Genomic DNA, 72,089 nt, shown 5'->3' on the forward strand with positions numbered 1-72,089 from the left:
AGTAAAGAAAGGGAGTGGCTGCCTTTGGGAGTTTACAACCAAAACCAGAAAATATGTACCTGAAGAAATGGCCAGTGCCTAACCACTGAACTGTGCTCTTTTATGCACAAATCACCGCCAACACCACCAATGACCCATGAAACTATACTCTTTGTCTCCCCATGTTAATCTCAGGCTTAGACCCTTCCATACCTTCATGAACCATCTGGGCCTCACACCCATCTGGATTGCACACCTGAAACAGTGGTGAGGAGGACAATCATTGTCTACTTGACAATGATTTACTAAGGGCTTACTGTGTGTCATATTCCTTCGTAATTATTAGGGTCATAAAGAAGAATAAAACATGGCCTTACCTCTCAAACCGCGTTGTGGAGCAGACATGTCAACAAAGAACACAAATCAGAGTGATTAGTGCAACCGTGCACGTCTGGGCAGGGTTGAGTAGAGGCATAAAAAAGAGGCTGCAAGGAGTGCCCAATGTATGGGCATTATCACCTGCACTCATGCCAATCTTTTTCCGTGAAGCAGTGAAGTAAAATGGGGCTGTCACTGGAGTGACATCAGGGTACCTGCCTATTTCCCAGGAAGATATGAAATCCAAATGTATGAACTATGAGGGGGCTGAGACATATGCCCAATGGCCACAGAGGTACCTGTACTGCTATGTGACTTTGGTGACCCACAGTGGCGTTTGTCAACCTCACTTCCCTCATGTGTAAAACAAGGGGGCATATTGGCTCTAAAAGACCAACCCAACTCGAAGTCATTGCTTAATCACCATCTACTATTTATAAAAAGCAATTAAAGCAATCTGAGCTCCTCCCCTTTTTGTGAGGTGAACTTAGGCAAGTCACTATCTCTCCATGCCTCGGTTTCCTCATGGGCATGGTCATACGACATCTCACGGAATTGTCAGGAAGATCCCATGACTCACCATTGTAAAGTGCTTAGAAAAGTACCTAGCACATACCAAGAGTTGTATTAATATAGCCTACACTATTCTTGTTTTTATTATTTTAGATTTCTAATGATAGTTAAGTATTTCACTTCAAGTATTGGGAAATTTGACTGTACGTGTACCAACTGTTTCTATATTCTTCCCAAGAGTCACCATTAGGAATTCATAAGCTACCAAAGCAATGGATCTGATTCTGCCAAAAGCATATTCCTGAAAAAATAAAGCAGGTTCTTTGGGGAACCACATAATTAAGAGGATGTTACTACAATATTTAATATTAACATATAAAATAATTCCCTCCTGACCAAAAAAAAAAAAAAAAAAAAGAATACACACTTCAAAAGCTGCCAAACACTCCAAATGACCTGAACACCTATTTTAGAATCCACTAGGTCCTTGCCATTCAAGAGAAGTCAGCATTCCAGCAGCATCGGCCCTTGATTCAATGAGTCTTACTCAGGGCCCAAGATTCCACATTTGTACAAGCTTCCAGGGTCACTGTGGTGCTGGTCCACAAACAGTACTTTGAGTAGCAAGACACTAAGCTATGGCAATCAGAAACAGACTTCAAAATAACTGAAATGACTGAATTTGTTGTGCCAAAGTCCCGTTAATTGACCGAATCTGGAAAATGTCTTACTCAACACATTGTTCAGTCACAATCATGCCTATAAAGTATTTCAGAACTTCGATGGAACTCTGACATAAGTACATATATAAACATAAGAGGTTCCGCATTGGCAAACATGTGGCTTGTGATTTAATTTATATAATAAAATTTTCACAGTTAGAGTTGAGCTGACATAGTCTTCATAAGTGGGCACACATGATGGGGGAAATATCCCCTGATTTTAATTTGGACGACTGTGGGAAGGTCTTTATTTAAAGACATATTACAATCATTGTGAAAATGGAATTTCAATCTAAGCATAGTATTAAAAAGCGATTTTGGTATAGTCTCTGCTTTTTAAAAGTCTAGTAGGGCTTGTGTTTTTCTATGAACGGTGTGAATTTTACCCTCAAAGTACTATCTGTCAGAATCTTAATAGTTAGTTGTACAGTGTCTAAATATTTAAGATTAAAATTACATATATCTGGCTAAAAAAAAAAAAAAAAAAAAAAAGGTGGCCTAATTCCCAGCTGCTGGAGTATAGTGTGCCAAGGGCCTACTTTTGGGGTGGACTTGAAATTAAAACTTTTTCTTAAAGGACATAAAAATGGGCCCTCACCGGTTTGGCTCAGTGGATAGAGTGTCGGCCTGCAGACTGAAAGGTCCCAGGTTCAATTCCAGTCAAGGGCATGTACCTGGGTTGCGGGCACATCCCCAGTGGTAGGTATGCAGGAGGCAGCTGATTGATGTTTCTCTCTCATTGATGTTTCTAACTCTCTATCCCTCTCCCTTTTTCTCTGTAAAAAATCAATAAAATATATTTTTTTAAAAGACATAAAAATGGAATTTTGTTGAAGGGAAGGAATACTGTGAGTGATACAAAAGGGGGATTTAGGAAGACATGAAAAACAAACCAGCTCTGAGAAACAGACCAAACAGTTAGTTGCTACAACAGATGCAGCAAAGTTACTGCTCTCTGAGCCGCTGAGTACTTGCGATGCTTGAATAAACCCCCCTCCAAGCCTTGGAAGATGTATGACTTTGGGTTTTCAGAGCTTTCCAAAAATACACGAAATGCAGAAACACTTCCCTCCTTTGCCAAAACACGTCGGCCCTTTGTTTACATTACATTTTCCCTTTCTATATGTTGGAAATAATAAGACCCCTCATACATTGATAAGATTGAACATCGGGTAAGGCAAGTGGGAGGCAGCTCAGTCAAGTCTGTCTTGAAATCTTCCTTCACACCTCTCTCTGAAATGTAAATATGGACGCGGTCCAGCTTTCCCAGTCCAATGACTTTGGCTGAGGGCGGTTGGTATGGAAGTCATTTCCCTTCTAGGTGCAGTAGCTGCTTTCCACAGACTCAACAAAGACACGAAATATCATTAACATCTGATTCTGAAAAGGTTGACAACCACTTCTTTGTTTTCCCCAGCAGTCTGGAAAGAGCTGCTGCATATTACTCTATCGTGAGCAAAATTATACCTATTAGGCTCTGATATGAGTATTGGAATATTTCTCTCGCTTGTGCACAGCATTGGAGCTTGAATGTGCCTATTGTTTTCACAGTATCCATTACATATTTTAAATGGCATGGAATGATCATATACGTAAACATTACTTCAGCTGAGGCTGAGTGATGCTTGGCAAAGCAAGAGTGGCTGTCTGACCTCCTTGGGCCTTGGTTTCAAGGAAAGAGGTGCCAAGGGACTTTGAGGGGGTGGGGGATGGCTGATGGGTACAGACAGGAGAGCGATGGATTGACCAATGGTTGCGGCTGCATTAAAGAAGTCCGGATCCCTTCCTTTGACACAGATGAAAAGCTGCAGGCCTCCAACCAGCCTCTCCAGTTTGTGGCATAGAGAGAGAGGATGAAAGGCTTGCCTGAGGGTCTGAAATAGCACGAGGGAAGAAACTGGAAGAAAGGGGGGAAAGCTTACTGGTTACAGCTTCAAGATCCATGAATATAAGAAAGGCGGGGGAAAAATGCCTCCAAATTTAAAGGCATTTCTAAAATAGCCATTAATAATCACATTCTCTCAGATAAAAGCAAGAATCCTAAGCTGCTTTTTAAGCGCTGGTGTTTTTCTTTCAGTGTTTGCAATAGGAAATGGAATTAGCCTGAAAACATGAAATCAACTGATTAAGAATTCTTGAAACTGCCCAGGGTGGTGAGGCCCCCTGGATGGCTACACCCCTTGGGGTAGCAGAGCTTGGGAGCAGACACAGTTCTGCACACAGGGCGTCGATACTTGGAGCAACCTGTAATCGTCATCGCTGACAGGGCTGAGTGTGCGCCTTCACCCCACTTCTCAGTCCTGAAGCCCTCGACTCATGTTGGATTGTTTATTGATATTTTTCTAAGCAACACTCTCAAAATTACCCTTGCATTTTACTCACCATTAGTCCACACTTAGACGGCATTTTCTGCCTTTTTAGGTTAGATTTGGATTTCCCTGATAGCCAGCAACATAAATGCAGGGAATAAGGAATAAGTGGTTATATGAAGAATTCGGATCATAGTGATAGACCAAAAAAATCTCCTCTAGGCCAAATGTACACAAAATGTTTATTGTGTTAAATAATTCTTTTTCCTTGATAGATGGCTCACACTCACTTTTAGTCTGAAAACCTGGCCTCAGGCAACCTCACAATAACAAACTAATGGCTGTTTACTGCTGTGAAAAGAAGCAAAATTACTTCTTTAACTCTACTAAAGTTATTCTAAAGCAAATCAAGTCTGCAGACATATTTTTTAGCACCTACCCTATGGAAGTCCCTATGCTAAGAAAAAGAAAAAAAAGGCATATGAAAGAGTGTCTTGTCCCCCTCTAGATTTTGAGCGTCTTATGGGCGAAAACACAGTCAAACTGCAACAAAAGATTTAACTGATGAAAAAAATCAAATCAAAACAAGATGAGACTCATTGGCAAGTGAGTGATAACAGACCATAGATGCCACTGGACATCAAGGCAGAAGTGATCCCCTGGCAGGGGAGGGCTTTATCAAGAAAGCGGGGTTTGCCCACCAATAAAATCACTGCTATTTATCAGAATTAAAAGATTAGCAAAAGGTAGTAATGTTTCCCAGAACAATATTTTAAATAGTTTTCTTTCCGCTTGTCTGGCTTTTTTCTCTGTTAAGATTTTTTTTTAAATAGCCACTCTGCTTGTCAGTAGGCTGTCTCTTTTTAAAAACATGAGACATCTTAATGATTGATCAATCCAGTGACATTGCAAAAGATAAGCTACAGCACTAGCCTTTTGGGGAAACTCAGCTGTGCTGTCTCCTGCCTATTATGTTGAAATGAGACGGAGACAAGCTGTCCTCACTACCAACAAATACACTCCCCCATGCACATCTGCACCATCACACTCCAGGGTCCAAGCCCTCCAAGCTTTGTTTATTCTTTATAGAACTACATGCTCACTTACCCCCTACATGTATACACACACACACACGTGTGCACACGTGCACACACACACATGCACACACACACGTTGCACAATCTTGCTCAAGCAACGGTGTAGCTATAGCTCATAAGTATAAATAGATAAGTTTTCTTTTTGAGCAATAGAAGAGAGTTTCTATTTCTACAGACATTATTAAGCATATGGGAAAGTCCAATGTGTAAGCACCATACTTTCCAATGAGGTTATGATTTTATTAGTCCCAAATAAAGGGTGACTGCACAGTAACTCTACAATTAGCTCACACCACCCAAAGGACAATGGTGGCAGTGTTCCCCAAGAACTGATGAGGATTCCAGGTGTTTTGAACTTGGGTGATTATTCTCACAACACGGGCAACTAGTCAAGTAGCTGTTTTAAGTCCCACGTGTAAAGAATTTGTTTGTAATGTCCAAGGCAAAGTAATATCTAGATTATTTGGGGGGGGGGGTTGGAAAGTTTTGCAAAGAGAAGGGCTGCAATTTATTAACCCTTAACAGGTGTGAAACAGAACCATTTAAAATTGCCGATTTGTTATTCAACCCAACATGCCTTAAACTGGAAGGACTGTATAAAAATCTACTGCCATTCAGAGGAAATAACCCAAGGAGTTTGTAAATCTTCGCTAGTTCTTAAGCAATCTAGTCACATTTCGTAGTTCATAACACTGACTGATCTCTTTTCCATGAAATGAAATCTGAGCTAAATTCCATTAACACCTCTTCCCTTAGTTGACATTTCTCCTGCCCCAGGGCTCTCCCCTCTTTGGAGCTCTTTCTCTAACCTCAGTAGGAGGAGCACAACCTGGGGAGCAAAGATGCTACAAGACTCAACTTGGTACAGGATTCTTGCCCACCTTTGCTGCTGATAAACAAGGCGATCTCATGAGTCCAGGATTAGAGGATCCCTTGGATCCCTGACAATGCTAACATGTGTCTCCCTACGTCTCCAAGAAGTATTCTTTCTCCTCTCATCAACCTTTCCCCACTCTTTTGGGAATCTCCACACGTTGGAAGGGAGCCACCTGAGATATCATCTCTTGTACTTGGGAAGCCAAACTGGGTTTTCCTCAACCTCCCACCTTCACCAGCTCAAGCTTGAACGAAAATGTACAGATTCAGAAGGTCAAGCAGCACCAAAATTATAAACTCAACCCAGAGCTGGCCTATGCAATTAGTATATGAGAGAGCAATAATTAAAGATAAAGGGTAGCTTGTAATGTTGTAAACTGACTAAAGAGGAAAAGCATGTGGACTTTTGAAGGCAAGTTGTAACAAGGGTTTGATGTATTACCTTGAATCAAGTAGAGTCTCGTGTATTTAGCAGCCATGTATTTAGTTATACACCAGGAAGGATTTTAGAATCTAAACCCCTATAATGCAGAAGAAGGCACATACTTAGTTTATTTTCTCAGATTAAATATCCAGCGCTAAAGTGATGCCGTCATAATTGACATTTTAATAACAATCCTGACAAAGTACCTTCTGCATGTTGGATAATATACAGTTATTTGATACCATGGGTAATAAAATTGTATTTTAAATGCCACAGATTCCAAAGAAAAAGAAAGCTTCCACTTAAAACTAAACCTCAACAAGAAAAAAAAAAACAAAAAAAAAACACTAATTACTATTTTTCCCCAAGAAGCTCTCATGTTTTAAACCCAGTGAGGGGATGATAAGACACTTTCTATTTGCAATGCAATATTCGATTTCCCTTATCTTGATTTAGGGACCTCTGCTCTGGCTGCTGTTTTCGCGGTGAGTAATAAAGCATCTGTCTCTAACCTGGGGACTTCTGTCCCCTATTGTCATCATACCTAATAAAATGGTAATATGCAAATTACCATCACTCCGCTACGCCCACGATTGGGCCACTGGGAGGCTGGGGGCAGGACTCGGGGTGGCCAATTGGGCTGACTCACGAGTCCCCGCCCCCCGTTCCTCCTGCCGTCCCCAACGGCCGGCGCTGCGGGAGGACCCATGGGGCCAGCGGAAGGCACAGGTGGTGGAACTCGGGGTGGCTGATTGCGTGGCTGCCGGCACCAGTTTTCCACCAGCACCAGTTTTCCTCTGGCCACCCGCCGATTGGAATGCCTCCCGCCAGCGCGATCGGCCACCCAGAGTTCCTCCACCGGCAGCGCTGGAGGAACTCTGGGTGGCCGATCCTGGAGGTGCTCCCATCGGCGGGTGGCCAGAGGAAACGGCGCTGGAGGAACTCAGGGTGGCCGATCGTGCTGGAGGCCAGAGGAAACGGCGCTCCGATCAGCGGGTGGCCAGAGGAAAACTGGTGCTGGCGGAAAACTGGTGCCAGCAGCCAGGTGAAGGAAGGTCTTTTGCACGAAACTTCGTGCAACAGGCTTCTAGTTTACATATAAAGCTGTGGCAGCCTAACTTGTTAGGGTACAAGTAGGATGGAATTCAGACTCTTCACAGGTTTTGATCTAATACCGTTTGCCAATGCCTTCGAGTAGGTCAGAAATATCTCCACCCCGGGTTTCGTTTCCTTCTCCTCAAAGGTCTTCTTTCTCTCTCCCCTATTAAATATGTCCTCCTTTCAGGCCTCAGAATAATCTTCTAAAACTCAACTCTAATGCTGACCCGTCCCTGATTAAAGCCTTTTGGAGAAACATTCACTTTGGAAGAGAAAATTAAACTTCTTAGCATGGCCTTACACAATCTGAGCCCATCCTGACATGACCTCAAAACCTGAGTACTCTCTGACATTCTCACCAGTGCTATCCCAAACTGCCTTGCTTCTCTCTGCCTGGAACACCCTCTACCTCAAGGCTCCCCAACCCATCACTCTTCCCCATGATGAATGCCTACTGATTATTTCCATACCCAACTCAAATACTACCTCCTTTGGGGAGCCTTCCTAAATTCCCCAATGAGTTAGCTGCTGTCTTTTGGGGTTCATCTGAACACCGCATAGAAGGCTTATATGACGCAGTGATTAATATTCTTTGTTCATAGTTTTGTCTGATCTACCAGATTGTGAGCTGTCTCATTTAAACATGCATTTCCCCTGAAATACAGAATATGCATTCAGTTGGCATTTGTTGAATAAATGAATGAGCAAAAGAAAAATCACTGAAATGTTTTCAAAGGCCTTAGTTCTCGTCCTTTCCTCATTTATATGACTTCCTCCATCCCAAATCTTGTGATGATTTCCAATGAAGTCACACATGTTCTCTTTCCAGGCTCCAGAACGATGGGGCAAAGAATGACCACAAGCAAGGCTATTTATTGTGCTTTCGTTACAAAGTGCTTTTCACATCACACATTTGCCACCATTTCAACCACAGGCATCCTTCTATCACAAAAATGGAAGTTATCTCAATTGTCTGGGAGAAAGCTAACTGAGTAACAGTTAATTTAGATAACTAAGTCATGTTTGCAACATTTAAGGCTTTTGCTTATTAACATTTTATTGACAAAGACTTCTGAATCCCCATTCCACTCAGTGGAAATGAAGCTGTTTCATCCAGAGATTCAATCCGTTCTTCTAGCCTTCACATCTAACGTGGCAGGGAGCCTGATGAACCTGATTCTCACGCTTAGAAGATCAGCCTTTTTGGCTGTGTTTGCTGGATGCCAAAGGAAGAATAGTTTCACTGGAAAAAATGATCAACCGGAGCCACCAATCACGAAGGTGAAAACACAGCAAAGACTGAAAAACTGAAAACAGGAGGAGGAGATCAGGTAACATTTTCACTGGGACTGAAATTTTAATTGGGAGGATAAGTGTTCATTACAGACGCTGTCCTTGGAATACTTTGGCTTAGAGATTCCAATGAGTGTTAAAATCATTACCAAATGGCCCCAATCTAAACAAACACCCACCTTTTCCATTTCACACTGAGATGAAATTACTCTGCTGTGTACAACTGAAGAAAACCTGGGGTTGTTGGTTTCTCCTTTCCCAGAGGGGTTGTGAAAGCTTTTTCTCTTTCTCCTTACCCCTCTGCTTTTCAAATTTAGATGTTAGTCTTCTGAAAAAGTTTCTATCAAGCACTTAGAATAGTGCCTGACTTAAGTGACACCAGCATTTCTGCCCAGTGCAAAGCTGATTTTCCATCTGAGCACACACACGGAGCTGCCCGTAGGAGCAGAGGAAGCTCTGACAAGCATCTTACAGGGGAAACCCAAGCCCAGGGCTGTTTATAACAAGTCAGCAGGCAGCAGGAGCCAGTTTTGCCAGAGGGAATTGACAGCGTGAATTGACAAAGAGGATGATACCGAAATGCAAGAAAGGTGTGGTTTTGTTGGGAGAAATGTCCCTCCCGTATTTTTTAATTACTCGGGATATCTGTGGCTTGTTCCTAATTGACAGACCAGGAAAGGCAAAGTCTTTCTCCACTCAGCCAGGATCATTAGCATGCAGGAACCTGAGGCTGTGTGCCTAGAGCAACTTTTTATTATCCAGAAGATAAAAATGATGTATTGTCTATTATATTCCATCAGCAGAAATCGCAAAGATCATAATATATGAAATATAGCTTTGCCTCGCCTCTCCTATCAATAGAGAGATTGGGAAGTTCAGTTTGAGGGCTCCAGCTCACCTTCCTTTAGATTTTTTTTTTTTTTTTTAAGAAAAGCACATAATGAAACCTGTAGAGCAAATCACTCAAAGGGGGTGATTGGAAACAAATTAAAAAGAGCAGTGTTTAAATAATTAACACCTGCCAAACGAGAAAGACGGCCCTTATTGCTAATATTAAATCACCTCCTTTAATGTCTGAAACAGATGACAGTAAGTCATTCCAAACAGTCAAGACAGGAAGCTCGTTTTTAGTTCTTGGAAAGTTGAATAAGCTTCAATAAAGTTCACCAAAAGAAGAAAAAAAAAGGCTTCATTTTGATTTAGTTAATTCTACAGAAAGCTGGGCTTGCATTAAACCGTTTCTTGGTTTAATACACTATAAATGAACAACTTTAAGTCATGGTTTAAAATATATCCATTATTCAGTAAGCTAATGATGTATGTTCCACCTGGTCGCCGTGGAGCCTTGTAAGTAAAAATTCCTGTTACCCAGAAAAAATATTAGCCTTGCCAAGTTTCCAGTCAATAAATATAACTCACAATAGTGGTGCCAGATAGGCAAATAAGGATGCCCCCTGCCTGCCCACCCACCAGCAGGAGAAAACCAAAAGCAGAGTATTATCCTAGTCTGGACCAAAACTGAACATTTTACTAGCACTGAGCAAATAATCCTTAACTCTACTAATGCATAAAGGAAAAAAAAAAAAAGAAATATACTAGGGTTGGGTTTAAAGAGAACTAATGAAAACTCCAGCAGCTCTGCATTCCTGTCTCACCTGGGGTTTTATATCCAGTCATTGAACTAGACTTGAGTGACACTGAACCAGATTCATAGCCAAGGGCGCCCTTCCAACTCAGCCCCTTGGGCTGCAAGAGTTGGGAACTGCCATGAGGTCCTCAGCTCAGAATTCCAACACCTTGCCTAACCCTGCCTCCAAACCAGGCAACAGTGAGACCTCTGTGGCCATGCTTCATTTCTCTTTTTATTTTAATTATAATTTTTTTCTCATTTTTATTGAACTTAGTGGGGTGACATTGGTTAATAAAATTATATAGGTTTCAGGTGTACAATTATTTAATATATCATCTGTATATTGTACTGTGTGTTCACCACCCCAAGTCACATCTCTATCCATAACCATTTATCCACACATTACCCTCTTCTACCCCCTCCCCCAAACCCCCACTCCCTCCTGCCCCACCAACACCCTTTCCCTCTGATAATCTCTATACTGTTGTCTGTGTCTATGAGTGTTTTGTATTTGTTTGTTTTGTCTTGTTTTTGTATAATCCCTCCACCTTTTCACCCAGCCCTCCTCCCTTTTAAAAGTTGCCAGTCTGTTTGTTCTCTGTATCTATGAGTCTGTTTCTATTTTGTTCATTTATTTTGTTTATTAAATTCCACATATAAGTGAAATCATACCGTACTTGTCTTTCTCTGATGGGCTTATTTCACTTAGCATAATATTCTCCAAGTCCATCCATGTTGTCACAAAAGGTATGATTTCCTTCTTTTTGTATGGCTGAGGGTATTCAATTGTGTACCACATGTACCAGAGCTTTTTATTCACTCATCTACTAATGGACACTTGGACTGCTCAAAATCTTGGCTATTGTAAGTAACGTGGCAATGAACACAGTGATGCATACATTCTGTTGAGTCCGTGTCTTGGGTTTCTTCAGTTATATTCCCAGAAATGAAATTGCTGTGTCATAAGGCAGTTCCATTTTTAATTTTTTGTGGTAACTCCTCAAATAATTCAATAGTGGTTGCACAAATCTGCATTCCCACAAACAGTGCATGAGGGTTCCTTTTCTCCACATCCTCACCAGCACTTGCTATTTGTTGATTTATTGATGATAGTCATTCTGACAGGTGTAATTTTATAACTCATTGGAGTTTTAATTTGCATTTCTTTGATGATTAGTGATGTTGAACACCTTGTCTACTGCCATCTGTATGTCCTCTTTGGAGAAGTTTCTATTCAGGACCTGTGCTCATTTTTTAATTAGATTGTGTGTTTTTTTGGTGTTAAGTTTTATAAGCTATTTATAAATTTTGGATATTAACCCTTTATCAGATATATCATTGGCAAATATGTTCTCCATTCAGTGGGTGTCTCTTCATTTTGTTGATGGTTTCCTTTGCTATGCAAAGCTTTTTGGTTTGATGTAATCCTGTTTGCTAATTTTTTTCTTTTGCTTCACTTGCCTGAGGAGACATATCAGAAAAAATTTGCTATGTGAAATGTCTGAGATTTTACTGTCTCTGTTTTCTTCTAGAATTTTTATGGTTTTGAGTCTAACATTTAACTCTTTAATCCATTTTGAGTTTATTCTTGTGTATGGTGTAAGAAGGTGGTCTAGTTTCATTTTTTTTGCACATATCTGTCCAATTTTCCCAACACCATTTATTGAATAGACTATCTTTACCCTATTGCATATTCTTGCTTCCTTTGTCAAATATTAATTGACCAGGAAGGTGTGGGTTTATTTCTAGGCTCTCTATTCTGTTCCATTGATCTATATGTCTGTTTTTATGTCAATACCATGCTGTTTTGATTACTATGGCCTTGTAGTATAGTTTGATATCAGGTAGCGTGATTCCTCCAACTTTGTTCTTCTTTCCCAAGATTGCTGTGGCTATTCAGGGTCTTTTGTGGTTCCATATAAATTTTTGGAATATTTGCTCCAGTTCTGTGAAGTATGCCATTGGTATCTTAATGGGAATTGCACTGATCTATAGATTGCTTTGGGTTGTGTGGACATTGTAATGTTAATTCTTTCTATCCATGAACATGGTACATGCATTCACATATTTGTATCTTCTTCAATTTCTTTCTTCAGTGCCTTATAATTTTCTGAGGATAGACCTTTTACATCCTTGGTTAAATTTATTCCTAGTATATTTTCATCACATTTAAAGATTCCTAGGCAATTTTTAAATGTGATTGTTCTCTTACTTTTCCTTTCTAATAGTTTCGTTACTGGTGTATAAAAATGCAACTGACTTCTGGATATTTATTTTGTATCCTGCTACTTTACTGAATTCATTCATCAGTTCTGGTAACTTTTTGGTGGAATCTTTAAAGTTCTCTTTATATATAGTCTCATGTCATCTGCAAATAATGAGTTTTATATCTTCCTTTCCAATTTGGATGCCTTTTATTTTTTTCTTCTTGTCTGATTGCTGTGGCTAAGACAAGGGTCATTTTCCCCTCACATATCTGATCAGTGCAGAGCCCTCCCTTCACATGGCCAGATCTTGGTTTTAGGCCTAGTAAATAATGCTAGACTCACACTGACGGTTCCCTGAGACTCCACCCCACTACAAAAGTGCGTGAGCACCCCACGGGTGGCAGTTAGGCTTGGTATACACAGGGGCATTTGCTGAGTGGCCTCAGGCCCAGCACTGGCACTAAATTTGTACCTTTATCAATAGGGTGAACACCACTCACCCCTCCCTGGTGTCTCACTGAGAACCTACCAACGTGAGTACTGCCAGAGGCACTTTCAGGGACGGAACCTAACCAGCAGCCAGCAGGTGGAGGCAGGTGGAGGTGGATCTTCAGCCACAGGACTTTTGCTGACCTGACAGGACTTTTGCAGACTTCCATCTCTCCTTGGTGGACTGAATCCCAGCTGATTTTCACAGCCAGAAGTTATGTGGGCACCTCTTCCCTGCTCTGGTGCTCTGGGCTGGGGAACCTGGCTTGCTGTTGAGACCCCACACTTCTCAGAGGAACCTCTGCAGCTGAGATATTCCTCCAGAAGCTCAGGTACTGCATGTGAGAGCAGGGCCAGGCCTTCATGTATCTCCACCCTTCCTACCAGTGTCAATGTACCTTCTTCTGCAAATCCCTGTTCATAAAACTTCTTTTCAGATAGTCTTCAGTTGGTTATTCAGGTTGCTTGCTCTATATCTTAGTTGTAATTCCAGTTTGGTCCTAGGAGGAGGTAAGTGTAATACCAACTACTTTGCTGCCATCTGGATCTCCATGTTTCATTTCTTATTTTGTTTTGTGGAGGGTGATAGTTAAGGAAAATAGAAGATGTTGATGCTAACTCCCCTTCACATTAATAGGATGTGTATCATTCATTTTAATTGGCATCAGTGTTGCAACCTTCCTATAAATTAATGAGGTTCTTTGACAACCCAGATGCTTCATATTAAAACATGTTTAGAAAGTAACTACTTGCACCTCAAATGGCCCACTTGACGCATCTCAGCTATTTTCCTTTCCCAAAACTATAAATGGACACTGTCTCCACTAACAACTACCTGCTTGTAAAAACTTGACCCTTGTTAAAATCAGGACAATGTGAATGTTTCTGATATTAGAACCAATGAACTTGTTTACATCCCTTTTCTCAAACACAGCTTTATTATAACATCTTTTAGAAAAAATTATTGTCTGATCTAATAGCACACTGCCCAGAAAGGAGATGGTGCCGGCTACCATCTGATCACAACTCATTGGTAATCTGGTTCCTCTGGGGAAAAAATGTGACATGAGCACCCTCCTTTTTTTCTTCTTCTTTTGTAAAACCAAAACTCTTCAAACAATTACATTTTAACAATTTAGTGATTGTGTTCTTGGCAGACAGACTATAGAACCCAAAGAAATGCTTCCAGTGAAAGGCTCCTGGTTGATGACAGAGTCTGAAGAGGTTATTCATCCCCCCCAAACCCAAGCATGACTTTATTCCCTTATCTGGACAAACACTATACAAAATTGTTGGTAGCACCTAAAGTAAAGAAAAAAAGAAAGATAGAAAAGAAACAACCTAATAACTCTTAATCAAGTGTAGGCAGGAAATGCTACCTAAAGATAGACACCCAAGCCCACCTAATCCCACAACAATATATTTTTTAACATATCCTATCTTTGTGGAAAGCTTCTAAAACCCTGATATGTTAAGTTCCATTATTATCCCCAAAATGTGAAAAAGTAAAGTTAAAATATAAAGGCAATAAGGACTTTCAGGCTAGCCTCATTCTCTTTCACCTTTACTTTAAGAAATGTGTTATTATTCATTATATTCTGTAAATCAGTACCCATGACTGAACCCCAGATTTTGCTTAGGACTTGTGGACATATCAAAAAACACAAGTACTTGAAGTTATGAAATGTAGGTTTCTTTCCATCTTCCCCACAAAATTATCAAATAACATAATGACTGCAATGACTTACGTTTCTTATGTGTAAAGTGGGAACAATTACATCTGCATAATAACATTATGTAGGCTATAAACATTATAAGGTTACAGACACAAAGTTGGAAATGAAAAAAATAAATTTAAAAAGTAAGAAGAAAAAAGATGGGGGAGAGGGAGAGAGGAGGAAAAAGACAGGAAGGAAAGAGGAGAAGGACGGGGAGTGTAGAGGAGGGGAGACATCTCTACCCAGCCAACACATTACATTGCATTTTAGTGGTATGCCTCAGCAAATTAGAAATGTTGGCAACTTGGATTAAATGAACCCAATTAAAACTAGCACGAGGGTCATTCTCATATCAGTATATTTCCAGTTTCTAACATAATGCTGTAATTTGCAGTTTTCATGTTTGTGATTCCAAAGATGGCAAGCCCTAGAACAGACAGTATGAAATAAGATGCCTTCCAACATAATTTATTGTATTGACTAATTATTCCACGAAAGTTAGTCTTGCCAGTCTGTTATTGCATAGAGCAGAGAATTGGCATTGTCACAGTCTCTGCTGAGTCCCAAGAAAGTCTAAGACAAGGTTAGCTATGAGGAGGACACCCACAAGTTTTGCCTTAGTAATAGTTTCAGATGAGTTGCGTTTTCCACACTGCCTTTTTTATGTTAAACTTCATATTTCCATCTTTTCCCCCTCATTCCATTTCAAATTAACTCACAGGGCAGCACAGTGGTTAAAGCTTTGGAATTATACAGACTGTATTGAAATCCCAGTTTTGTCTCCTGCTAGCTACAAGACTTGTGGAAATTATTTCATTCTTTCATTCCTTTCCTAGACAGACATTTATTGTGGACCTACTGAAAGCAAGCATTGCTCCAGGAAAATTCAAGAGTGAAAAAAGAGATAAAATTACTGTCTTTGTGGAGCTCACATCTGAGTATGCTCCAAATCACTACCAAAAACAAAAATGAGTTTTCAGAAAATGAAATCTAAGCAATTCATTTAGCTCAGTGCTTGGAGCATAGCAAGTGCTCAATCAATGGCAATTTAAAAAATTGTGTCACCAAGGATGACAGCTGAAACAGGGAAGCTCTGTCTCTTCCCTCTCTGAACAGTATCAAGAATTATATAACCATGACTTCCATGTGAAGGGATGGAGTCAGTCATATGTCCAAAAGAACAAACGCAGCTGGTCAGTTCCAAGTCCCAGCCTGGGTATAATATAGTAGATTTGCCATCATGCATAAGCCACAATTCTTGCCATCAAACATATGTAGAAACAGGTCTTTTCAGATAAGAATGCTTTCAAGAGAAATAGTAAGAGGGAGTACAGCATAGTGGAACCAGCCAAGTATATTTAGGTATCATTATTAGCCAAATTTCATACTTTCCTTGAAACCCCATTATAAACATACCAATTGCATGCCTTCTTTCATTTACTCTGCTTGAAATGTTCTTCCCCAGATACCTGCTTGCCTTTCTACTACACTGTTGAAATGTCTGCCTGTCTTAGAGAACTTCCCTAATCAACTGCATAAAATAGCAGCCACTCACACCCCAGTCATCCTCTATCCCCTTACCACCTTTCATTTATGTTTCCAGCATGTGATCCTACATGGCATTATAGCAGTGGTTCTCAATCTTTCTAATGCTGCGACCCTTTAATACAGTTCCTAATGTTGTGGTGACCCCCAACCATAAAATTATTTTCGTTGCTACTTCATAACTGTAATTTTGCTACTGTTATGAATCGTAATGTAAATATCTGTGTTTTCCGATGGTTTTAGGCAACCCTGCTAGCGGTTCTCAACCTGTGGGTCACGACCCACAGGTTGAGAACCGCTGCTGTAGAGCCTAAGACCATCGGAAAACACAGATATTTACATTACGATTCATAACAGTAGCAAAATTACAGTTATGAAGTAGCAACGAAAATAATTTTATGGTTGGGGGTCACCACAACATTAGGAACTGTATTAAAGGGTCGCGGCATTAGAAAGGTTGAGAACCACTGCATTACAGTATTGTTTGTTTGCTTGCTGTTAGCCTCTCCACTGGAGAATGTTACCAAAATTTGTCTTTCTAATGACTATTGAAACCTCAACACCTAGAACAGGTCTTGATCCAAGGTGCTGCTCCATACATATTTGCCTCAAAAGTAAAATAAATACATTAAAATTGCCTACAATTTCACTGGGATCACAGACTTATTGAAATCCATTTATTAGATGGTGTTGTGCTTAAGGGTGTCCCTCGACCCCAAGTTACAAAGCTCTACCTGAATCCTAGCTTGTTTGTTGACCATTCTAAATAATAGACAATTAACTCTGGTATATCAAATATTGTTCTCGGATTTTTTTAGTTGAGGTCCTTTCCAAATATGAAAAAAAAACCTATAGACCCCAATACCTTAAGTAAGATAAACTAAAAACACAAGAAAGCCTCTTTAGTTTGATGTAACCCCATCTGTTTATTTTTGCTTTTGTTGAATTTGCCTGGGGCGGGGGGGTCATAGCCAAAAATTATTCCTAAGACCAATGTCAAAGAGTTTACTGCCTATGTTTTCTTCTAGGAGTTTTATGATTTCTGGACTTACATTTAAGTTTTAATCCATTTTGAGTTTATTTGTGTATATGATGTAAGAAAGTGGTCTATTTTTTGTTTTTTTTTTTTTTAATGTAACTATTCACAAAACCATTTATTGAAGAGACTGTCTTTTCCCCATTGTATAATGTTACCTCTTTTGCCATAGATTAGTTGACCATATAAGACTGGTTTTATTTCTGGACTTTCTAGTCCATTCCTGTTATCTATGTGTTTGTTTTTGTGCCAGTACTATACTGTTTTGATTACTTTAGCTTTGTAGCATAGTTTGAAATCAGGAAGTGTGATACCTCCAACTTTGTTCTACTTTCTCAAGACTATTTTAGCTATTCTTTTGTGGTTCTATATAAATTTTAGGATTATTTGTTCTAGTTTTGTTAAAAATATCATTGGTATTTTAATAAGGATTACATTGAATCCATGTATTGCTTTGGGTAGTATGGAAATTTTAATGAATGAATTCTTTCTAATTAAAAAGCTTTTGCACAGTGAACAAAACCATCAGCAAAATGAAAGGCAATCAATTGAATAGGAGATATTTGCAAAATATGTATCTGATAAGGGGTTAATATCTAAAAATATATAAAGAACTCATAAACTCCAAAAAAATCTGCTAAAAAATGGGCAGAAGTCCTGAATAGACATTTCTTCAAAGAAGACATACAAATAGCCTAAAAAAACACATGAAAAGATGTTCAATATCACTAATCATCAGGGAAATGCAAACGAAAATCACAATGAGAGCCCTAGCTGGTGTGACTCAATTGGTTGAATATCATCCCAGGCACCAAATGGTCGCTGGTTCAATTCCAGTCAGGGCACATACCCAGATTGTGGGTTCAATTCCCAGTCAGGGTGCATATGGGAGGCAACCAATCGATGTTTCTCTGTCACATGGATCTCTCTCTCTCTCTCTCTCTCTCTCTCTCTCTCTCTCTCTCTCTCTCTCCCCTCCCTTCCTTTCTCTCTAAAATCAATTTTTAAAATCCCACAATGAAATATTACCTCACACCTGTCAGATTGGCCATTATCAAAAAGACAAGAAATAACATGTGTTGCCTAAGACATGGAATAAAGGGAGCTCTCATACACTGTTGGTGAGATTGCAAATTGGTATACCGGTAGCCACTATGGAAATTGGAAAATGGAATTACTGTACGATCAAGCAATTTTACTTCTAGATATCATCCAAAAAGAAAAAGAAAACAATTATTTGAAAAGATATATGCAACCTTATGTTCATTGCAGCACTATTTATAATAACCAAGATATGGAAACAACCTAAGTGTCTAACAATAGATAAATATGTAAAGAATAATGGAATAATACTCAGATGGTAGGAATGAAATTTTACCATTTGTGACAACATGGATGGACCTAAAGGTTGCTAAGCTAAGTTAAATAAGTCAGACAGAAAAGGATAAATATTGTATGATTTCACTTACATGTAGAATCTAAAGAATAAAATAGATAAAACAAAACAGAAACATACTCATAGATATAAACTCATGGTTGTCAGAGGGGAAGGGAAGGCTGAAAAAGATGAAGGGAATGAGAGGCACAAATTTTCAGTTATAAAACAGTAAATAAGTCATGGGGATGTAATATATAGCACAGGGAATACAATCAATAATGTTATAATAACGTTGTAGGGTGTCAGATGGTTACCAGACTTATGGTGATTAGTTGTTAAATGTTGAATAGCTATGTTGCACAGCTTAAACTAATAAAATGTTGTATATTAACTATCTTTTAATAATAATAAATAAAAGAAAGCCTGGCCTGGCCTGGCCAATGTAACTCAATGATTAAGCATCGACCTATGAACCAGGAGATCAGTTGGATTCCTGGTCAGGGCACATGCCTGGGTTGCAGACTTAATCCCTAGTGGGCGGGGGTGGTGGTACAGAAGGCAGCCGATCAATGATTCTCTCTCATCACTGATGTTTCTAACTCTCCCTCTCCCTTCCTCACTGAAAATAAAAATATAAATAAATAAATAAATAAATAAATAAATAAATAAATAAATCTATATATATAAAACCCTAATGTGCAAATAGAACGAATGGCAGAACAACCGAACAACCAGTTGCTATGACATGTGCTGATCACCAGGGGGTGCACGCAGAACATGGCGGGCATCAGACACGGCGGGATGGTGAAGCAGGTGAGCGGGGGCACCAGACCAAGGTGGGGAACCGATCGCTGCCATTGGGATGAGCCTCTGGTGGTTACTGAAAATTCTCAGTCCCGCTGGGTGATTGCACCTGCTGCCGGTACCGACCCCGCTCGCACCCACTGCTGGTGCCAGAGCCACTACTTGCACCCACTGCCGGCGCCCGGTGCCGGCCCCAATCACTCAGCGCTGTCAGCGAGTGCGAGTGGCAGCTGCCGGCCCCGATCGCCCCTCAGGGCTTCTCCACCTCCCCTTGCTCCTGCGGGGCGATCGGTGCTGCAGTCGCCTCTTGGAACAACTGCCGGCCACTGCCCCTCTCGCACCCGCTGCCGGCACCCAGCACTGGTCCTGATCGCTCAGTGCCATCAGCAGGTACGAGTGGTGGCTGCTGGCCCCAATCGCCTGAGAGCTTCTCCACCTCCCCCTGCTCCTGAGGGGAGATCAGGGCAGCAACCGCTGCTTGCACCTGCTGACGGTGCTGGCCCCAATCACTGCACACCATCAACGGGTGCGACGGGGGCCAGTGCCATCAACATGTGGGAGCGGCGGTGGTGCATGGCAGCTGCGTTGGCCCAGGGCCATGGCGGGAGGGGCCAGGCAGGGGGCACGGAGGATGGGCCGAGACCCGCCCCTGTGCCCACCGCAGCCTCATGGCCCACAATTCCTTTCAAAGTACACGAATTCATGCACTAGGCCCCTAGTAAATAAATAAAAAAGCCTGTTTACCATTTTTCCTTCATTCTCTAAATGAGTAGTTCTCTTTAGCCAGCAACAGCACCATCTGGAAGACCTATGAAAATGCATATGGTGGACTTCACCCCCAAAGCTTCCTGTTCAGTAGGTCTAAGGTGAGACCCTAGAATTTGCATTTCCAACAAGTTCCCAAGTGATGCTAATGCTTGCATTCCCAACAAGTTCCCAAATGATGCGAATGCTGCAAAAGATAAAAACAAAATAACTGCTACAGGCCTTTACACTGTCACCCTAACATTGCCTCCGTTGACTCTATAAGAAAAGCAATGATCACATTTACTCCCTGATTTAACGAACTTGAAAGTTACGTTCTGGGAGTATGGGAATTTTTTTTGCTTTAGTTCCATAATGAAATCTAGGCTTCAGCATCATTAAGCAATCTGCTTCATAATGAAAATTAATTATTATGGTCATTAGATTAAATGGCTTCTGTCATCTGCAAAGGAATAATTGGTACAGAAGATTGTTTCATAAGTAAGAAATAATCAATCAGCAAAGGCTGGCTGTACCCATGATTTTTTCTCTCTACTAGTTTCCACTGGACCTACCCAGAGTCACTTAAACTGGATATCATATTTTTAAAAAACACAAACCAATGATTCATTAAATTTAACTATTTTAAAATTATTCTCTGTGCCTGCCATATTCCTGTCCATATTCCTGTATACTATGCATTCTCTTTGAGTTAAGTTTTCATGTTGCTTTACTTAGGATATGGGATGATGACTTATTTTATATAACTGAAAATATGTTTCTTTTGCCCTCACTGTTCATTGACAATTCAGCTGGATATAAAGTTTTAAGATGACAATTATTTTTCTGCTTGTAATCATTTTCTAACATATATACAGACATACATACACACACACACACACACACACACACACACACACACACAAATCCTCACCCCGGGATATCTTTTTATTGATGAGAGAGAGAGAGAGAGAGAGAGAGAGAGAGAGAGAGAGAGAGAGAGAGAGAGAGAGAGAAATATGAGAGAGAAATGTGAGAGAGAAATGTGAGAGAGAAACATCGATCAGTTAATTGCCTCTAGTCTGTACCCTGACTGGGACTGGGAATCAAACCCACCACTTAGGTATGTGCCCTGACTAGGAATCAAACCAGAAACCTTTTGGTGGATGGACAACGCTCCAACAACTGAGCCACCCCACCAGGACTCTTCTAACATATTTTTGCTGAGGTGGAAAAATCTATTTCTTTTCCTAGATATTTTATCTTTTCTTTCTGGTAGCTTTTATGACTTTCTCTTTATGCTTAGTATTATGTAGCTCCTCACACTCTTTCTAGTTGGATGTATTTTCTTTATCTGATTGTTATTTATAGTGCCTCCTAAATATATGGCAGCGAGGAATAAAATTTTAAATGAAGCTAGGGTCAAAAATAAGGTAAACTGTCAGGAGAAATGAAAAGATCTATTCAAAGCAAAATTTTATAGTAAATGAGGAAATCTAAAGTTAAGAGAGACATTCAACTATTGAAATCAACTATTGGAAGATTAATTTGGTTCATACGAAATCAACAAACTGAAGGAAAGCACTTTCTCCCCAAGGCACATTCACCAAGCACGGCACCCGTCAGCAGATTTAAGGCAATGTGATCACATGACATTGGAAAAGCTGGTAGTGAAAAGCAATGAAGGAAGCAATGGGAAATATGTGTAACTGAAATGTCAGAAGTGAAACCATGCAATGCTTAGAGGAGAGGGTCACGGGAGAACACCTATTTTATGAACTCTAGATGTAGGGCCCGCCTCTTCCGCCCACGCTGCTGAGCTTCTGCCGGCGGCGGCACTTTTCAGGAAAGGGAGTCACCAATTGCCAGAGGGGCCTCCCTGGCAATCAATATCCTTCAAAGTTTTAAAACTACTGCTTTTCATTGTCATTGGCTCTTTTTGCCATTGGTTCCTAAAACTCAACCTACTAGAAACTGGCCTCTCTCGCTGAGGCTATTTACCTATTTGACTAAGCACACAAATCTACCCAAGTCATCTAACCAATATAACCAATATTTATTTCACACCTCCGTCTGTAGGGTATCAAACTTAGAAAGTCCTTATTGGTGATTGGGCTAGGAAAAAGGGACAAGGTTATAAAAGAAACAGAAAACTCTTTCTCTATCCGTATGAGTTTAAAATCTGCTTTGAGAGACAAAAACAAACAAAAGTAATTACATCAGAATAATACAGATTAACATATCTCCCAGTAAGAATATAAAAGCAATTCAATTAGAAAGGAAATTTTTTCCTTATGGATTAGCATAAAGCGATATCAAATGCAGACTCGGATGCATCTGTGGGTATAGATAAGTATTCCTATGAATGGGAGGCTGATTTTGACCCCAATATACTCACTAAACAAATGGACGTTGACATATGCAAAAACAACTGGGATCATTTAAAATGATAAATAAATTACTATATTAAGCAGCCTCAATCAAGCATTATTTGCAGGGGTACCATGCTACCAAAGTTTATCGTATTTGCTTTGAAAAAAAAGTTCTTCATACAGAAATGTGGCTAATTGTACATTGTTCTAAATAATATCAGATGTAGAAGGTAGCAATTTAGGGAAGATTGCTCCTAGGATAACAATATTGAACAAACATAATAATAATGGCCTAGCATGAATCCCAAAATAGGGTCAGCTATTCTACATATGCCTCCCTCCCTCCCAAGGGGGACCAAGAGGGGCCATGTATTGAACCCCAGGCAAACTGAGCCATGCGCTTTCCATTTTGAGTGTACTTCTTGCTCTGATTGCAGTGTAAGCATTTGACTTTTTTATGAGCTGCTTCATCAGTACCATCCAGAAAAGGACTTGAATACAGAGAGTCCTGTGACCATGCAAAGTCTAATAGCCTTCATTAAAATGAAGAAACTGATACATCCATCTATCTCAGTGGGAGTTGGTTGCTTACAAGTATCTGAGGGACTTGGCTGAGTCCCCCCCCCCCACCCCCAATTGTTTATAACAAGTCTTTTATCATCTTGAAGTCTGAATTAACTTTTTCTGTCTCTACCAGTTTAGTTATTTTTCCATTTGGCAAACTCTAGCTTTTTCCTGTTGTCTTCCCCTTGGGGCATGATTTAGCATCGTTGCGCAATGTTTATTGTTTTTGGTTTTTTTTTTATTGTTTTATGTCATCCTTCAAGATCTCAAATCTTCTTCTCTGAGTTGTATTGGAAAAGCTAAAGATTTCCATGCAGGGGGTGTTTGAGAAGATGAAATCGTTGATAGAAACCTGGGGCTTTATTGGTAAAGCTGTTTTGTTTTAAGTGTATTCAGCAAGCTGTTCTCCTAGGGGACTATTTCAATAGACTGCCCCCACCCCTGCCCCACAACACACACACACTCCATTGTTTCAAATATAAAGTCAGTATAGCAGCTTCTTATAAGGCAGTTTCACATAAGGGAGGCAGGAAGCAGTGTGGTTAGAAGGTCCATCTCTGGAGTGAAATATCTCCTAGGTTCAAATCCCAGCACTGTCCTTTACCAGCTGTGTGACCTTGAACATCTTACTCAATCCCTCAGAGACTGAGTTTCAATGCTACAAATTAAGGGAGAAAATACCACCCAGGAATATTGTGAGAAATAAATAAAATCTAACCTAATAATAGAAAAATATGCAAATTGACCGCACCTTTGCTACACTTAAGCCACGCCCACCAACCAAGCCATGCCCACCAACCAATCAGGACGAGTATGCAAATTACCCCAACAAAGATGGCAGCTAATTTGCATATCAAGACAGCGTCGAAAGAAGCCAAGAGCTGCAGAACGGAGTAAAGCTTCGAAGAAGCAAGCAAGACGGGGGGGGGGGGGGGGGGGGGGGGGGGAGGAGGAGAAGGGAGGAGCAAAGTCAGGGCTGGGGGCGAAGGGAAAAGCAGGCGGGCTGGAGGAGAAGGCGGGGCGGGCGACAAGGGAGGAACGGAGGCGGGGTAGAGTGCAGCAGGAAATCCTATTGCAGGATTTTTCCTGCAACGGGAATGCTAGTAACATATAAAATGTTTAGCAGAATACCTTCTAGGCACACTACTAAGATACACAAATATCAGTGACGAAAGCTCTTTAATGATTATGATAAAAGCTTAGAAATTGGTATCAATTTTGGTGATCAAGGGGTAGATTATTCTCTTTGTAGATTATTCGGTAGTCAGATGCCTTATCCCCACAATCCCTCATTGCCCTATTCATACAAACCACCTCATTTCTTATTCTGACAATCTTCTCTAGATTGTCAAGGGGACAGGAAGTAAAATCACTTCTAGTACTATCTCATAGCTCTAATACAGGTGCATTGGGGAAGGAGTTGAATCAAAAAATGGAACATTAGCTATTAAATATTCAATTACCTCTATTCTTGTTTCCCCCACTTGAGGAAAGTCAGCAGGAAGGGGGTATTGGGGAGGGGGGGAGAGACATGCATTAAAGTGCTTTAGGACTGTCTTGGGGGAAAATAAATATGCAATCTAAATGCAAGGTATCATTATATTATTATCACACTGCATTCATTTAATAAGAGATTAAAGTGTTCTGGTTCATAGCAACTACACTTGCTTCAAACTTTCCCACGGTTTCTTTGATATTCTTTATTTGAAGGAAGCTCCCATTTAAGACAATTGCTGCAATATGTTGGTTTTAAACTAATGCCCTCTTGGAGATCGGAAGTACCTTTAATCCAATCATAAAATTAACTGCTCACTTGGTTTCCCAGACTCATTTCTTCCCAAGCCAAGGCTGCCTCACCTCATCCTAACAGACCAGTAACAATTAGGACAGAGTGCAGATGCTTATTCTACTATATTCTAGGCCACATGCCCTCACCCTTTCTTCCTAGAACTCCAAGGGCAATCCCAGATATGCTGAGAGGTCTAAAAAATCTCCACAGCACTGTCTGTGCGACAAGGTGGCTTTTCCAAAAGCAGATACTAAGGAGTTTTAGGTGCAAGATTTTTAGTAGAGATCGCACTTGGGAAGGGAATGAGAGAAAATAGGATGGAGCAGAGGAGGAAATTAAATTTTAAAAATCCCACAAAGCCTCAGCCAGAGTGCTCTAGAATGAGTGTTGCCTGTCAGAGTATCTCCCATGGTGTAGAATGCCTAGATTTTTATGTATTCATTATTTATTTATTTATTTATTTATTTATTTATTTAATTTTAGAGAGGGAGGGAGGGAGGGGGAAAGAGAGAGAGAAAGAAAGAAATGAGAGAAACATCTATGTGAAAAGATACATCAATTGGTTGCCTTCCATACACTCCCTGACCTGGGATCAAACCCACAACCTAGATATGTGCCCTGACCGGAAATTGAACCCATGACCTTCCAGTGCATGGGACAACACTCTAACCAACTGAGCCACACCGGCCAGGGGCAAAAAACCTAGATTTTTACATTCTCATCTTGCTCAGGCATTCCACAGATTGAGGACTGGGGCGACAAGCCCTTCCTTGAAGGAAATCTGAGCTCCTAATCTCCATTTTTCTCCTCTCAATCCTGCCCTCCTTCCCCCAAGGCATAAGATACTGGAGGAGAGAAACCTATAAATTGGTGACCACATGTTTTCATCAAGGTCTAAGACTGTGTTCCTTCTAGTTAAATTCTCTGCTAGGAGAAATAATAATGATTACAATGTAGTGGAGATAAAGTGGCAATGGATATTCCTGGGGGGCATTATTATTATCCCTCTGCCTTCTAAACTTATTCCTTTTCCATTAATCATTTCATAGCTGAACAGGTACCACCTTCTACCCAGTAGTCTATGGTGGAAATTTAAGAGGCATCATTGATTCTCTCCTTCCTTCTTCATCACCCACATTCAGTTAGGCATAAGTTTTACAAAGTCTATCCTCCTAATACTTCTACTCTCATCCCCTCATCTCTTTACCCACTAACACGACCTAAGATCAGCTCTTAACAGAGTAAGTGATAAGGACATGCTTCAGTTTGGAAAATACATGAAAAGTATTATATAAAATTTAGCAAAAACCTACTCATAGTTCAATGTAATATTTCATGAGACAAGATCACAAGGCATAATATTTCACTGGATAGAAGCAACAACAGAAGGAGAGCCCAGCCCTGCAAGAGTTCCCAGTCTTCTTTTTAACAAAAGGAATATCATTCAACTCATTAAGAAGAAAATGAAATAGGCCCTGACTCCTTGCTGATATTAGACACATACAAAATGGATGAGGAAATGAAGTATCATATTTTATACCAGATTGTGACATTCTTGGTCTTGTTCATCTACAAAATGCCACATCAACTCAGAGACAGACATATGATAGTGAAATAAAGTGATGAAAGCCTCTTAGAGAAGACAGACCCTAAGGTGGCATATAAACATGGAAAGGTGTGCAAGGGGAGGAAATCAGTTGCATTTCTAGAAGATGAGTGAGATATGAGCTTTCATACCAATAGCATTAAAGATATAAGGGATGTAAGACACCTTGAAATGTTTAAACAAAAAGAACTATTATCATTAGAATACTCTATTTCTCCTTCAAATTCCTTATTTCTTCTCCATTTCCTCTAGTATATTTCCCCATCTCTATTCCTAATTGGTAGACATTACTCAGTTCTTAGTCCTTAGTTCTCTCTTCTATTTCACCACCCATAAATTACCTTCCAAAGAATTCTAAAATTCTTATTTGATTTGCTGCTCTGTAGCTTTCACACAAACACAAGAACTTCAGGTTGAATCTACTTATATGAAAGTCACATCCAGTGATATCTTTTAAGCCCATGGCTCCTTTTTTGTTCCCACAACCATGATCTATTCCAGGCTGGTATCTCTCCTATGGATGATTGCAATAGCTAGCTAAGTCTGAATTATCCCAGACACTGCTGCTAAATTGCTGTTCTTCAAGCAATTTAGTAGGTTGACCCTACCCAAGTGTTTCTATTCTTCACCCTAGTCTACAAATTAAAGACTTTGAACTTGGACTCTAAACTTGGACTCTAGAATCCAAACTTCTCTCAGATATTCAAGATCTTCCATTATCTAACTCTACCTACTAACCCCACATTGTTAGCTGCTCCTGAAATAAAACTTTTATCCCAATCAGCTCACCAAATCTCTATCCATCCAGTAGCTCCAAAGCATACCAACCCCTCTACTAATACTGCTTAAATATGTTAAATGCTTTTAATCAAGGACATGTCAAAAAAAAAAAAAAAGGATTCAAACTCAAGTCTTTCTCACTCCAAAGTTGCCCCCTTACCACTACTACTGAAGTCTTTTTCATCTGAAAGCTGGTACTCTTAATCACTCGGTCCTGTCTTTCTTAGTCACCAAAATAAGTATAAGTTACCAAAAAAAGTTTAGCTCTCATTAATAACTATATTGGCCAAGACTTAACATTGCACAATTTTCAAGGACAAGTATATATTTAAAGACTGATGCCTTATTTGAATATAGATGCTAAAATAAGTGAAAGTGCATTTGACTGATCCTAGCTCCTTGATATAAAACTAAACATGCATGAATCAAAGATTTCTATGAAATCAGAAAATATTTAAATGAGCTAATGGAGACTTTAAATAGAATAGCTTCTGAAAGAAAATACTAAACAGATATATAATTCTACATTTCTCTCCTTACTAAGACAGCGAGCTTGAGTTTGTTCTCTCTTTCATGCAAACATATGTGCTTATGAGTTTATGTCAGCTCATGCTCTCCTTATACTAAAATCAAAGCATCTGAACACAAACGTCTCCTCTCTTGGTAGTGCTAAAATCCCCTGAGCAGGCATCTATCCAAAACCTATAATACTCTGTTTGTCAGAAGTTGCAAAGCGGTGGCCTGGAGACTCAATCTGGCCTGCACGTGTGTGCCATTGGCCCACACAGTGCTTTTCCTTTAATTAAATCAGTCTCCACCATTCAAAATTCAAAAAATTTCACAAAAAAGTCCAAATTTACAGATTTTCTTGGAAAATAGATCGGGGAACACTGGGCACACATTCCTTCCAAATCACTGGCCGCTTCCTCTAGATGGGAGTTGGCTCTATTACTCACCACAGTCCCACTCATGGCTCCTGTCTTGTCTTATAGGCATTTCGTTCCACAGCCTCAGGTTTTATCAATGATCAAAGTTTTGAAGGGAAAAGCTTAGTGAAGAATGTAAGAACAGAAATGGGAAATCAGAACTTTATTACTGGATTTTTGTTTTGTGTGTGCCTTTGAAATTATTCATTGAATTGTTTTTTTTATGAAGATGAGAAGTACGTTAAAATTCCTTCCACACTTCCTGCTCCCTTTTCCACCTATGTCCTACTTGTAAAAATATATATATGATAAATTTCCTCCCCTTTCTCTTTAAACCCCAAATATATATATATATATATATATATATATATATATATATATATTTTAAAGAAAACTAAAGAGATAAAATTATCTTAACTTCTTTCCACAGCTCTCACCTTAATTTGGGAGACAATTATATTTTAAAAATAACTTATAGAACTAGAAAAAAATGACACAATAGGTTAAGGAAAAATCAGATTATAGGCATTAAAAGTAACCAAAAAAAAAAAAAAAAGGTACACGAACAGAATGCTGTGGATTGTGGCAGGGGGTGTATAAATGAAGCAAAGAAGTCAACAAGGCCTTCGCTTTTAAAGATGTCTTTAGGAAGGTTATTTTATTTTATATATGTATTTCAAATAGGCAGTCTCAGCAGTTTCCAAGGGTTATTATGTCACTCCTGTCTATGAAGTTGAACAAAAGTAACCTGTGATTAAGTAGCAATTCATGATTTAAGGAACAGATAGAATTCATTGAACATTTTATAAGAGCATTTCTAGTGGCTTCTCACCTCCGAGGAGCTAGTTTCGATTTATACACTGTAATTAATCAGATAGCCAGAGCCAGAGAGCATTTATCAAAGAAAATGGAAACTTATTTGGGGGTAATTAGCTACTCTGGTGATTGATCAGTTAGTTACTTCTTTATTTCTTCTGTTCACTGCCAATTCCATTTATATATTTTATCTTATTATCTAAGAATCTCCAAGTGGAAAATGCCTAATAATTTCTCAAGCCCAGCTTCGGCATCAAGGAAGAGGATAATAGGAGAGAAGCAATTTGGGAAACTTGTTTTCCAAACTTTATATGTGAGCTCCTTTTGAAATATTGAAATTCTATCCCGACATTCTGATGGGAGAGGCTGAGTCGGAGAAATATAAGGACAAAACAGCAGAATAAGTAATGAAGCAAGGATTTATTAGAAAATTGGGATACTAAAGAGCAAAGTGGACTTTCTGGCTTGAGGTTAGGGCAATCCATTCAAAAGCTTCTGGAGGAGAACAAAGAGGAAACTTACTAATTCGAAAATTATTAAATTATTGCCTTTTTTTTTTCCAGATCTGCCACCAATTCATTAATGCCCCTTATGAAAAAAAGAAAATTCTCTTAAATTTTTCATTTGGCAAACAGATTTTCCTCTTTGCTTTATACTGATGGGGGGTAAAGGGGAATGATGTCTTCTTATGCATAAAGTAAACCATATGAATGTGTAAATTTAGACAAATGGGAAAATAAATGGTTATTATGCAAATAGAAAAAACCAAATGGATATGTAAAACTTTTTAGACCACAGTGGCGCCTTCTCAAAGAAACATTCTTTTTTGCTTTTGCCTTTGAGCCCCCACCATCCTTAAGAACCAAAATCACCTCAAGAGATCTAGTGTTCAGCCTGTAACTTATATTTATTTCTTTTTCTTTGTTGTCTAAAGTAGATGGAACAGTCCTACCATATACAGGCATCTGTCTATAGGGAAGATAAAAGAAGTAAGAAATAAGATTTTGCTATAAAATGAATAAACCATGTTTGAGTAGTCCGTTCCTCAAGTCTACAAAACAAACGTGAAACCAATGGTAGAAAAGTACCTTGAGCCCTGACCAGTTTTGCTCAGTGGATAGAGCGTCAGCCTGCGGACTGAAGGGTCCCAGGTTCGATTCTGGTCAAGGGCATGTACCCTGGTTGCAGGCACCTCCCCAGTGGGGGGTATGCAGGAAGCAGCTGATCAATGTTTCTCTCTCATTGATGTTTCTAACTCTCTATCCCTCTCTCTTCCTCTCTGTGAAAAATCAATAAAATATATTAAAGGAAAGAAAAGAAAAGTACCTTGAATCTTTAGATAACATTTATGCTCAGCCGCTCCTAACATGAAAAACACTTTTCAGCTATGGATTCATTTTCTTTGAAAATGGAAGGATCTTAAAAGGTAAGTTAGAGCACAACTTTCCAATGGACATATTTTGGAAGAATTAGATTTTTCAGGGATGGCAACCACTAAGTTTAAATTCTGGAAACTCAACTATTTTTAAACTTCCATTGTCCTTTGTAAATTGAAAACTAAGCTACCTTCTTCTTTCCTGGCCACTTACCAGACGGGAGCTGCGCAGACTGTTGGTGTGCGTGTTCCGTAGGAAGCTCTTCCCAGCCTGTGAGCCCAGGAGCCTACATTTCCTCCCCTTTCTCTTTAAACCCCATAAATCAGGCTTCTTTCCTTTGAGTCCATTGAAAGGGCACTACTAATGGCCATTATTGACTTTATTTTTTTAATTATTAATTTGAGACAGAGAGAGAGACCGAGATCAATTTGTTGTTTCACCTGTTTATGTATTCATTGGTTGCTCCTTGTATGTGCCCTAACAGGAGATCAAACCTGCAATCTTGGCACGTCGGACGACACCCCAACCAACTGAGCTACCTGGCCATGGCCCACTGTTGACTTTTTAATAACCAACACCAGAAGATTTTTTTTCTGGTCTTCATGATCCTATACCAGGTGTTTCTACTCCACATCACTGGTCTTCCCTACCTTCCAGCATCTCTGGTGATACCTGAAGTTTTATATATCAATATATATTATAGGATATTACAGCATATATTAATATTTGACATTTTCCTTTCTTGACCATTAGATTAACTTCCTCCAGTCTCAACTATCTATCACTTAAATGAGAAATACTTTATTTTTGTAACCAATAATTACTTGTTACAAACCTCTGTTCTTAAGATGAAGGTGAGGTATAACCTCAGGCTCAGGAGACCCCTTTTCCTCCCTCTTCTCTTCCCTCTGCCCAGGATTTATGTTTCCTCTCTCTTTCCCCAAGTAAATCAATAGAAGAAAATCAGAGACTTGGACCTACTGTTGACATTTAGACCCATAGTCTCTGACCCTAACCGCTCAACCACGTTCTTGTGTAGGTCAATTTTATGGCTTCTGTGAAGCTGAAAGATACCCTAAATGGCCCTAAATCCTCATGTATTCATCAGAGCATGAAAAAAGTGTACCTCTAAAAGCTTGGCAGCCAGCCAAGGAAGTTGCAGAGTCAACTCTTGTCTGCCAATACTGCTTGGGCAGTAACGGGGAATTAGAGTTAACAGTATCATCCACAGAATAGGAGGAGATAGCAGGACCAAGTTCTTAAAAGTGCCCAGGACTCTCATCAAGGTATCTTTTGTTTGCCTCTTCAGATTTTCTCTCCAGTTTTCTCCTGCCTGCCCTGTGCCAGGAGGCTGGCCACTGCAGACCACATCAACAGGGGTCCCGTGCTCCCTCTTTTCTGGTTGTGTTTGATCAATGCAGCCACTGCCAGGAGATTAAAGCAGGAAAAAAGGTAGGCTCAGCATATTATTTTTCCCCAAAAAAAGTTGCTGCAAATGGATGGTTCACTCAACACCACAAGAATCTGGGTGGACTTCTTCACCAACTCTTTGCTTCTGGATTCCAGGGACCCTTTCCTTTCAGGCCCAATGGTGACAGATCTTCTGTTGCTAGCTCTGCGGTCCTGCAGTATCCTTCAGGGCTCACCTACACCCCAGCCACATCATTCCAATTAAATAAATAAATAAATCCCATAAGTAAAGCTCTGTGAGTTATCCTTATTGGCATATGTCTCCTATTTCCACTTGGAAATATGACTGACTTTGCAAAAAAAAAAAAAAATCACCTATAGTGGTCTCAACCCAGACTGACTGAATCAGAACCTTTAGAGGTGAAGTCTGAGAATCATTTTCAACAAGCTTTTTAGATGATTTTTTTAAGTGTTTGTGAGCCAGGAGTCTAACGAGAGGGTGGCAGTCGAGGGCCACGGGCCAAATCCCACTTGCCCTCTGTTTTGGTCCCGCCTGTGAGCTAATCATGGCTTTTAATTTTTAAATGGCTAAAAAAAATATCTAATGAATACAATGATTAAATATTACATGAATTCTGCCCACTTATAAAGTTTTATTGGAACACAATCATGTTCATCTGTTTACAGTTGGCTATTGCCACTTTGGTGCTACAAATGGCAGAGTTGAGTAGTGGCAGTTTGAGAGCATCTGGCCCACAAATCATGAAATACTTACTATCTGGACCTTTATAGAAAATGTTTGCTGATTCCTGGTCTTTTTTGTTTTTTTTTTTCCTTTAAATGTATTTTAAATTATAGTTGATATACAATATTACATTAGTTTCATGTGTGTGCAACAGTTTATATATCTATCAACATTTATATATCTATCACCAAGTCTAGTAACCATCTGTCACTCTATACATTGTATATCATATTCCCATGACTTATTTTATAACTGGAAGTTTATACTTCTTAACTCCCTTTCCTTTGATTCCTGGTCTTAAGAGAAGGCTATATTCTTATTCTTGATTTCTTCTTGAGACAAACTCCTATTATCTATTTGGACTGAAGACTGATAAGCTACTTACTATGCAAAGTAATGCTGTCCTCTCCATTTGGAATGACAATTCTAACTTTTGTGTGGTTGTGGATATATTTAATCACAGGGATATTTTACATGAGGACATATTATATGTTTCAAACATTTGAACCAGAGCTAATGAACAATACAGTTTGATACATTTAAGCATTTAGGCTTAGAATCCTTGTTCTGATACTTATTTGTGGTGTGACTTTGGGAAGATGCTGTTTTCACATTTATATCATTTACTACCTGCTCCCTAAATAGTCATGATAAATAAGAGACAATTTTATGAGTGTGGCACAAGACACTTATTAATAGACCACAGCTATTAATTCCTTTCCTCTACCCTCATCTCATCCCACTACCATTTTAGCTTCTTTACACGCTAAAAAAAAATCAAGGGACAAGGACATATCTTTCACTGGGGACTTTATCCAATGAACTGAAAGTTTCCAGATTATTTGCAAAGGCAACATAGGCCTTAAAAATGCAGTATTGAGAAAATAAGCATCTCAGAGGTTTTATCATCTTGTTTAATACAATAGCCCACACCCTGTGGACACTCCATAAACACTAACTGAATTGGATTTTATTACACTGTTAGACCACAGCCAATTCCTTTGCTGCCTCCATCATCAGAAAAGCTGGCTTCAAGTATGTGGAAATAAACAGTTTACCCATTGGTCCCTGCTTTGAAAGGCAAACTTGCATGTAGCAGTTGAGACATCATGCTTTGATAGATTCCACCCTTGGGGTCTGTCTTAAAAGTGTAGCTTCAGTTTCTCTTTTATCAGGATACAAAGGTTTTCCAGGAAACATGAAGACTTTAAAGGCTTGCCACAGCATACATCATGTCGTAGCATCAGCACAGCACTACCAACTGAAACTGGCTGGAAGACAAATGAAGTCTTGCCACGACCTAAGAATAGACGATTGAAAACTAGAGGTAAATCTATCACGGAATTCTCCTTTTTCACATATGCTAAAAAACATAAGAAACTATCCGTGTAGTTCCTGAGCTGTTAAAACCTGAGAGATGATTTCTTCAAAGGAGTGTCACACTGGAGCCCTGGGGGCCTTTGGCAATGACTTAGGAGACAGAGAGAATCAAATTAGGGAGGTCTCTTCATCCCAATCATTTCTTCAACCACAGAAACTTTGTTTTCATCTGGTTTGTATATTGGAGTTGTGCATACGATTTAGTTTGAAAAATCGCTCTCACAACTTTTTTTTTTTTTTTTATAAAGTCTGAAAGCTGGTGACCCATCTCTCTTACATTGTGGATCAGGATCAGCAAGAGTTTTCTGTAAAACGCCAAACTGTAAAGAGTTTAGGCTTTGCCTGCCATATGGTCTCTGTCACAACTATTCCACTTGACCATTGTAGGTGGAAGTGTTATCGGTGGGATGCCCTGTGGCCCCAGCTGTGGCTGGCGGAAGTGGAGCGCTTAGGGTACCGTGGGAATAAGAATTTCCTGAGTCCCCGGCGGGAGGAAGAGGTATTGTGGAAAGTTTCATTGATGGTGTCAAGTGAAGGGAGGTCCCCTGGAAGCTCCCCTATCTCCCTTCATCCCACCATGGACAAAGTCCAACTTGGTCTTCAGCAGAGCTAGGATTAAAGCCACTGCCCAGAATGTCTGCTCCATATCAAAGCACAGTCCAGTCCAGCATCCGGCTGGGTTAGCTTGTGTTCCTAGCTGCGTTCCATTGCATGTGGAGTCTGCATGGCCCATGGCGGGCTAGCATGGCAAGGAGCAAGAAAGTACAAGGAATCAAAAGCAAAGCAAAAAAAAAACAAAAAAAGAAAACAACCCAAGACTGAGAGAATTCTTTGTTTGGGGATTTTACCTGGGAACTCAACCAATGAATCTTTCAGGAGTTCACACATTTGCAGTGGCTCCACCCCCTAGCCAAGGTTAGACTCACAGGCAAGTATCTTACCTATGTCCTTCTTCCCCTTCCTTGGACCCCTTCCCCCAGTGATTTGCAGAGAATGGCCTGGTGGTTCCCTGGGGAGTGTGAGGTGGCAGCTTCCTGGTGAAGTTGCCCAGGTGACCAGGCTTATAATGTCTGGCCTCCCCTTTGCTCTCTCCCTATTATTAATCTTAACTAGCTAGTTATAGTAACAAAAGCAGCTTAAATAGTATGTAAATGACTGAGAGTAGCTGTGTTCCAATAAAACTTTATTTACAAAAACAGGTGGGAGGATGGATCTGGCCTGTGGGTCACAGTATGTTGACTCTTGTTGTAGATGACAAAAATAAGTTCTCAATAAGTTAAAATGACTAACCCACATCACTAACCAGGTAGTTAGTAATAGCTGTGAGACCAGGATTCTTTCCACTACATGGGTAAGGTACAAGGTATCTTTTGAAATGTGGTGAATAATACCAAAAAAAAAAAAAAAAAAAGGATCTATTCAATAAGTACTTCATGAATTCCTAGCCTGTGGCTAATTCTGCATCCTGCCATAATCCCAATCAATACTTATAATAATTTGTCTATTACTATACCTAAAAAATAATGCCTCAAGGTGAAAAAGAAAATCTGTAATGCTCTTTTGTAATCTGACTCAGTTGGTTTTGCCAATGTTACTCAGTAAAAGGACATATCACTTAATGAACTATCGATTTGATCAGTCTACCTATACCAAAATGGCATGTAATGTGTTGTAAGTAAAAAATTATTTGATCTCTGCAACCCAGTGGTTATATCATGATAGGGTTATTAAGCCTTAAGCACTCCCTAAATGGGAATGTACTGCTCTCTTTGTCCCTTTCCATCTTGGTACACCTTTGGCTGCAATGCTTCCCAGCATTAAGGTGCTTTTTTTTTTTTTTTTAATAAAAGGGAGGCTCCCTACCCGATTTTTATAGTTTCATTCATGAAGGCGCAATTCAGGAGATTTAGCTGCTGCTCTGGGGATCCTGTCCCCCATACACTCACCTCTGCAGCTTTTATCTAAACAGAGGTGGGGAGAGGCCACCAAGAAATAACAAGTAATGCAACCCTGTCATCAATGCCTTCTGACACTCCTTCTTCATCCCTAAATTCAGTTCTATTTTGACCTTTCCTACATCGTGATTTTCAGTTTCTTATTACACCCTCCTCCTTCACAGGTTAGTAAAAACCCAACTGAAGGACAGTAAATCAAATCAGAGCGAAGGGAAAATGCCACATACCCCTGTAATTCACAGAACCTATGAGGCAATGAGAAATAGGAGAGACTAAAATTGCTCTGTGTACATCTATTCTTATGACACTTATAATGAAAATGGAAAACACTTTTAGCATAACATTCCAGTCAAGTCTCAAGATAGTTGTGTTGTGGTTTTTTCCTTGGCTTATTTTGCTCACAGACAACAATAGAGATCTAAGATTTCTTTAGAAAATAGCTACAAAGATTCACCACTCCGAATGTCCATGAAATATGCATCAGGATTTTAGAACAATACAAGGAACAGAACTCGTAAGTGGGTTCTCATTACCATCAGCCATGAAAACTAGGGCTACCTCCTACTTCTCTAGCCAAAAACAATAGGAAAATATTTCCAAAAGAAAACTGATCATTTGCATTCTGTTTACTCTTTAGAACAATGGTTTCTTGACACTAGGAAGGGTATTAAAAGGCATCCACTCAAGTACCTTGATTTTATTCTTAAGGAAACTGAGAGGCAGGAAAATTAATTTGTTTCCTAAGATCACAGTGTTGGTTGGCAGCAAACGCAGGTCTAATACCCAGGGTCTCTAAACCCCATTCAGAAATTCTATTTGGCCTCTTCTTTTCCAATCATATTCACCACGATTACAGTGTTAAACAGAATCTTCTTTAAAAGCATCTTTTGCTTTGGTGATAATGCAATCAGTAAAGTAATACTCCCCATGTCTTTTTGTGGGTGAATCATTGGCAGGGCAAAACCTGATGAAAATTGTTTAAGATGACTCAAGAAGTTTCCAGTAAAGACAGAAAAGATGGGTTTTGGTTTTGCATTTTTGTTTTTCATTTTCTGTCCACCTCTAGATCCAAGTTATCAACACTTCTAAATAAAGTAGTTGCTGTTTTCCATGAATTTGTTTGTGTTTAGCTCATGACTATGAATGCAGGTAAATCACCAGAGCTTTCCCTCACTAGCCTTCCCATCCCACCCCAGCACCCTGGCATCCACTCTTATACATGAACCTCTGCTGCTCCTAATAGCCTTTCCAGTGTAGGGTGTCTTTAACATTCTATTTCCCATGAAACCTAATTAGGAGCTCTTCATTATCACATTTCCACATTCTCCCCTTCTTAGCTGTAGCCCTTTGTTAGCACCTAGTTAGAGCCTCATTACTATCTCTGCCACCCTCCCCCTCACGGCAGTTAGTTGGCTTCCTGAAGAACCGCTCACAGAAAACACTGCATGTTCCCATCAGGTAACCAGAGACATGGCTGGCTGTGCGAGAGCAGGGTCCCATTTCAACTGAACTAATATAGAGGAGTTCTTGACTCCCTAGAAATGGAAGATACTAAATTATTAATCCCCACGCCCCTGCCTATTGTGTTTGGTCTTTGAGTTTTGTTTTAATGAAGCCTAAAACCTATGTGGCCTCTTCAACTGCCAAACCCAATATTTTGTTTCTTGTGAAAAGGTGCTCTGCTTTCAGAGAGACACTGAGTCATGCCCAGAAGTTAGTTAACTCATAGAGAGGTTGTTGAGATAGTGGTCATAGCCAGAGCAATGGAATTTACGTAAGCAACACAGACTGAAATTGCTTTGAAAACATTCAGGGCCTGTTATGTGAAAAGGATTCCCCTTTATAACAAGTGCTGGCCAGGATGTGAAGTAACTAAACGCTCATATCCTGCTGTGGGAGGGAAAAATGGGGAAGGGTTTAGCAGTTCTGTATACAGTTAAACATGCTTATCCTGTGAACCAGAAATAGCATTTCTAATTATGTATACAAGTGAAATGAAAACTTGTGAGCAGACACCAACCTGTACGCAATGTTAACGGCAGTTTTATTTGTAGTCTCCAAAATCTAGAAATAGCCCAAATGCCCTTCTACTGGTAAGTAGATAAACAAATTGTGCTACATCGACACAATGGAATACTACTCACTAATCAAAAGAAACAGATAAGGACTTATGTAATACCATAGGTGAATCTCAAGTATCATGATGCTAAGTGAGAGAAGCCAGACTCAAAAGGCTATATGCTGTGTGATTCTGTTTATATGATATTCTGGAAAAGGCAAAAATGTGGACAGAGACAGATCAGTGGTTGTCAGGGGGTTAGGGGCTGCACGAGGGGGCAGGGGTTGACTAAAAAGGACCACAGAGGAATTTTGGGGAAGGGTGGTGATGAAAAGATACTAATTTTTTTTTAATGTGGTGGTGATTACATGATATACATTCTTCAAAACTCATAAAACTACATGCTAAACAGGGTGAATTTTATATGTAACTGTGGCTGGAAAGGGGATTCTACGTAAAGTAACCTCACAGGATAATCTGGTTATAAATAAATTCCTAACTGGGCAGGTGATCCTGGGTAGCCACACCCCAGGCCTATAACTTCTTTAGGAAAAGGCTTATCTTTGCTTTAAGCAAGCTCTGTCCCTTGTTTTTGGGGCAGCTAGGTTAACACACATTTGAAATAAGCAGAACCATCTCCAAGAGAGTACATAATCTTGTTAACTATTCTGTAACCCAATCCCCACCTTGCTTCCTCCCACCTACGTGTAATCTTCCTTAAATTCCCTCCTTAATTTCAAATGCATAAAAGACACTGCAAAACCATGACTCTCGGGAGCATTTGAGATCTTGTTTCCCAGCGATTGTCACCAGCCCTGGCTCAAATAACTGCTTATGAAAATTCTCTACAGGTTTGGATGTTCTTATGCCAACATAAATTATACCTTAAAAAATAAAAAGTTCTGACTTTGACACTAATAAAAAACACACACACTATCTCTGTCCTCAAACATTGAAAAATTCATTTGGAGAGACGGTAAAATTTTATAAATGATTGATAACTGCAAGCTACACTAATTCTCAAATAGACAGCAGACCTAATGTTAACATCATTTAGGACTCAGGTTAGAAGTTGTACTTTCAGTACAAGTAGATAGAAAAGTAAACATGTGCATATTGGGTGGTCCAATGCAGGGTTTGGTTTGAAGTCAAGGTTGTATAGATAGTAAGGGCAGAGGTGTTCAGAAAGAAAGCAGGTGCAATAACAGTGGTGCATACTTAGTATACCCCTGCTATGTGCCAGAATCCTCTCTATGAGCTCTACTTATATCATTTAATCTTCTCTGCAGTGTGGTTAATGTGACTGTTATTCACCATCATTTTGCAGACAAGGAAACAGAGGCCCAGACTGGTAAGGTAAGTCCTCTTGTTCTCATGCTGAGCAATGAAACTAGGATCCTTATGTGTTGTGGGTTGGGATGTTTGAAAAAAAAAAAAGGGTACTTCAACTCTTCAAAAGCACCTTCAAAGGTGTGGCTAAGGTTCAGAAGGTGTGGCCAACTGTGGCACAAAAAGGAAAATGACCCCAGCGGCTATGGTTCAGTGGTTGTGCATCAACCTATAAACCAGGAGGTCATGGTTCAATTCCCAGCCAGGACCCATGCCTGGGGTTTGGACTCGATCCCCAGTGGGAGGTGTGCAGAAGGCAACTGATCAATGATTCTCTCTCATTGTTACAGAATTTACCAGGCGACCAAAGAATACGCAGGAGTATCCGGAGATTCAGGAAAGACCCATTTATTCCCAGATGTTTCACATGTACTAGTACAGTGACTCAGGGGTCAGTTCTCCAAATCCTGAGTGAGTCAGTATGGAGGAAGCTCTCCCTTTATACCATTTGGTTTCTTTATCCCCCAGATATGGATGGGACTTCCGGACCTTTCTCGGGCTTTGCAAAAAGCCCCGTGTGTTGGGATGGGGGCCATGAGACCACACCTAAAGGCCTGGCGCCCGCGCTGATAACCCCCCTCCAGGGGTTGTGTATTGTTCATGGTTTATGGACTCTGTAAAATGTGAGCATTTAGGTAAACTGGTCTTGCAAGACCAGATTGTGGAGAAAGGGGCAGTGACTTAATTATAGGCTATCAAGAATGTACATTAGGTTACACAGTCAGATTGCTAGGCCCCAAAAAATGTCTTATTTTCCCATAATCATCAATGATGTTGCTATCTCTCCCTTCCTCTCTACAATAAAAAAAAATATAGTTTAAGAAAAGGAAAATGAGTAAACCAGCTCAACTGGAGCAGGAGAGTTTCTTTAAAAAAAAAATACGAGGTGACAACATTAGCAAGTTAGGAAAAGAGCAGATTTTAGAGGATACTAATTGGCAGACAAATAAACTGGAAATGGGTTCTGTGGTTCCTTGACCTCACACCTTTGGAGATGTTTGGGAAAAATAGGGCAACCAGTCTGGAGAGATTTGACTTGAAGATGGCAGCAAAATGATCTTTTTCAAAGGTTAACCAGAGGGTGGGATCAGGAATGCCAGCTGGGCTCCCTGGCGGCAGGGAGAATCATCATGATGTAGATGCTGTAGTAGCTCTCTCCAAGCATTATCTCACTTCAAGTCCACTTCCACTCCCTGGGATGGGCACTGTTATTCCCAGTTTATGGATGAGATGACTGAGGTTGAAAAAGGGTAAATGATCTGTATTAAAATAGGCAGCTGGGTAGAGACAAATCTGAAACTGAAGCCCAAGTGCATGTGACACTTTTTGTTGTTGTTAATTCTCACCCGAGGATATTTTTCCATTAATTTTTAGAGAGAGTGGAAGGGAGGGGGGGGAGAAAGAAACATCTATCTGAGAGAGATACATAGATTGCTTGCCTCCTGCTCTGGCCCCGATCAGGGTCAGGATGAAGCCAGCAACCAAGGTACATGCCCTTGACCAGGAAGGGCCCTTCAGTCTGCCGGCCGATGCTCTAGCCACTGAGCCAACCCAGCTATGGCACACATGACAATTCTTATATACATAAGGTTGAAACTGCTGGAGGTGAGGGAACCTATTAGGGGTATTCATGGTAGTAAGGGCACTTAATATTTCCTAAAACAGAAGAAAAGAACTTAACAGATAATAAACAAAAAAGTTGGCAGTACTTTTTGACTAGTTGGTGATGAGAGAAAGGAAGAATCAAAGTGTCTGAAGGGCATGGGGAATGAGGGGTCCCATTGACAGAAACATGCACTGGAATGCCGCACAAATAAACCTTGACATAACCTGACACTCATGAACAAGTTATTTAAGTATTGAATTGCTATTGGTTTTACAAATGTGGGGTGGCCTCACCTATATACCCACTTTCCATCTCCTTCTCTTTGCCATTCCTAGTACCTCTTTGCTTGACCAAGAATGCCAAGAAAAAGCAAACCATCTGAGACAAATACACTCGCCTATCTGCAGACTAGTGTGCAGAAAAAGTGACTGTGCAAGGCTTAGTCAGCTACCCAGGTCCTCGGATCCAAGGTCATTAGGCCAGGAAAGGTTGATTTTAAGGATTCCTTAAAAAGTCCCAAGTGTCTCCTCCTCCTCTACCTCAACTCCAGGAACTTAGAGTCCATTGTTAATAAGCTTAATGAAGAAACACCCTAGAAAGAATACTGGAACAATGGAAAACATTCAGAAATGGCAATTTCCCCCCTTCTTTATCATTTAACTTCACTCACCCATTTGTTGCACAACAATTTATGAGCATTTACTATGGACCAGGCACTGTGTTTGTGTTAGGAATAAAATAAAAAAATAGTTTACCATTCTTGCATCCACAGAGCCCACAGTTGGGTCATCAAAAAGAATTACAAATAAAACCTTTGCAAAGCCCAAATCTAAGTCTTTCAGAAATCTAGCCCTTCCCTTGTAGTAGAGCCCAGTTTGTCAATGGTGATAAACGAGCATCTAATTTTATTCCTAGTGTGTCTGTATTTTTCTAAGAGGATTTGCTATTGTTTTTGTTTACTCCTTGCTTTTAAAGTGGTGGAAAATGAAGTACCATGATATACATATGATGGCCAAGAGCACCACTCAGATCTCCTTCTGTGGGGAACAGCAGTGACTGGTCGCAGCTGCTGTACTCTGAACACACCACGGTTCAGGCTGAGGCCATGCTCCCCACAGGCGACTCCCAGTCAGTGCCTGAGCCCTGCTGGGTTACTAACAGGCCCCATCCTGTGAGAGAGAGGATTCCTCTATGGGAGATTTGGGCTACAGGGCTCCCCACAGACCTGACTACAAACTTTCTCATACGAGGCTGCAGTCTGAGACCCTTCCTTCCCACCCCTCCATCTGCCTTCCCCTTCTCCTTCCCAGGGGTCAGACCTGCATCAGGCTCTGAAGGACAGCCCCACCTCCTCCAGCTCCCAGCCTGCCCTTTCCCCCCTCATAGGCATTGCCCCAGTCAACCTCCCATATGTCTAACCCGTCTTGGTGTCTGCTTCTCAGAAAACCCAAGTCAAGATGCACAGTAATTTTCAAACTTGCCTTCTAGAGTAACCCCTCCCTCGTCAATTCTCCTTTAGGTGTTCCCTTAAAATGTTAAGTATCCTATTCATAGCAACTTGCTGTTTTATAGCTGTATACTAGTATTTTTTTAATATATTTTTATTGATTTCAGAGAGGAAGGAAGAGGGAGAAAGAGACAGAAATATCAATGATGAGAGAGAAACTTTGATTGGCTGCCTTCTACACGCCCCCTACCAGGGATCGAGCCCACAACCCCAGCATGTGCCCTTGACCAGAATTGAACTCCGGACCCTTCAGTCCATAGGCCAACACTCTATACATGGAGCCAAACTGGCTAGGGCACTGTATAAGGATTGGAGGTTTCATGAGCATATACTTTGTCTTCGGCACTATGCAAAAGAGCCTGTTGTAGTCCACTAGGAGAAAAGCACTGATTCCTCCAGTTCTGGTCCAAGCAGAGTGGAGGGGCACTGCAGTTCAAGGGCAGCTGTGTACTCTGACCTCACACTCTCTAATCCTGGTTTTCCTCTTACTGATCATGTGACCTCAGACAAGCCATACAACCCCTTTGAACCTGCTTCCTCTCTAATATGGAGATAATAATATCCTCCTTGCTGACTTCAAAGGACTGTTTTAAGAATCAAGTGATTTAATTATGTGAAAGTGCCTTGCAAACTGAAGCACTGTACAAAAGTAGGATATTATAATTATTGTCTTCTAAATAATAAATGTGATCAACCAACTTCATTCATATTTATGGAGGAGCAAGCCCTGGATATAAAGTATACACATCTCAATAGCGGGGTTGGGAGAGGGGGGGAGGTGGAATTGGAAAACTGGAAGCATTGCACATTGAGTTAAGTAAGCCAATCCCAGGACACTAAAGTAGGCTACAAAATTGTAAACCAAAAGCTCCAATGAAATTACCTTAACTCCCACAGATGAGAATAAGTATAGGATGCTTGTTTAAGTAGGAAAAAAAAAGAAAAATTTCAGTGTAAGGTGATTTCCAAACCACCGTGATTTGGATGAACCTTGGATCCAAATATAATCCTTCCAACCTCCTTGATTTTGGGTAGTAATAATAATCTCACCACACCAGTAACTTGAGGTTTTTTCTTGGTTTGGTTATAAATCCCTTTTCACAGGAATAAATGAAGAAAAATATCCTCAAGGGTCTGTGGGTAGATGTGAATATATGTCTGTTTTCACCCCCAATATTGTGGTTGAATTCAGGTGTTTCTGTGTGATGACAAAGTTAGCATTAAAAAAAAGGGAAAAAGTGTAAACCCACAGGGGAATAGATTGATCTTTTAGGTAAGTATAAGGATTACAAACTGTATAGGACTAAAACCTATGAGACATCTCTTGGTAATGCTCTTAATCTTAAAGCAGTAGCTTCCATTTAAGTTGCAACCCTCGATTAAAGAACTTCCCCAAATTCCCTTCTCCCTGCTTAATTGCAAAATAAACAGATATCCTGAAGGAGGAGGAGGCTTCCTTCTTTGTTGACTGCCTTGAAGTGGAGTCAGTACATGGGTGGTGCGGGGACTGTGCTAAACCAACCATTTCCTTCCCTCTGTGTTTATTTGGGTTTCCCATTTTTATTATCTAGGCCAAGCCTGTGGAGTACACCTTCATCCATTAAATAGAGACGCCATGCCACACAGTTGGGTCTGAGGCACAGAAATGGACTCCTCCTTGTCTTCTTTTCTTTTTTAGCTCTTCTACCAACGAAGGGAATACATGTAACACAGCAAATAAGGAGGCGGCTGCCTCACACTCTCTGGATGGAGGCAACTTTGCTTCAAAGCAAACTGAACCTCTTACTCCATCCACCACACTGACGACATTTTTGAGACAATCAGAAAGAAAAATTAACCCAGTCCCTTGAAACAGCATAAAGGTACCTGGATGGATTGATAATAGCTAAAGTTCACCCGAAGGAGTGTGGCCCTTGTTCTTTAACTGTCAGTAATCTGGATTTGCCAGTCCTTGCAAACTCACTCAAATATACCCTACCAACCCCCAGAAAACTTCCTTCAAAGATGTTTTACCTAAACACCAGGACACTCACCTCTACCATCAAAGGCATACATGATCAGTCTATAAAAACAAGACAAAAGAACTGAAGAGGCCTGAGAGTTTGTACTCATAGAATGTTCTGGAACAAGAACAAAAAGTGGTCTGAGGGTAATTAAAGGTCTTTTTTTTTTTTTTTTAATCCAAAATGCATTCTTCACAGGAGAACCAGCTTTCATCAGCTTTTCCAGGCTTCCCTGTCTCAGATCACCCCCTGCCATGTGCCCATCCAAACAAAGCTTCTAAATAAATCTAAATAAATACAAACAAATGCATTCTTAGTGGGGTTGCACTTTCAGATGAAACACTGTGAACTTGCTTATGTGCATGCAAATAAAATGTCATGCTCATCAGGGGAGCATACTTTGGCATCAAGTAGTATATGGTAAATGGCACATAATCTGATTGAGGGAAAACATCTCTTTGCCTGAAGGGAGAGTCAATTTGGCTGGATCTGTTTGTGATAGAATTGACGTGTCACAGTCACCACAAGCAGAGACAGCCTTACCATTTCACATGCAATGACACACAGACATTCCTTACTACCAAAGTTAGTCCTGTCTGGTTTTTTTTGGGGGTGGTGGTGGGGGTTTGTCTTTTTTTTTTATTATCCATTCATCCATCAAATCATCAAATATATTCTGAGCACCTACTGTGTACCTAGAACTATTCTAGATATAACATGCTCTGTGCCTGTCCTCTAGGGCAACCATTTCCAACCTTTTTCATCTCACGGCACACACAAACTAATTACTAAAATTCTGAGGCACACAAAAGAAATGTGACAAAAAAAAGTTAGGTATAATTTTGATTCATTCACACCAGATAGCTATTGTTGTGTTGACTTTGTCATTTTTGTATTGGACAATCTAAGGGAAAAGAGGTCATTGCCCCTTTTACTAGTCAGGTATTGCATGTTTTAAAATTTTTTGTGGCACATTGGTTGAAAATTGCTTCTCTAAGGGTTAAAAGTCTGGTCAGAACTTCACAATTTATATAAAAAGCAACAAAAAGCAAAAATGCCCACAGTGCATGGGAGTATGCATAGGACAAACAGGTGCTCAATAGGTGTTAAGTGAGTAAGTTGAATAATTATTAACAGGGTGCTAGAATATACAGCCCTTAGCATCATTCCTAGCACATTATAGGCACACAGTAAATATTTGTTGAGTAAATGAAATTAATACTAGGAGGACATAGAAGAAAATGGCCTGACACAGCCAATGACTTCCCTATGAAGGTGATATTTAAGCTAGATGAAGAAAGTGTGAAGAAAATTCTAGGCAAGGAGAATAATAGTAATTGGCCAGTTAGATGATGTAACAATTTACTTTGAGCTGAAGTATTAACTTCATAATGTAGCTGCACTTACTTCATGCTGCTGATTGTATGACTACCCAATGATCTGAATCATGACCATGTAGTTAATTTCACTGAAGCCGCAGAGAGGATCCAAGACGGCAACCTTCAGGTAGGGTAATAATAAATAAGGCCCATTTGTTAATGGTGAAATGCAGGGTACATAATAGGGAACTGGATTGTGAATTTTCTAGAAAAAAGCCCACTAACTGACCAATGAGTAAGAAAATAGAAGACTTGGACAATAAAAGGCAAGAAAGAACTGAAGGAAGATGCTTGTCTGGATTGGTTCTGTGAACAGTATAGAAAACCAGAAAAAACAGAGACACCAACATTGAACCAAAATATCTAACAGCAACAAATGATTTTATAGAACTTCAAATACTTCAAGGATAGGCTCCTGTCAAGAAACACTACAAAAAGAAAATTGTTTTCATGAAAATAAATGCTCAGGCTTTCAAAGGGAACATTTAACTGGGAATAAAAACAAGGTGGTAGACATTTGCAACAGCATGGATGGAGCTGGAGAACATTATGCTAAGTGAAATAAGTAAGTCAGAGAAAAATAAATATTGCATGATCTCACTCATTTGTGGAATATAATGAACAACATAAACCGATCCAGAGACAGAGAAGCATTGATCAGATGCTCAAACCTCAGAAGGAAGGTAGGGGAGGTTGGAGGTAAGGGGGAGAGATGAACCAAAGGACTTGTATGCATTCATATACGCATAAGTAATAGACGCAGACAACAGGGGGTGAGGGTGAGGGCAGAGTTGGGGAGGTGGGGGGACAATCGGGGGATAAGGACTCATTTGTAATACCTTAATCAATAAAGGAAAAAACAAACAAACAAGGCGGTAGAACCAGAGATTTCTTTGGTTGCTATGGGATGAGCATTTAAGAGAGGGATGTGCCATGTATGGTCAGCAAAGGCTTCCCTACAAGCAAAGTTTTAGACTACGATGTGACACTCTATTTGCTGAAGATTCATAGTACATATAAATATACACTGAGTGGCCAGATTATTATGATCTCTGAACGCATAATAATCTGGCCACTCAGTGTATATCCTATATAATAAAAGGCTAATATGCAAAATGTCCCCTTGACCAGGAGTTCGACCACCAGGCAGGCTGGCCAACTGCTCATGTCCCCTCCCCCTGGCCAGGCTGGCCGGACCCCACCCATGCATGAATTCATGCACCAGGCCTCTAAAATATACATACGTACACACACACACACACACACACACACACACACACACACACACACACACACACACACACATATGAGTGGCCAGATTATTATGCGTTCAGAGATCATAATAATCTGGCCACTCCGTATATAATGAAACCAAATGGCAATTCAACTTACTAAACTTTGTTTTAAAGACAAGCATTCAAGTACATAAGAATTACTCCACAAAGTTCATCTTGCTCTATTTCTTTTCTCAAAGGGGTAGCAATTCTCAGTAGTTGTCGCAGCCATGTGACATGACATGTTAAAGTGGCTTCCAGGTCACATGACTGTCCGACCCACAGGGACATCCTTTCTTCACAATAACCTCACCTCTGACCAATTTGCTGATGAAATGGAGATGGATCTACAGTAATACAAAAACAGTAAACTGCTTTTCCTTAATTCAAAAGAAACAGCACTCACTTGGGCATTTTTTGCCTGTACTTCCTGTTTACCTGGCAATTTGAAATGGATATTGGTCTTTCTAGCATTAGCCCCTCTATGTTAATGGACTTTGTTTCTTTTAATGCTGACCCATCATGACTATTCCACTTTACTAGAGTTAACACCAATAAAATCAAATGAGGAAACATAGTAAAAACAATCTTAACACCCACTATCATTAGGGACAAGTAGTTTTCTTAGTTTCTATAACATTAAAAATTAAATTATGAAGAAAATAATAATGTTACATTTATTTTCTGTTTTGCAGTTTAAAATTTTTTTTGCCTAATTATTGTCTCTTACAAACTTTATTAAATACCCCAGTAGGTGCTGAGGGTTAAAAGAAAAATAATAAAAATTACTTCATAACATCTGTATCTAGGAAGATGGAGTAGATATCTTTTCTCTATTTCTCTCACTAAGTACAGTTAAAAGCCCTGAACATTATATATAAACAAATACAGAAGACTCTGAAAGGCACAAAGAATAAAGCCAACCATAGGGGACCTTAAAATATAGGAAGGACACAGTGGTGAGTTCCTTGGGTTTTCATTTTCTGTCATATACCTCAGCCTTACAGCTGAAGAAGCTGTCAATCTAGAAACACTAACAGGTTTAGAAAAAAATAAAAATATCGAAATCCTGCTTCCTCTAGTCAAAGGGGCATTCTAGCAAGACAGAAGAAAACTTTTAGACAATAATCGTTCTACTCCAGCCAAACATTGTCCCCTCTCCCCCACAAAAAACAAACAAACAAACAAACAAACAAAAAAACTGGTTTCACCTCCACCATGGCAACAAAGGTCAAGCAGGAGACGGAGAGTTCTACCCGCACCTGGCTGTAACAAGGCACCCTAACCCTTCACAAACCACCCTCTCACCAAGGTGGTATGAAAGAGGGCCGAATAGGGGGCCAGGAGTTTTATCCTCTCCAAAACTCTGTCAAAGTGTCCGTGGAAACCAAGAGAGAAGGTTGTACTTCCAACCCGCCTGGGAGTAATGACAAAGAAAGGAAAAAAAAATTAGCAATTCCAAGAATGCAAAAAGGGTCCTAATTGCAGAATCTGCAGACATCCAAAGGATAATACAGGAATACTATAAATTCTCCACACATAAATTTGACAACTTAGAGTAAATGGACCAATTCCTTAAAAATACAAACTACCATGACTCACTCATATAAAAGAATTTGAATAACTCCTTAAGTACTAAGGAAATTAAATTCATAATTCAAAGATTCCAAAAAAGAAATCCCCAGGCCCATAAGTTTTCACTGGAAAATACTCCAAACATTAAAAAAGATTTAACAAAAGTATTTTTGTTCAACAAAATCTCTTCCAAAAAAAATAGAAGGGAACACTTCCCAACTCATTTTATAAAGCTATTATTATCCTGATACCCAAACTAGTCAAAGATAGTAAAAAATATTCCTAATGACTATAGATGCAGGAATTCTTAAAAAATACTAACAAATAGAACTCAGCAATGCATAAAAAGAATTATCCATCATAACGAAGTGGACTTTATTCCAAGATACAAGACTATTTCAAATCAATCAATGCCATCCAGCATATTAATTAATTTTATTACATGATCATATCAGTTGATGCAGAAAAAGCATCTAATAAAATTTAGCATTGAATCATGACAAAAATTCTTATAAAAATAGGAATAGAGGGGAAAGTTCTTCAACTTGATAAAGTTCATTACATAAAACTTACAGCTAACATCATATTTACTAGTAACATTCTCAATGGCTTGCCCTAAAATAAAAATAAGGCAAGGATGTCTGTTCTTATTGCTTTTATTCAACATGTTGCTATAAGTTCTAACCAGTGCCATAAGACAAAAAAAAAATTGAGATCAGAGAGGAGAAAAACCTGCCCTTATTTCCATATGCCATAATTGCCTATATAGAAACCCCCAAGAAATCTAAAAAAAAAACCTCATCCTATCTAAAAAAAGAGTAATATGCAAATTGACAGTACCTCTGCTACACCCACAAGCCACGCCCACCAGCCAATCAGGAGCAAGTATGCAAATTAAGCCAACCAAGATGGCTGCATCCATGGAGAGAGCAGGAGGCTTGGGTTTCTTCAGCAATGGAGGAAGCCAAGCTTTCCGCCTGCCCTGGCCTGCCCAGGCCTCCGCTCAAGGCTAAAAAGTTTCAATTATAGAAGATAAATAAGTCCCAACAAAAATGGCAGCGGCCACATAGCTGGAGAGAGCAGGAGGCTTGAGTTGCCCCCAGTGATGGAGGAAGCCAAGCTTCTGCAGCCCTGGCCTGCCTTGGCCTCTGCTCAAGGCTACAAAGTTTCAATTATAGAAGATAAATAAATCCCAGATACCAGGGCCTCCAATTGGGTCACCGGGGGGCATGGCCGGCCTGCAAACCACCACAGGCCCCTCACCCAGGCTGCCCCATGCCCGAAGGGAACCCCCACCCTGATCCGGGACACCCTTCAGGGCAAACTAGCTGGCCTCCACCTGTGCACCAAGCCTCTGTCCTACATAATCCTATCTAATAAAAGAATAATATGCAAATTGACTGTCACTCCAACACACAATATGGTTGCCCCCATGTAGTCAAAGATGACTGCCCCCATGTGGACACAAATTGGCTGCCACAAGATGGCCAGCAGGGGAGGGCAGTTGGGAGGGACCAGGCCTGTAAGGGAGGGCAGTTGGGGGCGATCAAGCCTGCAGGGGAGGGAAGTTAGGGGTGACCAGGCTGGCAGAGGAGAAAAGTTGGGGGCGACCGGGCCTGCAGGGAAGGGCCATTGGGGGGGACCCAGGCCTGCAAGGGAGAGCAGTTGGGGGGGACCAGGCCTGCAGGGGATGGAAGTTCGGAGTAACCAGGCCTGCAGAGGAGGGCAGTTAGGGGCAAACAGGCTGGCAGGGGAGCAGTAATGCATCAATCAGGCTGGCAGGCAGAAGCTGTTAGGGGCAATCAGGAAGGCAGGCAGGTGAGCAGATGGGAGCCAGCAGTCCTGGATTGTGAGAGGGATGTCCAACTGCCCATTTAGGCCTGATTCTACCTGGATCGGGCCCAAACAGGCAGTTGGACATCCTCAAGGGGCCCCAGATTGGAGAGGGTGCAGGCTTGGCTGAGGGACACACACACTCCCATGCATGAATTTCGTGCACTGGGCCTCTAGTGTAACATAATAAGTAATTTTAGCAAGGTAGTAAGATATAAGGTAAACATAAAAAAATTAATTTTATCTTTATATGCTAGCAACAAAGACATGGAAATTAGAATTAAAAATATAGCAATACTTACAGTCACTCAAAAAAAATGAAATTCTTAGGTGTAAATCTAACAAAACATGTACAGGACTTGTATGCTGAAAACTATAAAATGCTAATGAAATAAACCAAGGAAGATATAATCAAATGGAGAGACAACTATATTCATATATTAGAAGACTTAACATACTAAGGATGCAATTCTCTTTAAAAGATATACAAGTTTATACAATTCCTATCAATATCTCAGCAATATATTTTGTAGACATGTACAAGATTATTTCAAACTTTATATGGAGAGGCAAAGGAATTAGAATTGCTAAAATTTTTTTGAAAAATAAAAATAAAGCCTTAGCTGGTTTTGCTCAGTGGCTAGAGCATCAGCCTGCAGACTGAAGGCTCCCAGGTTCGATTCCAGTCAAGGACACATGCCTAGGTTTCGGGCTCGATCCCCAGTAGGGGGTGTGCAGGAAGCAGCTGATCAATGATTCTTATCATTGCTGTTTCTATCTCTCTCTCCCTTTCCCTCTCTGAAATCAATAAAAATATTAAATAAATAAATAAAGTGCAAAGAAACTAGCCAATAACAAGACCTATTATATATATAGACTGTGGTATTGTCAGAGAAATAGACACATAGATCATGGAACAGAATAAAGAACACATAAATAGATCCCCACACATATGTTCAAGTGATTGTTGACAAAGGTGCAAAAGCAATTCAATGAGGGAAAGTCTTTTCAGCAAAGGGTGTTGGAGCAATTGAATATCTATAGGCAAAAAAATGAAGCTCAAAATAAGTCTCACACTTTAAAAATTAATTCAGAATGGATAACAGACTTCAGTGTAAAATGTAAAACTATAAAACCTTTCAAAAAATATAGAAGAAAATCTTCAGTATCAAAGACTAGAAAAAATTTTTTTTCTTTTTCTCTTTTTTTTTTTGGTTAATCCTCACCAGAGGGTATTTTTTCTATTGATTTTTTTAGAGAGTGTGGAAAAGAGATGGAGAGGGGAAAAGAGAGAGAGAAATATCGATGTGAGACACATTGATTGGTTGCCTCCCACACATGCCCCGATTGGGCCAAGGATTGAACCTGCAACCCAAGTACATGCCCTTGATGGGCATTGAACCTAAGACCCTTTGGTGCGTGCGCCAAAGCTCTAACCACTTAGAAATACTGGCCAGGGCAGGAAAAATGTTTTTAAATTTGACAACAAAAGCACAAATTATAAAAGAAAAATTTGAAAATTAGACTTCATCAAAATCTAAAACTTTTGCTCTTTGAAATATCCTATGGAGAAGATGAAAAGGCAAGCTACAGATTCAGAAGTAACTAGTATTCTAGACTATATAAAGAACTCTCCAAACTCAGCAGTAAATAAACAATCTAATTAGAAAATGAGCAAAAGACATTTTACTAAAGAAAATACACAGACGACAAATAGCACATGAAATAATGTTCAACATTATGATACATTGGGGAAATGAAAATTAAAACAAAAATGAAATATCACTCTGCACTTATCAGAATGGTTGAAATTAAAAAATAGTGCGAACACCAAATGCTGGCAAGGATGGGGAGAAACTGGATCACTTACACATTGCTGGCAAACAAGTAAAATGATACACCCACTTTGGAAAATAATTTGACAGTTCCTTAAAATTCTAACATGCAACTAACATATGACTCAGCAATAACACCCTGGATCATTTATCCCAGAGAAATGAAGACTCAATGTTCACTCAAAATCCTGCACATGAATATTTATAACAATTCTATGCACATTAATCCCAAACTGGAAACAACCCAGATGTCCTTCAATAGATGAACAGTTAAATAAACTCTAGTACATTCATATCATGAAATAGTACTCAGCAATAAAAAAAAAATAATAAAGTATTTACACACACAGCAACCTACGTGAATCTCCAGAGAATTATACTGAAAAAGGCCAATGCCAAAAGGTTATATACTCCGTGATTCCATTTAAATAGTGTTATTGAAATGACAACACTGTAGAAATGGAGAACAGATTTGTGGTCACCAGGAAGGATAGAAGGGGGCAGGGCGGGACGAATGTGGGTGTTGCTGTAAAAGATCAACATGAGGAATCCTTGTGATGGCAATGTTCTGTATTTGACTGTCAATGTCAATATCATGGTTGCAATTTGGTGCCACAGTTTTGTAAACTATTACCTTTGAAGAAACTGGGTAAAGGACACATGGGATCCTGTGTGTTATTTCTTACAATATTTGAATTTATAATTTAATAGTTTCATTTTAAAATGGCCCACACATCACTCAAGTGGAGGAAACAGAAGTATAAACAAATAAATGTGCTGTAAGTATGTGCAACCATTGACAGGGAGATGAAATGCCGTTAGCAGAACAGTATGGTCACCATGGGTGTGACATCCCAAAGGTGCTGAGATTTGAGCTGAATAATGAAAGAAGGGAGCAGTTTACCAGCTTTCATTTAATGTTTGCAATCTATTACACAGACATTTTATCTGCTTTAGAGAAGGTTCAGAAATGCTAAATCATAGGAACTAACACAGTTTCTAATGGCAATGTTATTCTCTTTCCATTTTTACTATAAGGTTTAATTTGCAAAATACAACATAAAAGGAGCAAAGTGCTAAAGAAGTAATATGTTGTTTTTTAGAAAGCACATTCATCTGTTAAGGCTTTTAGTAAGCGTTGATGATATTCCTGATATAGGTTAGGTACTCAGGTATATGTTAAAGATGAGACAAAATCATGGTCTCAGAAAGTGAAAAGGCAGTCATTCAGTATCAATTACGTTTAAGGATCAGTGGTTTTCAAACAATCACCTGGCTGCATGCTACTTTTTTCCTTTTTATTGAATGTCTCTGGTTTCAGGTGCACAATTCCACAACACATCATCTGAACACTGTATTGTGTGTTCACCACCACAAGTCAAATCTTCTTCCATCACCATTTATCCCCTCTGTAGCCTCATCTATCTCCCCCGCCAACACCCTCTTATTCCTGCCCAGTCACAAACCCTCCACATATACCATAGATTATTTTTACCTTTTTCTGTACTTTATATACATAGACTCTGTCTTATGTTTCTGGCTTCTTTCTCTCAACATGATGTTCGTGAGATTCATTCATAACATTGCAAGTCATTTGGAGATTGTTCATTCTCATTGTTGTACAATATTCTAGTGTCTGAATTAACCCCAATTATCCTTTTTATTTTTTTTCTGGGAAACTGAATACTTTCTTCCTTGGGATGTTAGTAGACAGAATAATGGCTCTTCAATGATCCACAACCTAATCCTCAAAGTCAACTAATTAGTTGACCTTAATTATATCTGTAAAATCACTTTTAGCCATATAACATAACGTAATTATGGGAGGGAAAATTTCATCGTATTTGCAAGTTACACCCATATTCAGGGGGAGGGGGTTATATAAGGGCATAGGTCAATGGAGGGTTATCTTAGAATCCTGTCTACAATACACACTGCATAAACTTGTTTACTTCCTGGCCAGACAGGTAGTGCTTGATTGACCTTACAAATGCTTCCCAGTTCCCGTATGTGATGGCTCCATTCTGCTTAATTTAGTTGCAAATAATGTTGGCTCCTAGATCCTGGTTAAAAAAAAAACACCTATTGCATACTTGAATCTTTCTTTAAAACTTGTTTTTCCTTCTTTATAACGCTTAGGCATGTAACAATTTCTATGTACTATGAGCCCTGACATTTAAAGAAATAGTCGTAATGTTAGACAATTTTACATGAGTCATGGTAACTTACATGTGGCCTTTCTTATATAATGATAACCTAATGACATGTTTTATCCTTATTTTTTTAAAAAATAAGAAAATGTAGTCTCAGAATGATCAAGAAGCTTTCCCAATGTCCTATATCCAATTGATAACCAAGACTGGCTAATCCTGAAGTTGCCCACATCTGTCTAGCACTGCTCTGTCCTTATTTCTTGCTTGAGTAATGGGTACAGTCTCCTGATTTCCTTTCTGATTTATAGATTTACCCTACTCCAATCCTCCATTTTGTAGCCATGATGAAATCTCTAAATTACTTCCCTTCATAAAGTGTTTTTAATAGTTTCCTGCTGCCCCCTGGATAAAAAGGCCCAAATTCTTTTATCTGGCCTTTAAGACTCTTCCCTGATCTCAGAGAGTCTCCTATTTCATCACTCTCCACCTTGCATTCCAGGTCTTTGATGTTCCTTTTGGGTTGAACACATTCTGCAGCTCCCCGTCTTGGCTAAATCCCATTCCTCTTTTGGAGCTCAGCTGAGATATAATTTCTTCTGGAAAGTCTACCTGACCAGCACCCTGCACTCCAAGTCAGCACTGAATTAGTGGGTCCTCCCCTGCTCCCTGCACCATTTTCTGCACAAGACTTCTCATTATGTGTTCCAATTACTATTTCTGTGTCCACTTCACCTGTTGACTATAAACTCATCAGAGCAGAGAATAGTCCCAGTACACAGCAGAATGGCACATATTCAGGGTTCAAGAAAATGTCTGTTAAATCAATATATGATTTTTAAATCTTCTGCTACCTCTTCCTAAAACTAAACACCAGAGCTTGATAGAGGTTTAATTTATATATCTGAGTCTGTGTTGGGCATAGAAAAGACTCTTTTATAGAAATGCCACTAAAAAACTAGGTTATGTTGATTTAATGAAATATTATTAAAAGATATTGGAGTTCCATCTCTAGTCTGCAGGTAGTGGAAGTGGAGCAAAACTGATACACGGCTTCCTGCAAAGAATAGGCATGTGGATGAGTGTTGGAAAGCAGGCACAGTGGAAAGGATGGTTTATGCACACATCCCTTTCCTCCTCCCAGTCTGTAGATCTTTCCTGAGTTGTGGTATTTAGTTGGATGATAAAGGAATTCTTATGTCATGCATAACAGTAATTTTTTTAAACTTTAAAAAAAATTTTTATTGATTTTAGAGAGGAAGGGAGAGGGAGAGAGAGAGAGAAACATCAATCATGACAAAGAATCATCGATCAATTACCTCCTGCACACCCCCTACTGGGGATCGAGCCTGCAACCCCAGCATGTGCCCTTGACTGGAATCGAACCCAGGACCCTTAGGTCCACAGACCAATGCTCTATCCACTGAGCAACACCAGCCAGGGCATAACAGTAATTTTAAAGTGCTGTCATTTACTCAAGGCTGAGTAAACACCATGGTTCCCGCCCTGAAAGCTTTTGGAAGGTTGAGACGATGAGATTTTAATGGATGTGTCACTTGGAAAGAGTCAAAATGGTATTTATTTAGATGATTGTGAGAATGGAGGTGGGAAGTACTGAACAGGAAGATTCTACTTGGTAACAGGGCAAAAGAATTGTAGGTTTTCCAGTCACTGCCCCTTTACTGCCCTTCATAAGTGGAAAGCAATCTGGGCACTGAAGCTCTCCCTGTGTGAACTTGGAGCAACATGAATTTGTGACTCTGTCACTTCCTTGAACAAAACTGTAGGACATTGAGTCTTTTTTTGGTCAGGTGTTCCAGGACAGACTTTATAAACAGGGTGCCATCTCCCTCACGACCATGGCCCACTCGCCTAATTGTTTAATGTGATTTCACATTAAATGTACTTGGGTTCAAAAGACCTTACCTCTCAACCAAAATGTGAAATCAAAGCGCTGCATGAGTTCAGTGTGTCTGTCTGCACAGATGTTGTACCCACCACATCAAAGGCGTTTTGCACTTGCCATAGGGGATGGCTTTTTGACCTTGGAAATAAATTTGAAATGTATGGCTCCCTGAAACCACAGAGTTGACTGAATATGACTTGAATTATGGTAATGCGTTATACCCACCATGGGAGAAACCCAGTGCAAATTGTTGAATTGGAGGGTTTTTAACAAAAGAAATAAGGCAGCCAAAATCCAAAGCATTAGATGACAAAGTAGACCATTTTCAAATTCTCAGGTAGCAAACCATATTTATATACATATATTGGTCTACAAAAATGACCACTCAGACCATAACATGTTTTACTAGCTTTCCTCACATTTACCAATCCCAGTCCCACTTCTTTATCATATCCACACTTCGCTACCAGAATAACAGTTGTGAAAAATCCTCAGAACACCATCACACACTGTATCAAACTAAGTTTACCTATAACATTAACGCAAAACCACACCTACTTGTTGGTAGCCAAAATAGTAAGTTAAAAAAACACACACACCAGCTGGTCTCACTTCTAAATGCAGTTTTAAGTTAACCATGTACAGTGTTCAATTTTGCTTCCCTTTCTGCTCTGGTTTTTGGAGCTAAGAAATGTTTTGAAACACCAAGTGAATAATCCCATCCAGTCATAACAATGACCAGAAAGATCTCATGGTCTACACAGAAATTAGATCCATTTACCATCTCCTATGGATTTTAACATAATTTTCTGGTATGGAATAACCCTATAAATATTCCTGTCCTCTGATCAAATTATAGTTGCAGGCCCCATAAATAAACAGACATTTAGTTATGTAGACTATCCCAAGTGATAAGAACCATGCCAAACATTTATATGCATTATCTTATTTAATCTCTACAATTCTGTAGTAGCTATTCTTTTCATTTCCGAGATGAGAAAACTGAGACACACAGAGTCAAAGCCAAGGTCACACACAGCCAGCAAGAAAAGTCAAGAATCAAGCCCAGGTTTACCGAACTCCAAAGCCTTACTCCCAAGAAGCCATTGCCCACCCTGCTTTGTTGCTCTCTGGGATGGAGGCACAGTTCTCAAAACAAATACATTTATTTATTTCCTGCTTTTGTGTGTGACTAATTAATGTAACTTGAGTACAAAACTTTAATGAATGGTATTTATTTATAAATATACCTGTATTTTCCATAGATGGGGAGGATTCTACAATTTAATTTGCTAAAAAAGTTTTAAAGTTTTACCTTTAGAAGGGTTAGTTAACTCACCTTACACACAAACAGCTAACTATCGGAGTCAATTCAAACATATACAAAAGCTAAATACGCACACAAAATATTAAGCCCACTATATTTGCTTTTACAACTGTACCTCTGAGTCAATCCTAAAACTCTAGAATTTAAAACATACCTATCAAACATGAGTTTAGATTAAATAGTAATAAATCAGCTCTCCTTCACAGAGTGTCTAAATGAAGGGAACTATGCTGAACACTTTACCCATATTATCATTCCTAATCTTTATGAGGCTCTACAAGGAAGGTATCGTTAGCCCCGTTCTGAAGATAAGAAAAGTTAGGCTCAGTACAGTTATGTTGGTTTCATAACAGCATTCAGCCAATAAGACCTTTGGACTTAAAGATTTCTGATTCCATGGACTTGTGCCCATGAAACTCAATGCTACAGTATGTCCCCCTCCCCCCCAAAAAATATACATTTTATAAAGCTCACAGTCTTCCCTGAGACATAGTTGAAAATCTTAGGTAGCTGAAAGTCCATTTTATGCCTTCCATGTGTTAGCAACTCTATAAAAGTTAAATTCATCGGCATCTGTAATATAAGAACTAATGGAATCAGTATTCTTTGAAAATTATGCTTTTCTTCCAAATGTCACCTTATGTTCCACACACATTTTCAAAAATGAATGTGCAGGTTTTAAAAAGGGACTAAACAAAATTGACAATGTAATTTTATCCAGGTACCGAAAAAACACACACACACACATTCACTTACCTTATGGGTTACTCTACCAGTCAGGCTGTGATAATAATTTACTATTCTAGAATACAGTTATTCTTCCAAATTTTGACATAACTGCCATGTTATTTCACTCACATATTCCTCTGTCTATCCCAGCAGCCAGGGGCCATTTCTCATGCTGTTCATTTGCATCAGAAATTACAGGTTTTGATACTATTGCCACAGCCTGTGCTTTAACTTTGAAATATATTATGGCGAGAGCTCTAATGTGGCTAATCTAGTTCGTGATTCAATATGACTGCAGTTATGGTTCCCCGAAAGGGGCTGCCACTGACAAATCCTGCCCTGTGCTTACGCAGAAACTCCTTGGGCTCGGCTCCCCGGCTCCATTGAAAGAGCCCCCTAAGTAAATAGCCGTCTGAGGCTCTTCCTAGCCTGGTCACCAATTTATTCTGTGACCTTGGTACCATAAAGCCTCTTCTCTGTGTCTTTTTTTTTTTTTTTTTCTTTAACTAACCACAAATTAGAAAGGCACAGGCATGGTTTTCCTAATTTCGTTCTCCTTTCTATCATTCAGACTCCTCTGGTTCAGAGAAGGGCAGGCTACAGGATTCCAAGGTGGAGATCAACATGGTGGCCAGGGGAGGTCACAGAGAGACAGGGTTTGGGTCCCGAGGAGGAGGGCCCCAGGGAGCTAAAAGCTGGGGTAGGATGTTCCTTGCAGGCTCTGACAGTGGCAAACCCAGGAAGCAGGGACTGGAGGTGGAAAGTGAACAGAAGGGAGATGATGAGGTACCTTGAGGTGGCACAGAATGATGTTCAGGTGTATCTCTTGGATCTGGGGTTTCTTGTCTGGAAAATGGGAAGTGGAAATACCTGTGCCTACCTTACACGGCAGCTAGAAAAACAGAAGGAGCCCTAGCTGGTTTGGCTCAATGGAGAGAGCGTCGGCCTGCGGACTGAAGGGTCCCAGGTTCGATTCCAGCGAAGGGCGCATGCCCAGGTTGCGGGCTCGATACCCAGTAGGGGGCATGCAGGAGGCAGCCAATCAATGGTTCTCTCTCATCATTGCTGTTTCTATCTCTCTTCCTCTCTAAAATCAGTAAAATATATTTAAAAAAGAAAGAAAGAAAAACAGAAGGAGCTGAGGTGTAAGAAGAACCTTAGCACAGTAGGTGCACACCGCATTATTCCGACCAACTGCAGTTCTTCTTACTAACCTTTTGACTGTGGCAGCCCTCCCGTTGGCTTTCATTGTTCCATCAGTGCTGCGGGTAAAACGACAGCAGTCTTGGGTGGTGCTCTCTAGTCAAGGAATACCTAGCAATTCTTGTACACTCTCCAGTCCTCCAGGAACAAAAGGACACATTTATTTCCCATCAGGTATTAACTCCTCAGATCTTGGGACAATTGGGCTGCAGACTCTGTTGTTCGCACCAGGGTGCAGATCAAGCATCCTTTCCTCAGTGTGCCGCGATATGAAAGGGGTCAAGAAGCAGTGCATGAAGGGCCAAGCCAAGGGAGCGACGTCTTATGTAAGGCTGACGTGTGCTTATTTGCACAATGTGCTCAGCCCCTATTAGGTATCTGCATTTTTAAGAGAGAAGTAAGGATTTATTGAGCACTTACTTCTTGTCAAGCACACTTAATTTTATCTTTTTTCACCCTTCAGGGTGGGCAGAGACATACTCTAAGAGGCTTCCCGTGGGCTTGCTTGTATCTGAAATCCTCAAGATGCATTTCAGCTTGAACTTGAGAACAGTACAGCCCACAGCTACTCTCCCTTTACACTTGTTTTCTTCGTATTCTGTCGAGCAGAGGTTATCCACCTTGGCTGCACATTAAAATTATCTAAATGGTGCTGAAACCGGTTGGGCTCAGTGGATAGAGCGTCGGCCTGCAGACTGAAGGGTCCCAGGTTCAATTCCGGTCAAGGGCATGTACCTTGGTTGCGGGCACATCCCCAGTAGGGGGTGTGCAGGAGGCAGCTGATTGATGTTTCTAACTCTCTATCCCTCTCCCTTCCTCTGTAAAAAATCAATAAAATATATTTTAAAAATTATCTGGATGACTTCTTATATTTGTTGGATGGCTTTTAGATAAATTCTAGTGTCTGGGTGTCAATCCCAAACTTTGCATTGTAATGAACTGGGGTCTGGTGTAGGCAATGATTTCCAAAAGTCTGCCCCACCTCCCAGGTGGCTCCAGGGCACAGCCAGGGTTGGAACCTCTGCAAAAAAGATCTATCACTTGCTAGACGGTGCACAGTTCCTCCAATTTAAAACCACATTCAAAGGTGGATTATCTGAGATTGGTCAGTACATGTTTGAGACCTGCAGGAACACTTGAGCAGAGAAGTCATTTTGCATTATAAGAAGAGAGGAGCCACCATTCATTCTCCTGAAAATTTTGTGAGTACTCAAATGGAGAATTAAAAAAAAAAAAAAATCTATGCTGCTCCTCCCCCAACCCCCAACACATACACCATTACCAAATGCAGGAGTGTGCAGTATAGCCATAGCTTACATGCCTCTAAGTAATAATGTATTGATTTATAGTTTGCACAAATTGCAACAAATTGCGTTTTCTGTTATGTGGAGGGTAATAGATTGTTCTGGAGTGAATACAAGTCCATAATTCATTCAAGGGCTATGCTGATGCTACAAATTCAAGCTCACAATTTAAGCAGTTAATCCATGGTAGTTTAATGATGAGAATGGGTTTCAAGATGGTATTCAATTTGGTGACCATCTATTATTTTAGTTGAGGTATAATTAACTTGACAGATATAAGAAGTACGAGAAATATTTTCAGGGACCTTTGTCCTTCCTCCTACCTCCCTAAACTCTTGCTGCATCGCCCAGTTTCTCTCCAGGCTGATCCTTTCCTGCTTCAGAGGAAGGCTTGGAACAGGGAAGACTGCTTCAGAGGCAACTGGTACTGTGTGATTTCCATTGCTGCGCCGTGAGTTTAGGGGGCGAGGCAGGAGACTGTTGTATTTGCCACATAACATCAGGACATTAGTCTATCTGAAGCGCAGTGGCATTGAGTGACCAAACTTTAAGTCTGCTGGGAAAGAAAAAATCTTTCTTGGACGTTGGTTTCCCCTATTTCTACATACCTCCTTTTGTCTCTGCTCTTCGGATATGCCTTCTATGTCACAGATAGACATTGTCTCTCTTCTAGAAACTGTGCCTTCCTTCTTAGAGGCAGAGATGAAGGAAAACCAAAGCACCAGGACCCAAGCATTTAACCACTCAGAACCCAGAAACTGAAACTAAGCCTTTCCTAAAATGACAACTCCTACCATACAGCATCAGAGAAAAAAGTTGTCACTTCACTGGACTAAAAGTTTCTCAGTGACAGATTCTTCTAATTTTTCCATGTTTAAAATATAGCCACGCAGGTGATATTGGTTCAACTAACATTAAGAGTCAAGATAACGATACATTCGTTTTATAGAGAGAGCATAATATAATCAGGACTAAGTCTACATTCACAAATCCATGATGCCTTAATATTATTTTTCTGAGATTCCAAACACAGACAGAAAAATTAAGTTAAACTCATGCATGTAAAGAGACGCTGCAAAATGACAAAAGTGCTAATTCACCAAGAAGACATAATAATTCTAAACGTGATTGCTTCTAACAACAGAACTTCAAAATACATGAAGCAAAAACTGGCAGAATTTAGACCAATCTACAACTATACCTGGGACTTCCACACTCTTCTCTCTATACTTAGTAGAGCTAGTAGGCAGAAAATCATTAAAGATAGAGAACTGAATTACACCATCAACCAATTGGATCTAGTTGTGTGTAGAACTCCACCCAACACCCACAGATAATTTATCCAAAAATGTCTCCAACTATAGACATTTTTTTTCAAGTTCAGATGGAACATTTACCAAGATAGAAAATACCTTGGGTCATAAATAAATCTTAACAAACTTAAATGAATTGGGTTCACACAAAGTATATCCTTAGATTATAATTGAATTAAACTAAGAATTAATTATGGAACTATAACAAGGAATTCTCTATACACTTGGAAATTAAATTTATAAACAATCCATAGTCAAAAAGGGAGTCTAAAAGAAAATTAGAAAAATTAGAAAATATTTTTAACTGAAAAAAAGAAAAGAAAATACTACCTATCAACATTTGTGTGATGGCCCTGGCTGGTGCGGCTCAGTTGGTGTGACTCCTTGCTAACAGTTGAATTTTGCTGCAGGGACTGTTTTTTGGTGGAAAGTCCAAAGTGGTCAAAATGTGGAGATGCTAGGCTTTACTGTGCAGGCCTAGATAAACAAAAGTTGTGTAGATGTTGAAAGTCAAGAAATCAGACCAAAAGCCTCTTTTAAAATTGCAAAACTCTAAAAGTGATTATCACAAACTTCTCACATGACTCATGACTAGGTCTAAACCAATTTTGATGTATTTATTTGGGGACAATTGAAGAAATGAAAGTTAGAAAATGGGAAAGAACAGGGAAAGATAACTTTGAAAAACTGAATGCAAATTTCGGGAAAACAGAACTGAGTGGACTTCTATAGCCAATATAATGGAGACAGACCAATACCCAGCAGGAAGAAAATAATGGGCAGAAGACTTGAATAAACACACACAAAAATTCAAATGGCCAATAAATTCAGGGTATCCCAAAAAATGTATATGTACTTATTATACATTATTAATTCCAATGGGTTAAATCTGAAAAGAAAGAAACACCATTGAGCTATCAACTGTTAAATGTGTACATGTTTTGGGGAATACTCTGTATATGAGAGTACTCAATCTCATTAGTCATTAGGGAAATGCAAATTAAAACCACTAAGAAAAACCACACTATACACTCCCAGACTTTTTTAAATGAAAAAAGCACATTGCAAATGTTGACAAAGACGTAGAGTAACCAGAACTCTCATCATTTCTAGTAGAGAGTATATGTATTGGTATAACCACTTTGGGAATTTACTTGACATTATTGACTGAAGCTGAAATACGCATATCCTATGACTGAGAAATCTCCTTCCTAGGGATATGAACTCAATAATAATGAGTTCATACGTTCATCAAAATACATGTACTAGAATGTCCCCGTAACAGCCCTCTAGTTTCCTATTGCTGTAAAAAACTACCACAAATTTTTATTGGTTAAAACAGTACCAATGTACTACAGTAGTTCTTTTAGTCAGAAGTCCACACGGGTGTCATGGGCTAAAATCAAAGTGTCAGCACAGATACATTCCCTCTGAGTGTGAATCTGTTTCCTTGCCTTTTCCAGCTCCTAGAGGCCACTGCCATCCTTAGGTTGCATCTCCAAAACACAACAACCCAACCTTTGCTTCCAACATTGCTTCTCCTCTCTGACTTTGACTCTCCTGCCTCCCTTTTCTAAGGACTCTTGTGATTGATTACATTGGGCCTACCCCATCTCAAAACCCTTAACTTAATCCTATCTGCCAAGTTCCTTTCACCACATAAGGTAACATATTCACAGGGATTAGGATGTAGACATCATTGAAGAACCTTTCTTCTACAATCCCAAACAGGAGAGTACTCAATTTCCCAGCAAAAAAAAAAAAGAATGGGTAATTGGGGTTTATTCGTATACTAGAATACTATTCAACAAGGAGAATGAACAATCTTTAATGACTTGCAATGTTAGGAATGAATCTCACAAACATGTCTCTTGAGTGAAAGAAGCCAGAAACATAAGACAGTATGAGTCTTCTGTATAAAGTACCGAAAAAGGCAAAATTAATCAACAGAAGAAGTCAGGAGAGTGATTACTCTGCATGTGGGGGTTCATGTTTAGACAGGAACAAGAGAGGATTTGGGGGGGTGCTGATGATCCTTTGTGTCAAGATCTGGGAGCTGATTGATGGATGTGGTCAGCCTGTGAAAACTCTACGAAACTACACCCTGAAGGTGTGTGTATACTTTTCTATGTGTATATTTTATTTACTTTAACAAAAAGTATAACATTTTTTGACGAAGAGGAAAGAACAGGGTCCTGTGGGCATAAGGAGCCCCAAAGCTGCTGTAAGTCAGTGTCCTGGAGAAAGTTGAAGCTTTACAATCAGAGAGGCAAGACTTGGAATCACAGCTCTTTAACTAATTCTGTGCTTTTCTACAAATTATTTCACCTTTTTGGTCCTTGGTTTCCTTCTCTAGAAAATGGGGATAATAACATTTCCTGCCTCACTGGATATGTTACATATGTGAAGGAGCATGTGTGAGAACAAATGGAACATAACAAGGGCTGAGAAAATACTACTTCCACTCTCAGTTTTGGCCTGAAGTCTAGCTTTCAACAGAGAAAATACACAACAGAAAGGGGAGTGGAATATCTCAGAAGCTGGTGTTTGTTTATTGGGTGGTGGTGTCTTTTTTTTTTTTTTTTTTTTTGCATTTTTCAGTGCCATGTTTAAAAACATTTGCCAAAAATCGTATGAGAAGTTGCTCCACACCCTGTAAAACTGGTAAAGAAGCAGTTCTTTGTTTATAAACACTACCTACTTCTTTATAAAATGGGCAGTTTCATTGTGAAAATTCACTTACAAAGGTGAGCCGCTTGAGATCATGAAAGATCAGGTGTTACTTCCACCAGCTGGAATATCTGCAAGGAAAACTCAAGGAGCAGAGTGGAAATATGGTCAGTCCGGACTTCTACCTACAGAGCAAACACTGCCTGGAGCATTACGCATCTATCCTTGCGACTTACATTCCAACAGGCATGTCTAGTCTTCATAGCCCTGCAGTAGAGCAGAAGGAACAAAGATGAAAAGAAACATAGGTGGGAAGTAGGCTTCCCTTGAAATATAAGAACACGGCAGATTTGAGATCAGGACTGTGATCTGGAGCCGTAGAGGCCATTTAAAGAGTTTTGGGTTCTTGGAATGACTGCACTTGGTCAAGATCACTCAGACCCACCCGCAGTCTGGTTTACAATCCTCTTCCCAGGGGTTTTTAAATAATGGTTTACATTTCCCCATTCCCAGCCAGAACCTTTTATTTGCAAGGATTAAGTCTTTATTTGTATTTCCTCACCCCCCTTTTTATTGCCACCGGTATTATTTCAACATCATTTAGTTTTGATCCAGAGCTGGCCTACTTTTCCAGTCCTTTCTTGTACCCTCCCCTTTCTGACTCTTTGCTCCCCAAAGGTTTCCTTTCCATCTCTCCCCAAGAACCTCTCCCCTCCCACTCCTCCACACTGGGCTTACTCCCCTCCACCTGGATGCTTGCCCTGCTCCTTGAGTCTATTATTTCATCACAGCTTCCGGGGAAACCTGAATCATTGTATTTATAGCACATAAACTGTTTGTTTATCTGCCTAATGTCCTAGATTGTCACTTCTTCAGAAGAAGAGCTCGTATTCACTCCTGCGTTTCCAGTATTTAGAAAGTGTCCACAAATGCTTGAATGTTTGAATGTTTACCTGGCTGCCACCAGCTAGAGGCATCAGTTGCAGTCCTCTTGTTTTTGTTTTGTTTTGTTTTTCTCTTTGTTTTTAATGGGTTGTTGTTTGTGTGGGTTTTTTTGTGTATTTAGATTGCATCTTTTTGTATCTTTAGTCTCTAGTTGCAAGTGTCATCAAATTTCATTTTTTAACATAATGGCGCCTTAGTTGTTACCCAAAGAAATACTATCAATAACTTTTTTGGGCCCTTTGCTCTCACTTCTCTCTCCCCTCAGTCCGAGCATCTCTCTCTTTAAATATATTTTATTGTTTTTACAAAGAGGAAGGTAGAGGGAGAGTTAGAAACATCGATGAGAGAGAAACATCGGTGTCTTTTTTTTTTTTTTTTTTGCATTTTTCAGTGCCATGTTTAAAAACATTTGCCAAAAATTGTATGAGAAGTTGCTCCACACCCTGTAAAACTGGTAAAGAAGCTGCCTCCTGCACACGCCCTACTGGGGATGTGCCTGCAACCATGTACATGCCCTTGACCAGAATCGAACCTGGGACCCTTCAGTCTGCAGGCCGATGCTCTATCCACTGAGCCAAACTGGTTAGGGCCAGAGCATCTCTTATTCTATAATTCCATGATATTTTTACACCCCTCTTATCTATCAAATCAGTGATTTTAAACCAGTATAGGAAAGAAATGCTTGTAAGGCCTTCAGGTAACTGGTGAAATAACATTGCCTCAGTGTCACCTTAACGTTTAACAGAAAGTGCTTCCCCACAGACCTAAGTAATTATCCCATTCGGTGTGCACAGAGATTTTTTAATAGAAGAGGCAGAAGAGCTGTGAATAGCAGCCAGCCATTATGCATAGATATAGTTCTCACTTGGTAGTGGCGGTTGTCATTCTCCTTCTTTAACTCGTTCCTATTTAGAATAAAAATCTACATTTCAAAAGCGTAAGTCTTTCTCAACAACTGAATTCCTTAGGAAAGACGAGTGTTTCAGACACAAGCTCAAATTTGGAACTAAAAGCAAATGAGAGGTCTCCCCCAAGTAGAGCTGCTGTAAAGCGGCAGGAGGGTGAACGTCGGTGCTGGAAAAGGCAGCATGAAAGCAATGATCCCTTTTTTCCAGCGAACAGCAGAGTGTGATAAGGCCAGCCGCCCTCTCCTTGGGCTTGAACCCAGGCAGTCTGGTTCCAAAGCTCCTGCTGCCTCTCAGGAAAACAAGAGCAGTCCAACTGGTCTTTGCAAACGTCTGGAAGAACAGCATACAGGCTGCTCTTTTCAGAAATTAGGCAATTACAGGAAGAGAGGGAGAGAGATAGGGAGGTCACATGAAAGAAAAGCAGGGCCAAGGAAAAGTATTTTTAGGGAAGGAGAGTTTTGAGCCCGATTTTAGCTTGACAGGAAAGAGCTCAGAGAGGAGGAGAGATGAAAGATAGGAAGGAGGTGGGTGGCAGAAAGCTGTAATGCATGGAATCCAGAAGAGGGCTAGACGGACCCGGCTTTTCAAGGCAATCAGACTCTGAAACAAGGAAGAGGAATGAGCAGAAAATGGGTGAAGATAAAAATAAATTTTGAGTCAGCAAGAAGGGAGGTGGAGAGTTCACCGTATATGGCTTCAGGGATCTATGTGAAATAGGAGGCAATTTCATCTGCTGAGAGGGAGGAAAGTAGAGGGCTGGGGTGTGCACAGTGTAAAAAGGGCTTAGAACTCCTGATCTGAGGAACAAGGTGTGCAGGTAAGAGAGAGAAGTATGAGGCTTGCTGAAATCCACTCCAGTCTGCAATGCAGGCGCAATTTTACTTGGGCTTTGGTGAGCAAGGCCCTGAGGAAAGAGTCTGGGGCTTGAAACATTATTCTTTTACATAATTACTGCTTGATACTTTATTGATGCTTCATTTCCCCTATAAAACATGTTAATAATCCTTGCCCCTTTCCTACCCCACAGGACTTTAACAAGCATTCATTAATATCTTCGGTGTCCCAAGTGCCCTGGGAAAGCACTGTTTAAGAACTTTTTACATCACTTTTATTATTCTTGCACTTGCAGCAACCCACCCTCTGCTTAGAATGAGTTGAAATACAATCTTAACAACTTCCTTTACTTAATTCCAAAATTCATTTGCTAAGTCTGCCTGAAATCAGCCATGGAGGCATCAGAGGCAAAAAGGACAAAAATCATCTAGAACGTTGTCCGCATGCTAATAAACCAAAAAGGAGAATTATTTGAAGTTAAACCATAGACAAAATTTGCAGTCTTTTTAGAACCCATTGATTTAATATAATGAACTCAAGTTAATGATTTCAAACTAGCCCCTCCCTCAAAATGCCAATGACCAGGTAGAAAAATCATAACTCCTAGTGAAAAATAAAACGCAATAATAGTGAATACTTAATGCTTAATATAGCAATGTCTCAATGCTAAGGCATTCAATATCCTACACAATTATTCGAACTTCATTTTTTTAACATCAATCCAATTCCTTTCTTCCTTCCTTCATTCTGTTATCCAACAAATATAGGTTGATCACCTATATGAGTAGACACTGTGCTAGGCCTAAGTCTATGCTAGCAACCACTTTGCCACTTATACCTTTGGATTGAGGTTCTTTCATTATCTAAGATGCTGTAATTCCTTTATTTTCATTTCTGTTTGACTGGAACATAATTCTATACCACCTCTACATTGGCTGGTATTTATTGGTATTAAGACATGAAGAATATTGAGAATTATCTCTGGTGTCGAGAATTTGTTCACCTTTATCCAAATGACTGCTTTCAAGTGTTAATTAGCCCATAGGTACCATAAGCTATGAAATCTACTTGTATGAAACCATCAGAACCCCTTTTAGAGGTGAAGGTTTACTTTTGCAAATTCACTTCCAATATCAACAGCTACTTGTTATAGGATGTGGTTGCTATGGTGCTGTGGGAGCAATGAAAGTCTTACTTTACATAAATTTTTGTCAAAGTTTGCTCCTTTGAACTTAACTTGAGACTCTACATGGTCTAGCTGATTCCTATGATACAAGGGTTTTTGAAGTCAGTAGCATTTCTTCAGATTCTGTAAAACAGACTTATCTTTTATTCTATACTAGAGGCCCAGTGCATGAAATTTGTGCACGGGTAGGGTCCCTAGTGGCTGCCAGCCAGGGTCTCCCTTCCCCAGCTGCCTGCTGCTGCCGGCCAGGGCCTTCCTTCATTCCGTGCTGCCCCCTGGTGGTCAGCGCATGTCATAGTGAGTGATCAAACTCCTGGTTGGTCGAACTCCTGAGGGGACACTTTGCATATTAGGCTTTTATATATATAGATTATCTGAAGACCCCAATGAGGCTATAGTTGATAGGGATTGAGGAGATAGGGGAGAAGAAAGGGACTCCTGGTGCAAAGAACAAAAGGAATTTCTTAAAACTATAGTCACAGAACTGTCAATACAGTATTTCTAGTCACAGATTTAACATGGCTATGAATTAGGTTTTATTGGGAAGGGCTTGCCATGAACCCAAACAATGTGGACAGAGCTTAAGATTCTTATGGTCATTCTACAACCAAAAAATATCTAGAAGGTGGCCATGTGGCACACTCACAATCCCCCTTTGACAATTCCTCAAACTTGTGTCATCTAAAACTATCAAATACCCAGTGCTCTTTGTATCTTACATTTGAGTCTTTGTGTTGTTATGCTTGGGACTAATTCTACAATTACTTTATCCCTGATGGAAATCAAAGTTCAATTTTTTTTTCCCAAAGGCCTCACAAAATTAAATTATCACCAGTGTCAGGAATTTTGCCTCAAGATAATCATAGGCAAGTAAAGATGAGGGCAAAGAGAGAGTTCAGAGAGGTGTGAATGTGAGAACCAATCCAAGAAACCCAGGAAGCAAAACCAATTATAGCCAATACAATTTACATATGGAGAGAAGGAGGATTTCCCAAGTCCCGGATTGTGGCAGACCATTTTCCTACAATAGTAGCAACATCTCCCATCACACATCTGGAACTTAGCCCATCTCCCATCAAGAGGTGAAGTCCATGCCCCATCCCCTTGAACCCGGGCAGGTCTTCGTGACCACCCTGACAGGTAAGAGTATGTCAGAAATGACACCGTGGGACTAACTGCTGAGGCTGTCATGCAAAGGTCACACAGTCTGCTTTGCTCTCTCAGGATGCTCACTCAAAACCCAGACACCATGTTCTGAGGAAGCCTAAGCAGGTCCCCATGGAGAAGGTCCAAGTTGCTTACCCACATCCTCCCATAATTTTATATATTAAATTTCCCATTCTGTCCTAATGAGCTATTGGTCTTTTTGCTTTAATCATCGCTGCTTTATAAAAATGTTTTAAAACCTGTTAAGGCAAAGTGCCTCAGATGCATCTTCATCAAATTACATTAGCTAGCTTTAACAATTTTATGTCCAAACCAATCATTAAAAATATTATCTTTATAGATGTAGATATAGATGATAGATAGATGATATAGATATAGTTATAGATATATAGTATGATGTATAAAGATATATAGTTAGTTTTCTAGGACTACTGTAACAAAGTTTTATCTTTTTGGAGGACACAAGTCAATCCATATATACGTACACACATATATGCTTTTGTAGGAACTTTGCTACGTACATGTTAAGTGCTAAGACTTTCAATTTACTTTTTTTCCTATAAAGCAACTTTCTCCAAACAATATATTAATTAAATCATTCACCACCCTAAAATTAGGGATATCTGCTTTACCACTAATTAAGTTTTTATGTATTCTATAGTTCAGATTTGAACATTCCATTATAATCTATTTTTCTGTCTACCTGTACAAATACTATATTGCTTTACCTACCAAAGTTTCACAATATGCTTAGCTTTCAGAATAAATATGCCTCATATTCTTATTTGTAAACATTTCTTTAGATATTCTTACGTTTATTGTTCCAGGAAATTTCAGAAATTTTCTTAAATTCCATTTTAAGAAAGATTTGTGTTATATTACAATTGCATTAAACTAATCATCAAAGGAAGGTATGAACTGGGAGCCCGGAGGGCAAACCCTTCATCACTGGCCTTTGTGGAAGGGTCCCCACCAACAGTGTAGCAGGGTTCTCTTTCTCCACAGCCTTTTGCTACCTGATATTTTTAAAATAACAAGTCTGAAATGATAGTTCATCGTGATTTTGATTCACATTTCCCTGCTGACTACTGATGTTGAGCACATTTTCATATACCTGGTAATCATTTGTATGTCTTCTTTGAAAATTTTTTATTCATTTCCTTTGCTCATTTTTTGTGTTGTTTGTTGTTTTTTTTGTTTTGTTTTGTTTTTGTTTGCTATTGAGTTCCTTACATGAATATTTTGGATATTAATTCCTCATCTGATATATGGTTTGCAAATATTTTCTCTCATTCCAAAGGTTGCCTTTTTATTTTGTTGATTGTTTCCTTTGCTGCACAGAAGTCTTTTAGTTTAATATAATCTTACTTGTTTATTTTTGCTTTTGTTGCCTGTATTTTGGTGTCATATCTGAAAACTCATTGTCAAGACCAATGTCAAAGAGTTGTTCCCCCCAGAGTTTTATAGTTTCAGGTCTTACATTCAAGTCTTCAGTCCAGTTGATTTTTGTTTATGATGTGAGATAAGGGTCTGATTTTATTCTTCTGCATATGGATATTCAGTTTTTCCAACATCATTTATTGAAAAGACTTCCTTTCTTCATTGTGTATTTTTGCCTCCTTTGTTGAAGATTAGTTGATAGTCTATGGGTGGATTTATTTCTGGTTTATTGCTATTCTGTTCTGTTGGTCTATACGTTTGTTTTTATGCTGGTACCATTCTATGTTGATTACTATAATATAGTTTGAAATCGTGAAGCGTGATGTCTCCAGTTTTGTTCTTGCTAAAAATTGTGTTGGCTATTCAAGGTCTTCTGTGGTTCCACATGAGTTTAATCATTTTTTTTTCTATTTCTGTGAAATATCCATGGAATTCTTTATCAACTTGACGACATAGGATTACTGGGTACAACTACCAAGTGCCTATCACTTCTTCCTTCCAGCCACTGCTAGAGAAGGAGGAGGAGGATGAGGAGGAGGAGGAGAAGGAGGAGGAGGAGGAGGAGGAGAAGGAGGAGGAGGAGGAGGA

The sequence above is a fragment of the Eptesicus fuscus genome, chromosome 19 (assembly GCF_027574615.1).
Source record: "Eptesicus fuscus isolate TK198812 chromosome 19, DD_ASM_mEF_20220401, whole genome shotgun sequence".
In the NCBI taxonomy this organism is placed as follows: domain Eukaryota; kingdom Metazoa; phylum Chordata; class Mammalia; order Chiroptera; family Vespertilionidae; genus Eptesicus; species Eptesicus fuscus.